We start from the raw sequence: 72,089 nt of genomic DNA, 5'->3' as shown, positions 1-72,089 counted from the left end.
ACTGCATGTGTACTTGTCAAGCTTTTGTTTCTTTATGATTGATAGCTCTGGAACTCAGGTAATCGATTCAGTGGTGCTGCTATGCATGTTTGCAGGCTGTTTGAAAATGTAATGAAGTGAGCCCTTGGTAGGCAGGGTTGGTTGAATTTTTTTGCAAACCATTGCACTGTGCACAGCTGGCATTGTATCTGCTTCATTTTGTTGTTTCTATTTGAGCACAGGTTGTTGAACAATTGGACGTAGTCAGGCAAATGATGATGATGGCGTTTTTCAGCAGGGGTTTTCAAAGGACCTCCTGGCATGCTCAACTTCTAAAGTTTTTTAAGCACTCATCGCAGCTAATAATGTTATTATTTCACTGCATGCTTTCTTGTATAGGTGCAGGCTGTGTGCTAACGTTTGTTCTACAAGCCTCATTGTTTGTTTGAGCTTTAGGACTCCTACTTTTGGCCGACGAGCTAGGACCTGGGCTAGTGTCGTGAAAATTATTGTTCCTGTTCTGAGGTGAGCAACGTATGTAATTCCTTGCCTGCAGTTTACTCATTTGAGCTGCATCGTAACCGATGAGGAAGGACCTGTTTGGTGATGGAGTGTCAAGAGCTTTGTAAAAAGGCAACTATATTTGTCTTGTGTTCTATATGTGCCCCCCCCCCCGCGTCATCAAAGTAATGTCCCAGATTTAACCCACCTCTGGCATATATTGCACTGATGTAAGACAGGAGCATCTTTGCCCTGTTCTCGTACAATGGTGCAAGAAGTGAACCATGCACCACTTTTGTCATAGCCGCATCGTGCAGGTAGAGAAAGCCTGTTTGCAACGTACAGCTCAGGAGGTTCTGTCAGTACATTCTGCGTAACATTTGTATAGAGAGCACGAGAAGTCTGCACCCCGTAGTCAAAAGTGAAATTACAAAGCAGTCCTTGGTTTACGGGAAAATTGCTTGCAGCTACCTTGCTTGCAGGTTTATGTGGCTCTACTTCCGCGTTAGCGTAGTACACGCAGTGGCGAACTGCGGCGGCTATGCGTTTCGTCTTGGGCGTGCGGGAGGAATGGAGCCAGGAGCGCGCGCAGCTGGAGCAGCGCCCTGCTCCGCAGGTTACGTGGGACAACGTCGACGCCGCGAAACGCAGGAACGGGCGCCAAAAAGCTGCGCTCTAAAAAAAGGAACGTCTAAAAAATGCTTCAAAATGGGGGCCTGAGAATTCAATGGATGGCAGACCTGGGCGAGTTGCTACACTTTTGAAACAAGCAAAACAGGCGGAAAGACGCAAACATAGAGAAGTACACAAGACGGCACTGGACTATCAACTGAGTTTCAGTCAAGACCACACATATATACCCTTCAGCAATGAAGCCAGACATGCACACATCGAGAAATGAAAATAACAAAATATAAGACCGCGGCGGCTGCGTTTTTATGGAGGAAAAACGCTAAGGCGCCCGTGTGCTGTGCGATGTCAGCGCACGTTAAAGATCCCCAGGTGGTCGAAATTATTCCGGAGCCCTCCACTACGGCACCTCTCTCTTCCTTTCTTCTTTCACTCCCTCCTTTACCCTTCCCTTACGGCGCGGTTCAGGTGTCCAACGATATATGAGACAGATACTGCGCCATTTCCTTTCCCCCCAAAAACCAATGATTATTATTAAAATATAAGACAACATAAGAGAGGAAAAAAACGTCCGTCATACCACGCTTTCTGTAGATATCATTAGGTGCTCTAAATTGCTTAATAACCTAATTTTCTCATGAACCAAGCTGATGGACATATCATAGATACATGTATTTGCTTTTCTTTTTAAAGTTTGTAGGTCATCTACAAGCGTATCGCGAGCACAGCTACAGGAGGGCTTGTAAATGTGTAAGTGAAGAAAATTTCTGTGGTGAGACTTCTTTTAAACATTGATTTTTTTGTGAGACATTTTATAGACGTGTACCAGCCGTTCTGTGTTTCGTGGGTAATGAACTGTGTTGCCGCTCAAAGGCCGAACCTTACAACTAATCAGAGAAGAGCAACTGAACTTCGCCCGATCGTTCGAGCAGTGGTCTGGAGAGGAGGGGCGGGAGGTGATTTTCACAGATGAGTACACGTTCTCCACACGCTGGGACCAACAGGAGCGTGTGTGCTGTCTTTTAAACCGCAGTTATGATCTGACATTTTGCAGGTAAGAAAAAACGTGGCTACAGTTCAACTAACTTGTCAGTGCCAAACATTATCAGGTGCACTTAAGTCTCGTTATGTGTCGCGAAACACAATGAAGTAGAAATAAGAATTTAAGTGTTGGAGGGTCCTACATGCATATGTTACTACAGCTATGCAGTGATGTTTGAGACTTTTTTTTAGAAGAAAAAAAAGGGATCGTAACAGTAATTCTGGTTCCCAAAACCGCAGATAAAAGTAAGCATTTTTTGCGCAACATGTTGCATATAAAATTTTGAAACGTGCTATCTGTCTCTTATTAGCAACATCTTCAGCAAAGTAAAGCTTATTTCGTTGCAAATTTGGTTTTTAAACTGCCATCTTACTCTTTAAGTATACCTTACGTTAAAATGACGGTCGTTAACAAAAGTCGTTTGAATATCTTTTCCTAGGCTATGCTTTATTTTCTGCTTCATACAGAGAGTCTATGTGAATTTAAACCGTGCTAGAATGGCTGCACGGTAATTAGGCAGACAAATGTCTTGTCTTGTGGACTCTTCTTACAAATATATGCACCAAAATGATAATACTCTTTAAGCCTTACATGAAACGGGTAATGCTAGTGTAAGGGAAACAGCAACTCTGAATAAATTAGTATTGAGTACAGATTTGTGCTTTTCCATGTGTAATACAGTCGTCAGTGTAAGAAAATAATTGCAGCTGTAATTGGACTTCATTCAGGACGACCGAACTGAACGTGCAATTCAGCCTTATTATAGAGGATAAGGAGGCACTGTGTGATAAACGCTGTAATTTCTGGCCCTATAGCATACCTGGCTGCCCATTTCAGATGAGGAAAAGCATCAAATGACACACGCGCACAAAAGTCACATGCGTACAGTTACGTACAGGTGCACACACAGTAAAACAGAGCACGCGAGCTCTGGCGGAACTAGAAAAAACTGCACGCTGGCGCGATCTATCAGCAGATTCGCAGCAAAGAGCGAGGGGGCGTCAGAACAACCGGCTGACTCATCTCGATAACTTTATTCTCGCGTTATCGCCGCCACGGGCGAAGCTGCGCTGCTGCCATCCCTGCCCGCCAGGGGCGCTTTCAATACATCATGCAAGGCTTTGTTCGTCCGGGCAGTGCAGAGATGTTTGCCATTGGCACCATGAACTTCATACTTCGTCAGGCATTGCACCATTTTTGTCTGCGTGGCAGCCGAAGTTTGCGCTTCACTTGGCGGTGGGTTTGTGCTCTGAATGTATAAACGCTCGTGCAACGCTTTCGCAAATGCGGTCGAAATTTGGTTCGCTCTAGGGAACGCATGAAAAGAAAAAAAAGAAACAGCAGCTTGCATGGGCGGTCATTGATAAAAATGTGCTCAACAGCTAAGCAAGTGGGCTAATTATTTAAGACCAATTTCTTCAGCACAAATTGACTTTCTTGCACAAGAGAAAAAAGCTACACAAATAACGGTAAAAATAGATGGCAGGAAGCAGGCAGTTAAAAAAAAAAACCCTCCAAAGGTGCCGTTTTATGCAAACTAAAGAATTTCATAACCGGTAAAGCCCCCAGCCAGGTTGACGACATGGGCCAAACGCCGAAAGAGAGATTCGTACAAGGAATCGACGTCGCTTTCGGAGGTTGTCCCACATCTTCTTGACAGCCTCCCACCCGAAGTTGATGTGGACTCGTTCTGAGGCTGACAAGAGGTTGATTCCTTTCTAACGTTCACCAAACGACCTTACTTATGTTCATGTCGGCGTTCTTTGGCGTCCACTCCAAGAGCAGCACAGTAAGTTCTTCCAGCAAGACTTTCATGACTCGCGCATTGTGGACGGGACTATAGTCGGGCTGCTGGAAGAATACATCATCGTTAAAAGGGCCGTCCAAATCACATGGGATGAGGTAGTGGTCGAGTACGTCGCAGTAGCTGGCTCCGTTCATTATGTCACCTTGGTAATCGATGAGAAGAAGGCTAGACACATTTTTCAAGACACTCCCAAACCCTCATATATATCAACGAACGTTGTGGAAGTACCTATTCCACGAAAAATGCCGCCCCGAGTTCCACTGGATGTTAGGCGCGAAATTGTTCTTCTATGTGCGCAGGGTGTACCGCAGCGAGGTGTGCCGCAGGACAGGAAGGTCGATGACTGCGTGCAGTGAGTCGTATAGAACAAGCTTACAGGGATGAAGGCTGCGATGCTCCACTCACAGGCCGCGAGCGGTGCACTTCGGCTGAGACTGACCAATTGGTCGTCGCTGCAGCCATTGCGCATCTTTTTCAGGGTGCAAAACAAATTCGAGATGCACTCGCCCTAGACATCAGTCTGGGCACCATTCGGAACTATCTCCAGGAAGCCGAATTAAGTGGACGTGTGGTGGAGCAGAAGCCGTATTAGACGGGAGGATATAAGGCACAGCGCCTAGCATTTGATCGCGACCACGAGCAGTGGACTGTGGACGACTGGAGACAAGTCATCTTTACAGATGAATCAACTTTCTCTTCAAGATGGGACCAGCAGCGGCGTGTTTGGCGTTAATGGAATTGCAGATATGTCCGAATAAGATTGATTTGTGTGAAAGGAAGAGCACAGCGTTCTAAAGCAGGATAAGCCATGGGCAAGTAAAAGTAGAGAGATGAAACTTTTTCTTTGCTAGTCCCCTCGCAGCAGTTATTTAAGTTATGTAAGCTGGAAAGTGTTTTTTTCTTTTTCTCTGTGGCCTGACAACCATGGTTCTGAGTGAAATGCGTTTTTTTAATTATATATTACGTAGGACCAGGTCAACGCATTATTCCTTCACACATAGGTACCTGCCCGACTTCACGACGCCAGTAATCAGCAATGGTCGTTGTGTCATGAACGTCTGGGGAGCTGTCAGTGCAGAAGGCCTCCGCCCATCAAAGATTGCTGGAGCCAGCCACTGCGACTTCCTCGACCACAATCTCGTCCCGTACGCGATGAACGGGCCATATGAAGATGGAGTATTCCTCCTGCCCCGTCCACACTTCGCGAGTGGTGAAAGTTTTGCTTGAAGAACGGGCTGTGCAGCTATTGAAATGGATTCCAAAAGGCGCCGATAAGAGCGTCATTGAGAACGGCGGGCAACTTTGAAAAGTAATCTGTCTCGTATCAATCACAGCGCGCGTCCAGATGACCTCTTGGATGCTGTCGAGACGGAGTGGGACCACCTCCGAGAGCAGCCTGGATACATCGACTCTTTATATGAGTCCCTTCCTCGGCGTATGGCGGATATCAATAACGTGAGCGGGAGCTTCAGCCGTCATTAATATTTGAGTTTGCATAAAGAGTGTCTTTGGAAGCTTTTTTTTTTTGTCCACTCCAAACTATAACCCTTTTCTCTTTGTATGTTTGCAAAATATAGCCGATAGCGGACGACTAAACGAGAGGCAACCTCGTTTTCTGTTTGTCTTTTTTTCCTCCTGTGTAACAAAGGAAATTTGTGCCGAATGAAGTGATCATTAATTAGCCGACTTGCTATAATTTTGAGCCGCTATCTTTATAATGAAGACAGAGAATACAACCCATGCATGCTATTCTTCTTTTGCATGCGCTTCTTGAGCCAAGAAAAAGTTCACCACACTTGCCAAATTGATGGACGAGCGTTTGTACTCTATAGCTCTCGCACAAGCTCGCAGAACACATCATGAGCTAGTTGGTTGTGCATCACAACAAAAACAGCGCAAACTTCACGAAGGACGCAGAAAGGGAAGACGATCAGTTGTTAGATCAGTTCCTGTGTATCGGCTAACCTTTCTACGTCCTTCTTGAAGTTTTCTCTGTTTTCATTGTCACAAACTCGCCGCAAAGCGAAGAGCGAACCAGGCCAGTCGCGCAGGCTGAAAATCGTAGAATTCCTGAAAAAGAAGAAGAGCAAGCTACCGAACGCCATCTTTCTACACGGCGCGGATAAACAAAAACCTTGCATGATGTATTGAAAGCGCCTCTGGCGAATAGGAATGGTAGCAGCGCCGCTTTGATTGTGGCGGCAATAACGCGAGCATCAAGTTAACCAGATCAGTCAGCCAAGTTAACCAGATCGGCTAGAATCACTTAAATCCACATCAGAACAGTAGGATGCAAGGTATTATTCTACGAGAGATTTTATCGCACCCTTTCTCAAAGCGACCAAGGTGCAAGTGCATGTCACCAAGGATGACAAGTTGGTTATCACAGAAATGCTTTTCAAAAAGCGGGCCGGTTGAGAAGGAGCATTTTAATTGGCCGCAACACTCTAGGAGTGTGAGAGTACATAGTGTTTTTCACGATTAGGAACACATGCTAGTCAGAGAAATGGTGAATTGATTTAGTGCATGTGGCATTATCAGAACTGAAAAACTTGCCACAGTTTGCTGTATGCAGCCATGCCTCGTTAATATCCACCTTGTAATATGACGAATTTAATTATCGACAGTTTTCCTGAGGGCGAAAGTTTTTTAAAGCATGCACGCCTTGTTAACATAGAAACTTGCTGTTTGGACAAATTACAGGGTTTAAATGCACAAAGCCAATTGGTACCCGCATATATTTGTCGTGTAATATGGACTGGAAGGCGAACATCTGAACTATGGTAACCAGATACTATAACACAGCGCAAGGACTGTTAGAGGTGCATGGCTACAAATACAGACTGAATCATATGGCTGTTGCACATTAGAATTCCCCATACCCCCTGCAGCATAGCGTGCGGTATTTGCTAAACCTTGAACTGCCAGGCATGCCGACTCAATGGCACTCAAAATCAATGGCACTGAATGGTTTGGCGACTCATTTCCTGGCGCACTTTGTTCACTGCACAAATTGAATCAAGCGGCTCGCTTACATTATAACGTTTTTGTTATAATATGACAGGTCTCTACTTGCAACACTAGGTTAATGTTGTTTTTTTTAAAACAGAGCATGCGGCAAGAAGAAAAAAAAAACTACTCGAGTTCAAAGCAGGTCGGTCAGGAGGAGAACTTAGCACAGATGCAAAGCAGGGAATCTGCAAATACAATCCAAACATTAAGGAAATGCGTTCAAATTAAATGTAGTCTCAGCCTCGACAGGTGGATGGCTGCACCGGCCTTACTGGACTTTTAGAAATGGTTCAACGTCAGCGGTCCAGAGCCAACCACAGTGCAATAGCGCATATCACATTTCGAAAAATCAATATAAACCTTGTTAACGTGGTTTGGCGATATGCACAAAAATGGCCCTGCCACGGCCATATTACAAATGTGAACAGATAAGTGTCCCAAGAGAAATATAGCTGAGCATTGCGGAAGGTGCAAACGAGCATAAACATTCGAGCAAACAAATTTTGGAATGCAGCAAATTCAAGGAAGGCTAAGGAAATCTAAAAGGCATTCTACATTTCTGACAAATACAACCTCATGGACCCACCACCGCCTTCACCCAGCAGGCAAATAATGTTCATTGCAAGCAGCCACAGGTAAATGAACGTAGCAGATTCACGTGTGCTTGTGAATTGACGACATATGCTTCTAAAGGCTTCCAGAATGTCTCACACTAGCAGGTTCAGCTTACCTGGGAAGCGCTGCTTAGCAACTGTTCGACACCGATAAAGCCGAGTTGTCGAGCAGCTCGGTGACAGCAGTGCAGTGAAAGCAACAACAAATACGGGATTAGGTACTGATTCAATGAGTACAGTTTCTATTCCGTCTGTCATGACTCACGGAGCACTTCAGGATCGCTACATTTTACCAATAGCCATAGCAACCAGGATCGGGCGTATCGTCAATAACAAAATACGACCACTTATAGCAAGATTTGAGAAATATAAGATAAAAGAACTAGTCCTGTTAAAAAGTGAGCCGTTGAACAATATCGGGAAAGGAATTGCTGGGGACTTCCGCCCAGCCACGCGTAATATCAGAAAAAAATTAATAGAGTTTGACAGATCCAAAGGCGGCATAACATTAAAACTTGAATATAAGAAAATTTTTATCGAAGAAAAGTGCTACGGCTACAAAGAAAGCGAAAGCGCCATTTACGAAATCAGCAATTCCTCTGGAAATGCCTCTGAAAACGCGAGTGAAACTCAAAGCAGAACTTTCCGCCCCAGTCGCGTGATGTCGACTAGGTATGATCATAACAGGAAAGGCGGTTCGAAAATTCTCGACTGTTGAGTTCTCTACACAAACATACGTAGTCTTTATTCAACAATAGATAAATTAGGTGCGATGATCGAAGACTCTAATGCTGATATTATTGTATTAACAGAAACGTGACTAAACAACAAAATAGTGAACTGCTTCATTGTAAAAACAAGTATGTCTTCCGGAGTGATCGAACGGGAACATTTGGTGATGGTGTCCTAATTACTATTAATGAATACATCGATTGTTTAGTTGTAGTTGCAGCTGATATAACAAATTTGGAGCTAATATGGTGCTGCCAAAATGTTAACTTTAAAAATTTAGTAGTAGGCGCATGTTATCGATCCCCTTTGGCCGGCACATCCTTCTGCGATCACCTACACGATTCTCTAAATCAGATCGTCACGCGTTCCCCTGGAGCTGAACTTTTACTTCTAGGTGACTTCATTTTTCCAAATATCGTCTGGTCACATGATCACTCATTTTCTAATCCCTCGTCCGCTGAATGCAATCTATATCTTTCCGTTTATTCAGACAACTTATCACAGATCGTTAGTTCTCCTGTACGTGTAACACAAAATGCATCATGATTTCTCGACCTTATTCTTTCGACATTAACAGACAGCTTAACAACTGTTTCGCACCTGCCCGGGCTGAGCGATCATGATGTCTTACATTTCAGGCTAACAATGACTCAATCTGAAAAGAGCAGACAAAGAAGAAATTTTCGTGATTCCAACAAAGCTGACTACCCTGATATCAACAGCAACTCTGTCCACTTCTAGATGTGTTCCTGACATCATATCTTGACCGGTCCATAGAAGCTAACTGCGACATGTTCAAACGTTCTGAGTTATCCATCCGGTACGTCCCCTTAGAACCAATTACACTAGCAACAAAGCGCCTTGGTATAACACTAATGTAAACAGGTTATCAAACAAGATAAAACCGTTTATTTCGTTCAGCTAAACACTCTTCAAAATTATCTCATTGTTTAGCGCACAAAAAAGCGGCCAGATCTTATGTCACGTCTTTAAGATTAACCAAGATTTCAATTTTAAACACTACTCTTCCACAGTTACTAAAAACTAATCCAAAGCGATTTTGGAGTGCCATTTTAGGCAACACTTATAAAAGCGTCTTATCACTACTCACCAGTCCTGGGGACTCAGTGCCGCCAGTTGTGAATGCTGCCATTTATCAGATCATATATCCCATAATATTTGAGTCAACAGGTAGCAAAGCTATAATAAATAAATTAAAACCCAAATTATCCTTCGGAGTTGAAGAGAACAATATCAATTTTATGCACAATACGGCGGAATACAGTTCAATAATTAGTATTATTTTTTCGCAGTCGCATAAATCTGACAATATACCTCATAACTGGATACCTGGAAAAGTAATCCCCATCCACAAGTGAGGTCCAAGACATGATCCCCTCAATTGCAGGCCCATTTCCCTTACATCTGTGCCATGTAAAATCATGGAGCCATTATATACACACATCTTGTTAACTTTCTCGAAAATAACTTTTTCTTAAGTGCCCAGCATGGATTCCGTAAACATTTCTCTTGTGAAACTCAGCTTGTGTCCTTCGCTAATGATTCGCATGCCTATCTAGACTGGTTTTTCAATTGACTGTATGTTTCTTGATTTCTCTAAAGCTTTTGACAAGGTAAACCATGCGCTAGTTCTTCATAAACAAAGCGTCCTAAGCATTGACCCTGCAGTAATTTATTGGATTCGCACGTTTCTCACGTCCCGCGTTCAGTTTGTAAATACTAATGAAGTTAACTCACCTTCAGCCCCAATCGACTCCGGCGTTCCGCAAGGGTCGGTTCTGGGCCCTCTTATTCTTGATTTACATAAACGACTAGGCTTTTTGCGTTTCTGGCACAATTTGCCTACTTGTTGGCGACTGTGATTTGTACCCTAAACTTAGTGATAATTCCGATGTTCTATTAGTTCAAAATGACCTTAATAATATTACCGAATGATGCAGTACATGGTACATGCAGTTAAATCTTAACAAATGCAAATCAATGAGGGCATCTCGACTAACTTAACAAATCCCACGCATACAATAAAGTCTCTGACATTATACCGCTACCTTGGTGTATTCGTTACCAATGACCTCTCTTGGAAATCACACGTCAATTCCATCATCGCTAAAGCCAGTCGTACTCTTGGATACATTAGTCGTAATTTCTCTCTTGCATCATCATCATTAAAATAGTAATGTACACAACCTACATTCGTCCACAACTCGAATACGCATCATTTGTTTGGGATCCCGGCCAAATAACTCTCATACAGTCCTTTGAGGCAGTGCAAAATCGCTCAGCCAGGTTCATCATAAATAACCATCAAAGGACAGCCAGCGTTATCAATATGAAAGCATACTTGCATCTCCCGCTCTTATCAACTCGAAGAAAGCTGTCTCGCCTCTCACGTTTTATAAAATATACCACCGTAACTCAACACTGTGCTCCTTGCGGGTTCAACCTCATCATACATTTCATATCGCAGCAACCACAGTCAAAAGGTACACATTCCACACTCAAACACGGTTGCCTATTCTAACTCGTTTCTTCCCCAGACCTGTAATGATTGGAATAACCTATCTGCATCGCTAACAAGTATAACTGGAGAAGAAAACTTGAAATCCGCGTTGCAAAGCTTCTTTTTTGCCTAGTGTTAAACCCTTTTTCATTTGTCTTTATTAATTGTGTACTGTGCTCCTTGTTACATTTTCTATTCTTGTTATATTTTTGACACCAATGCCGCTCTCCAGAACTTACATTTTGTACCTCATTGTTCTTTTTTCTTTTGTTTTATTTTCTTTTCTTCATGTGCTATCTTTCGAAGCGAACTTTTTTAGAACTTTGTATACATTTATTATCTAAACCTTCTGTCTTAACATTGTGTAACGTGTATCGGCCCTCCCCTTTGTAACGTACATCTGTACCCTGAGGGTATTTGAAATAAAAAAATAATAAATAAATAAATAAATAAATAAATAAATAATTGCACCTAATATTGCTAGTATTCGTCTAAAATCAATCTTCGCTGTATGCTGCTAAGCAAAAAAATAAAATTTAATCACAGCAGTTTACTGAAAATGTTCTACTTTTAATCCCAATTCGCTATTACGGAAAACTGTCTATGTAGAGTTCTGATCCGGAACAAAAGTGTTTATATTAATAAGGCACAATTGTATATAGGTTGCTTGCTTTGAGAAGCGTAAGCATCTGCGTACAGTTCTGATCCGGAACAAAAGTGTTTATATTAACAAGGCACAATTGTATATAGGTTGCTTGCTTTGAGAAGCGTAAGCATCTGCTGTCTTTTTTTGCATCACATCAAAAGAAATGCTCATGAAAAACATCGGCACTAGTCTGCAGTAATTAGAGATTTGTGCATTGTAAAACACCCGCGAATGAGTTGCGACAATGGTTTTTGTTAGGAAATAAGTCTTCCTGACTGGCGGTAACATGTCACAACCCAAACTTCACACTACTGCTTTAAATCAGCTTATGAACACATGAAGGTGAAGTTGGATTCATTGAATTTGTCACGCAAATATTTATTGGAGATGTAGGCCACTCTAGCCGGCAGGAAATAAAGACATCTCAGAAGTTACAGCTTCCATGCACACCCATGTGCATTTCACACAGATTACACAGTGCCGTCGGCGCACCATCGTAATCCCGCCACTCGTAGTCGCAAAATGCAGTTTATGGTGCACAATGCCTCCGTATGGTGACGACGCTTGTGTAGTCCCGGCAGAAAAGAACTCAATGGCCGTGCAGCCGAGGTCATTTCGCACAAGCAAAAGCACAGCTTTCAGAATGGTCACGTGGCACTCACGGCGGTTGCCTAACACAGTACACACGAACTACGATCAATATCGGTGATGGCTACGCCACAAGAACAAGGACTTGCGCTCGCGAACACAGCAACCGCTGCAACGAATGCGACTAGCAGTAGAGCTCGAAGCTCATTTCATCACTTTGCATTCACGGCATTTCTCGAACACAGTGCACACGCGTGAACTCGAACCAGGATCTGCTGTACAGCTCGAAGTTCATTTCAGCATTTGCAAAACAAGGCACACGTAGCGAGCTTTTCAAACGATATTATAACTGCAGGCGGTATTATTGACTGATGCAAAATCACTCGTTTCGACCGCATTCACTTCCACTACACTCACATTTGTCACTGCGCAGTGAAGCTTGCTATGTGCACAGGAAATTCACCCTGTTAAACTGCTTCTCGCTGCTGTTCGTGAAGATCCTCGCTCGAATACACACTTGTAACTATTCCAAACGGCTCCTAATAAACACTTCGAGACACCGGCACTGTGTACGTCTTGCGTAGACTTTAGCGTAGGCTTGAAGGCCGCTCTGTCGGCTCAGCTCAGACTGCCACAAAAAACAATTTGGGGATATTGAGATTGAACTTTTTTGACCAGACATTCTGCTGGGTTACCTTGGCTAAACGCTGAAATCAAACAGCTTGGCGAGGCTCGAGCAACCGTTGCAAGGCAGTACAAGCGAGACCACTGAACAATACAAATAAGTTGCTGCACAACTAAATAAAGAAGTATAATATAAAGGAACTAATTTAATGAAAGAGACAATTTGAATGGAATAATGCGCAGACATTTAAATGAGAAAAATACAAACAAACATTACCAACACATTCTTTGGAGCAATAATTTGAGATCACAAACAGGAGAACGATGTAGTACTTGAAGCGCTGCTGGGCAGTTCATGGGTGAGCACTTATTTAAGATGGACGGGAGATTATGGCGCAAGGAGTAGAGCTTGTAATCGGTGCGAAAATAAAAGATTAACCATTTGTCTTCTTTTCTTGTGTTTAATATGTTAGTTTGGGGATGAAATGGACCAGTTATTTCTATAAGCGCCCGAAAGCTGGTGGAAGAGAGGTGATATAAGCGTAAAAGCCTGTTTTCATACATGTGGCTTGCACGTACATTATTATGGGTCTGAAATAAATGCAATGTAGGAGATCAGAGACAATGTATGTGACAGAGTCTTTTTCCGTAAAACTAGAATTTAGTTGAAAACGTGTTTGGCTGTTATATATAATTATAATTGGTTTTTGGGGAAAGGAAATGGCGCAGTATCTGTCTCATATATCGTTGGACACCTGAACCGCGCCGTAAGGGATGGGATAAAGGAGGGAATGAAAGAAGAAAGGAAGAAGAGGTGCCGTAGTGGGGGGCTCCGGAATAATTTCGACCACCTGGGGATCTTTAACGTGCACTGACATCGCACAGCACACGGGCGCCTTAGCGTTTTGCCTCCATAAAAACGCAGCCGCCGCGGTCGGGTTCGAACCCGGGAACTCCGGATCAGTAGTCGAGCGCCCTAGCCACTGAGCCACCGCGGCGGGTATGTTTGGCTGTTGTCAGCCATACCAAAGTGTAATAATTTATTTTTTTAAATGACGAAAGCATAATATAACTCAAGTTTTATTTTCAATGCCAGAAACGCACGAGTCCGTGATATTGTTCCAGTTACCGACGAAAGTTTCTTTGATATTTTTTCAGCATGCAAATCCCAATTATGAGGAGAATGTAACGCCAAGAAAGATGTTGTGCTCAATTACTTCTATTTCCTGTCCGCCACATTTACTTGCTTGCCCTATGGTGGATACTTAACTACGAGCTCGAAAAAGTATGACCTTAGTTTTTTTTCCGCATTAATCTTGAGCTGGTTTGATTTTGACCGATATGGTCTAGTTTTTCAAGCATTTGGTTGCACCTGATTGCTAAGCTATTTTCACCAGAACCTGATAGGGGAATGGTGCTATCATCAGCATATAAAGGATTTTGACCGTTTAGTCAACGGTCACAATGTCGTTAATAAATAATTTAAATAAAAGTGGCGCTAACACGCTCCCTTGCGGAAAGCCATTTAGTACTCGCAATGGTAACGACATGTCAATATTGATACTTACGCACTGCGACCTATCTTCAAGATTAGATTTCAATAGCTGAAGAGGTTTACCTCGACATTTAATGATAGTTTTTCAGTTAAAATGCCGTGATGTAGAGAATGGAAAGCCTTGCTAAAATCTATGAACACCTCAAAGGTTATCAGCCGGTTTTCAACATGTTGAATTATGTAATGTTTGAGGGCTATGAGAGCTGATTCTGTTGAAGTTCTCTTTCTGAAACCCTACTGCGCATCAGAAATAAGGCCTGCCCTGTAGAAAAAAAAAAACATTTTAAGAGTAGAATTTTTTCAAAGCCTTTCTAGAAGACGAGCAGAAGAGACATAGGCCGGTAATTTGTGAGTACATTTATATCTCCTCTTTTACAGAAAATCGACACTAGCTTTCTTCTTCGTCTCAGTCTCTCGCCGCTGTTGCACACGGCGAAGTTCGAATTCGCTGTCAACACTCGTGATAGTTACGTGCGGCCAATATTATATGTTTATCAGTTTAGCTACCACATACTAGGTCTGGTTTCCCACTCCACTTCGCGGGCGCCCATCTTGCACACGTAAAATTGAGGATGCGCGGCCTGGCACGTCACGGGACAGCAGCCAGCAGCTGTCATGCGACCATCGTGTCATGCGTCCGAAAGTTGACCAACTTTGTGTGCCCGGCTGGATGCGTTCATGCACTCCATTGTTCGGCCTATGCGCACATGTGCAAGGACGAGTCCGCATGCAACTTAAAACCAATCGCACAGCAGTCCTTACCCTTCCTCACTCACCCACCTGGCTCCAACCGCCACGCAGTGTTGACGCTATAGCTGTGAGGTCATTAACTCAGTGAAAGTTCGCCCATCCGCTCTTTTTTGCCTCTGACGCGAGTGCCCACAGCGCCATCCAGTGGCGGCGGCACAAAAAGTATGACGGGCCAGGTGTCGCTCCTTCGCAAAAAGCGTGCCATAAACAGCTTTCGCTTTAAAAAAAGCTTCATACGGGACACATGGGAAAAGCCATATGGCCCTCACAGGTCCGCCGTGGTTTACGTCGCTAAAGTTATACCGATGATGACGGTGGTGAATTTTTACGGCGCAAGGACATCTGTGGCCAAAGGACGTCGTCGCAACAGGAGATTTCGTCTACTCAAGGTGGGGATAAAGACCCATTGCCTAATCATTTCACCCCAGACTAGCCGAGCACAAAGCCAGGGTAAAGCTTGCGCCCATTGTTTCACTGGCAGGTACTCGGCGGCACTTAGTATCGAACCTCGCACACCGGCATGCGACAGTTATGCCTTAGTGGCGCTCGCCATTGTGTAAATGCTATGAAGTGCACGTTCATCAAGGTTCAGCAGGTGACTTTTCTTAACTGTTAAATGGCCGCTGGGGAACTGTGCTTCTATGTTCGCTCTACCCATGTCAAACTACCTCGCATAACCCTCGGATGAACAGCATGTCAAAGAAGTTTTTTTATTTATGGGGGAAATTTAGTCATGACGATCGAGAATCTAACCTGACATCACGTGCTCAGCAGAACAGCATAGCCGGTCAGACATCCCTACAGGTCAGTGGCTTAGAACTGAGCTGTGCCTTCCCAATTTTGCAGCTATACCCTCCCTCACCGTAGTTGCCACTCTTGTGGAATCTACAGCTGCCGCCAGCCAGCACACAAAAAGGCGTAATTCTGATAATACCTCTCACGTATAAAGTGTCCTTGTCTAGCCGCACACGCAACTTTGGCAACAGTGACAGCGGGGCGTATGCTCTCTTAGTTGCCAGTCAATCACAGATCGCAGGAACGAGTGACTAGCTCCGAGAATTAGGCCCCGGTCGGCTGTCGTCAGATGTGGCCTCCACCCCAGTGCCAAAAAAACTCAGTAGCAGAGCATAGAAAAGAGCCAATATTCATCTTGGTGTGTGCGGCGGCGCAAGTAGATTGCGAGTTTATGCCCTGTGACGCACAGCAAAGGTGCCTCGACAAGCTTCGGATAGAGGCAACCGTGCATGTAGGAGGAAACTATGCAAGTGACGGTTTTAAAGGTGAATATACCCTGGCCGAATGGGAAAAAAATTCCTACGCTTTCATAGTTCGTGCGTCATAGTTATTTACAAAGACGGTGTTACCAAGACGACGCTGCTCTCGATTTATGCTCACCGCAGATTTTCACTAAGCGCCTCGATGGCGGAGACCGGCTGGCTGACCAGTACGACTGGATGTTTGCGCTTCCACTCCGCTGCTCTTGACACTTATTGTGAATGCCATAAGGAATAAAAATTATAATGTAGCAGCTGGAAAATGAACCACATGACAGCAAGCATGATTGACAGAAGTGTCTCTTTCAAACGGGAACGCGGCTCTTTAAACTGACCACGTTTATAGCGTTACTTTTTGGAGTACTAGGAAGACAGTCGAATTGTGTGCCTGATATGATGAGTTGAGAGTCACAAGCAGCTTTCAGCGAAACTGTCCCGACAAGTTCCAAAATTACTGTAATGTTTCAGCGGTTCGTATAAAAGCCAAATCTTTTGACATTACACGTGTCAGTTACGAAAACGAAACAGGTAAAATAACCCATCTAGACATTTTGGGGCATCTTTTAAAGTGACAAACATGTAATGTCGTTTTGAGCGTCCGCCTAAAATTTAAGACGTCTGGGCGGTCCCAATATTTCTCAGTTTTTATAAATTTCAGAGGTCAGCCTATCAGGGCGACACTATTCGCGTTTTCAGCCTCCCGTAACCATGGGAAGTAGAGGTGAACTGCGTTCCTTGGCGAACCATCTCATCTGGTTGGCCCAAGGGACGTGAGAAATCGCACATGTGATCCCGAAAGCACAGCCGAGAGCTAAATTTCTGTCAATAACATACTGCAAATAATTTGACTCGTTATAAATGTACATAAGAGAATGCGAAGAAATGGCGCATCTTAGTTCCATTGAAGAGCACATTCCCTCTGCCCGTGACGAGGTGCGTTTCAGTGCGAGTTCTCTCACCGGCAACTAACCAAAATGTGAGAGCGCTTTCAAGTATTTTGCTGATGCTTAAGACCTGAGCCATCTGAGAACACCATTGAAAGCACTGAAGGAAATTATTGCAAACAATGAAGCCTTTCCAGAAAACCCATGTTGTCAGCACAAAGATGTGATCGAAAAACTTCTTCAGCGCTTTGTGTCCACAAGGCTTCATATCTATCTGCGATGGCTTAACAGTCCAGAAAAGCCAGCTGAGTGTTACGCTAGCAAGAATGTAGCAGGTACGAGCCTTCAGTAAGGCAAATACATTTTAGCCTGATAACCTCACTGAGACCTCATAACGTGAGGTAATGAGTGATTATTTTACAAATAAAATGTGTTTGATTGTTGAAGACTGTTCTTAGTGCATTTTTTGCTCTTCCGTTAGCACTAGAGCTGCTTTCGGCGAACTTACGCGGCGTGTCCTCATTTTTCTCCTAGTTTTATAAATCTGACACACAATAAGAAGAAAAATTGTTAATGAAAGTACTGCAAACAATAAATTTCATCCAAGTATACAATTCCAGTAATGTTTGCATGTCGCGTGCGAATGAAATGAGTGAATAAAAAAGGGGTAACCTCGGAAGCAAATCTTGCCAACTTCAGTTTGTGATGCATGCGAAAAGTGTAGTAGTAGTAGTAAAGACTTTTATTCGACCATAATTTATAGGCCGAGCATGTCGACCGCCTGGGCGACCAGAAGCCGCTGTTCTTCTTCCCCTTCAGCGCCAAGCCAGTCGAGCCAGGTGGTGATGGATAGAAAGGGTGGGGGGAAGGAACCCGACTGCTGAGCAGCCGGGCAATAGAAGAGGCAATGGGCCAGGTCCGCATAGATGCAGGGGCAGTTGGGACAGGAAGGGTCCGATCGATAGCGATAGTGGAAGAGGCGGGACGGGGTGATAACTGCATTCATCTGAATGTGCCGAAGAAGGCGAGACTCCGGCACCGTGAGTGATGGATGAGGAGGAGGGTAAAGGCGTTTGTCGAGGCGGAGTTCAAGGTAGACCTCTTTTATGGTGCGGCGAAGGGTGAGCCTCCCACCGTCCTCCGAGGGCTTGGGCCAGGGGATCAACGGTGCCCGGAAAAGTGTGTCGCGGGCGAGCTGATGGGCCAGCTCATTGCCGTCAATCCCTGAATGCCCAGGGACCCAGCGGAGGAAAACGATGGAAGGCTGCAGTGCGGAGACCGCTCGCTCGACCTCCTGTTGGAGAGAAGGGGTCAGGGTGCGTTTCTGTATGTGGTGTATAGCGGCTTGTGAGTCTGAATAGACTGTGTACTCTTGGAGAGAGGGAAGGAGGGCAAATGACTGGAGGGCATGCGCAATGGCGAGGACCTCGAGGGACAATGCGTCTGGAGGGTGTAGATACGGCCCGCTGGTGTGGGTTTCAGGAGAAGGGAGGTGTGGATGGTACAGGGCGTAGCCGCAGGAACCTCGAGGAGCCACGAAGGAGGCATCCGTGTAAGCTACACCCTGGGTATCAAAGAGAGGGGAATGGTGCTGTGCGGCCGCATGACGACGTCCGGCGTGCAGGACGGGGGACATGTTGGTCGGGAGGGGAAGGATACGAAGATTGGGAGCGGGGGTGGGAATAGGAGAGGTAAACGGGGAGATTGGAATGGGCGAGATACCCGCTTGAGTCAATAACCACTGACCCTGACGGGTAAGGGAAAGCCGGGCGAGTTGTGAGTCACGATGGAGACTGAGAAGAGAACGAAGGGGATGGAAGAGGCCTGTGGCAAAGAGTTTAGTGGTAGAGGTAGTGATAGGGAGGTTGAGAGCTGCCTTGTAGAGGCCCACAAGGGCAGTCTCGAGAGCGTTAAGTTGAGTCTCATTGAAGGAAGCGTAGGGTGCAAAGTACAAGACTTTGTTGAGGGCCAGCGCGTGGGCAACGCGGCACGCGTGAGCCTCGTGGAGACCTGAGCGTCGAGTGACCACGCGCCGCAGGAGGTGAGTTACAGAGTGGCAGGTGGTGACAGCGCGGTGGAGGGCTTGCACATTCTTAGCCGCATGCAAAGGGAAGCCAAGAACTTTGCACTGTGTGACGACAGGAATGGGAGAGCCAGAAAGGTGGAGAGAGACGAAGTGGTTGTGTGAGCGCTGGTAGGAGGAATGGTTGAGAAGGAGAAGCTCGGATTTCTCAGGAGCAGGAGAGAGGCCAGCGGTGGTGAGAAAGGAGTCGATGAGATCTAGGCCACGTTGCAGGGTGTCCTGTACGTGACCGGGAGAGCCAGATGAACACCAGAGAGTGATGTCATCGGCGTAAAATATATGATGCAGGTCGGGAATTTCAGCTAGCTGGGAGGCGAGAGGGGCCATAGCGAGATTGAAAAGGGTAGGAGAGAGAACAGCACCTTGAGGAGTGCCACGGGTGAGGTGGTGTGGGTTAGACAAGTGGGTATCTACTCGAAAGCGAGCCACACGTTTAGAGAGGAATGAGCGGATATAGGAGTACATGCGGGAGCCACAATCCAAAGAGGCGAGTTGAGAAAGGATGTGATCGTGGCAAACACCGTCAAAGGCCTTGCGCACATTGACAGTCACAAGTGCGTAAATTTGAGTGGGTGTAGGGGACAGGAACGTTTGCTGGAGAATCAGAAACATGTCCTGTGCACAGACGCGGCGTCGGAAGCCAATGAGAGAATGGGGGAAGAACTCCCGTGCCTCAAGGAAATCAGAGAGGCGAGTCAGAGCCATTCGCTCAAGGGTCTTACCAACGCACGACGTCAGGGAGATTGGGCGGAGGTTAGAGAGAGAGGGAGGTTTGCCCGGCTTTGGAATCATAGAAATAAGGGAGGATGTCCAGGAGCTCGGCAAGCAGCCGCTCTCCCAGGCCTCATTGTAGGTTTGAAGGAGGAATTCTTTGGCGCAGTCAGGAAGGTTACGAAGTGTGGTGTATGTAATGGCATCCTCACCGGGAGCCGAGCGTGTAGAATTAGCAGCCAGAGCAGATTCGAGCTCCCGGAGAGTGAAGCATTGGTCCAGATCGGGGTTAGGTCCACCTGAGTACACCGGGTAGGAGGGTGCCAGAGGGGGCGGGAGGTAGAGAGAGGCGAGTTGATCAAAAACTTCGGAGGGAGTCCCCTGAGTGAGGGCTTTAGCTAGAGTGGGAGCAAGGGCAGGCTTACTGCCAAGGAGGGATTTAAAGAGAGACCATGCGGATCGCGAGTGCAATGCAGAATCAAGGCCATCACAAAGAGCACTCCAACGAGAATGCTCGAGGGAGGCGCAGTGGGCGACGATCTCAGCCCGCAGAGCAGTGATCCGGGAGGAAAGTTGGGCATTGTGTGGTTGGGAGCGAAAGGAGCGTTGAAGACGTTTACGGCGACGCCATAAACGGATAAGGTGTGGATCTGGGTCCTGGATTGGGTAACGAGAGCGAACGCGACGGCTACTGGACGTGAGCGCTGCAGAGATGCGCGACGTCCAGTCGTCGTAGGATTGAAAGGAGTCGGAGGCGAGATTTGTGCGAAAAGCATGCCAGTCAGTGTGAATAACCGGATGACAGCGAGGGATGTGGGAAAGAGAGGTGGTGATATGGATGAGAAAGTGGTCACTTAGAAGAGTTTCGGCTGTCACCTGCCAGTGAAAGGAAAGTGAACCCCGAGAGAAAGTGAGGTCGGGTGTCGTGGGGCGTTGTGAGGCAATGCCCGCTCGAGTAGGAGAGCCAGGAGTATTAAGAAGGGTGAGGTGGCGTTCCTGGGCCAGACAATGCAGGAGGCGGCCGGGTTTGAAGGTTTGTGGGTAGCCCCAGAGTGTGTGAGGGGCATTAAAGTCACCACCAAAGAGGAGATGGGAGGTAGAAGGAAGAGAGGAAGGGGATCCGCTAGGTGGCGCCGCCCTGTTTAGCTGGCTGCCTATCGAGCTCCGCTTTTACCTGCCCCTGGCCTAATCCAGGGCTTCGCCCGCCCCTGGATTTCCTCTCCATCGTTTCCGGAAGGCTTCCGAAGCACGTGGATACCATCGGCATCACGGCCCGCTGCCGGGCTGGCCCTTCAAGCGCCTCCAAAAGTCTGAACCGGCGCGGCGCCTCGCTAACCCTAACGCGCCGCGCCTGCACCTCTGCAATGCAGCGTCTCACGAAGCCCCTGCAGCCCAGACCCACTGATGCCGCCACCGCGGGGCCTACTCCAACCGCCCACGCCACCGCGCAAAATCCTGTCGCAACCAACACTGTGAGCGACGCTGGGAGCTCCGGATCGACGGCCGCGGCGCAGCCGGCAGCGTTCGTCGTCGCCGCAGCGTCCACCGCTCGCCAACTCCACGCTCTAAGAGACGTCAACACCTTTGGGCCCATAGACGCGTCGCAGCCGCCTGCGTTCGTCGACGCCGCCGGTGCCGCCGCGCCTACACCAGCCACATTACCCGCTGACACCAAGACCTGCAGCCCGGCACCAGCGTCGCAGATTGCGCCCCAGGCTGACGATTCGTCGGCAGACATGGACTTCATGGCGTCCCCGGTAGACGACTTTCCATCCCCGGAAATCGGCTGGAGCACCATCGGTGCCAGCCGTAAGCCTGCTTCCGCCACCCGACCCCGCTCCGAGCTCATCACTGTTGGCATACAACTCCCTCCTGGTACCCTCAATCCCAAGTTGCCTCTCTACGACGTGCTCGCCGCAGTCACCTCCGCTGCACAACTTTCCTCCAAGACCAGTGCAGACATCACCCTTCAGGCCAAGCCAGCCCAAAGCCTTGTGTTTTTAAAAACTCATTCTCCTCTCACCGCCCACCTCCTACTTTCTATCACGCACCTCCACCTTCACGGTAAGCCTGTCAGCATCAAAACTTATTCCCCCCATCCTCCCATCTCATGCCTCGGCGTCATCCATAACGCCGGTGGCCACTTCACTCCTGATGAGCTCATGCATGAACTAGAATCTTTCAAAACAGATATTCTCGCTGCTCGCATGATGGGATCCACTCAATCAGTGCTCATAACGTTCGCTGGTACCGTCATCCCCCACTTTGTATATTTCAAACGCGTTGCCTTCCGGTGCCGTCCTCATAAACCTAAGCCTCCCACCTGCACCCGTTGTCTCACTCTAGGCCACCGCGCCCACCAATGCCCCCAGCACAGCGTTCCGGCAAAGTGCCGTCGCTGTGCTGCCCCTCTACCCGCTGACCCTTCCGCTCATGTGTGTGCCCAGCCCTGGTGCGTTCATTGCCAGGTGAATACCCACCCTTCCCTCGACCCCACTTGCCCCTTCCTCCTTGCTAAACAACGCGAGTGTGCTAAAGCTGCATACCTCCGACGCCTAGCTTTGCGCCGGGCCACTCAACCCACCACCCCCTCCTCCTCCTCCTCGTCCTCCTCCTCTAATCATGAATATCCATCAGCTCCGATCACGTCACCACCAGGCTCCTTCGCCGCCATAGTTAAAGGATCCTCGGTGCCAGCGTCCCTCTCTTCCACTACACCACCCTCTCCATCCTTGACTGACGCGAGCCGCTCCTTCGACCTCCGGCTAGCAATGCTCGAACGCCAGCAGCGAGAGCAGCAGCGCATTTCCCACGATCTACAACAGCAGATACATGCCTTGACTCAAACCCTCCAGACAACCACCTCCTCTCTTACCTCCCAGCTTAGCAAGCTAAATGAGCACCTTGCCACGTTCCCCACTCCCTCCTCCAGAGCCCAGGTCGCCCCTTTGGCTGACCTTGTCGAAACCACCACACAGGCACATCACACTCGCTTGGTTCAGCTGGAAACTTCGGTTCTCCAGATTCTTACCACCCTCCAAGCACAATCAAAGCAATTGGAATCTTTCACATCTATGCTCCAATCCGTCCATGAGTCACTGCCCCCGGCAAAAAAGAAGGAACGCGTACCATCGCGTTCCTCTCCACTCTCATAATGGCGTTTGGCGAGGACCTCGAAATTGTGCAGTGGAACTGCCGAAATCTTTGCCACAATAAGACCCCCCTCCACCAGTACCTACTCACCCGCCCCTCTCTGCCTCATTTTCTCCTTCTCCAGGAGACCCGGACGGCCCGCAATGTCCCAGGCTACCGCGCCTACCATGCCACTACGGCCACGCCACTTGCGTCTATTTATGTACGCAGTGACGTGCTCGTAGAGCAAATTGACATCCCCTCCACCCTCCTTAAATATTTAGTTTGTGTGGTTTATTACCACCCTTCTTCCCGCATCTCACTCGTCCTTTTGTCTTTTTACAACCCCCCTGTCACTTCCTCTTTATTCTCTGCTCTGGGCAAATTCCTTCACTCTCTTCCTTCTACCGAAAAGTGTTGCACAACCCCTCTGGAACTGAACATTTTATGCAAACAAAATGCTCAACAAATGGTAAAGCAGAAAATTTGCATTTAAATCACGGTGATATCGCCCTTATACACCCGCGCCCCTTTCTTTCTGCCCAATAGTTAATCTGCACGCCCTGGACCTCCGAATTGAAAAGAACCAAGATGGCGCTGAAAAGAGTCGGTGTCCCCACCCTGAAAGCGGAAGCGCGGGCATCGAGGCACCCTATGTCACGCAACGTTGCCATTCATCAGAGTGAAGGCAAACGTAGGCTAATGAACGCATAATCAACGCTTCAGATTACACTTTTTCGGTGTTAGCCATTCTAATAACTGTCGAACTCGAACCCCAGAGCCAAAAAAACCGTTCTAGCTCGCGAACTCGCGCCGAAGCAACGCATGAGTCAGCAATGTGCGTCAGAAAAATACCACAGCGTCTGGACCTTCATTTAGCTAAACACGAAATGCTAGAAAGCTTTTCGTTCTTGTCAGATAAGCACTAACTATCTCTATAAACCTGGAGGAACTCGCTGCGCATGCTTCATTGCCTTTTTCAACACAGAAGAGCTACACACCAGTTTTGGGTGCAAAACAGGATTTGATTGGTCGCAACCCAGGCTCTGAATAATGTATTTTTTGTATTAAACAAAGTGTTCGCTCGCAAGTGAGCCATCGTATCTTGTTCAGAACAAAGCGGAGATTTCATATCCTGAAAATGCAAAAGAATGATTTCTTTTTTTAAAATTTTAGCCTCCCTTGTTTGCTTAACCGAAATGAATTGACAGATATTCTCCGCAAGCGTAGTGTGTTTTTCTCTAACATTTTGTGCCCTAAGTTTAGTGACGGACAGTCCAAAAACCGTGTTTGCTTCTCGTAAAGTGAGTGCATATCTTTCTGAAACGCTTTGTCACATCTGTACTATGTCCCAATATTACCTGCATTCTCCATGTGGCCTTTGTGTTTTCCTTTTTCCTTCATATTTTATAGGAATTCAATACGTATAGTTTACAGCCTTCAGCGTTTCTTTGCCCCTATCATTCACAAACAATTTCTTTTTTGCTTTGGAGGCTTGTATTTCTTCTTTTCGCATGTGAGCCTTCTGTGTTCTACGTACATACCTCTACTTGTTCTTAATTTGTTCCTGCGTGTGTAACTTGGATTGTACAAGCGACACTTTTTTAGCATTTCTAAGTAATGTGCGTCGGGTTGTTCAATGTTTACTGCTTCTGCCTTACGAAGACTAATCAAGCTGTTGCTGAACCTTTTTTTCTCCCCTTCACCATCGTTGATGGACATAAATAAATGAAATGAAAGTTTCGTTCTCACATGTTTCTGTCGCATTTTTCTGACTTGTGTCTTTCCTGCGTTTCGTATCTTTCGACGAAGGCGGCAACTGAAGAAGCGAAATTAGAACTTAAATTCTCTATGACTATTGTTTTGCTTAGCCTTTTTCTACAGGTGTTATTCGTTCCTTCAGGATGTCTGATGCTCACGCGTCACCGTTTATTTTTTCTTGACTCCACACAATTTTCTTCTCGACTACAGCTTGTGTATTAGCTCCCCTCCTGCGGCAGTTGCGAATTAGAGCAGTTGTCCTGGCTAGTCCAGGCGCTCTCAAGCTTCAGGGGAGTGGGCACACAAACGCCATCTTTCTGTCGACAGCCTTGCTGTGTCGTCAATATTTGATGAGAGCCCTCCAATGCCGCTCTACAATAAACGTGCCTGCATTTTTCATGTGTGTCTACCTCTTGTTATGTTGTGTGCCTCAAGCTAATACATTGGATAGACAGCAGCATCTGTAAATAAATAAGCGAATGAAATAGAAATAGTTTTGTCCGTAAAATCCAAACGCGTGTGCTGAGCAGAACTTCCGCTTGGAAAGCACTTAGGACAAATGAACGACCTAACGTGGAAATGCCACTGCGTGTGAATTGGTAATACATAAAATTCTGACTTAAGATTCTGAGTTGTTATTTGGTTTCTATAACGTCGCTAAAGTTTATAACACACACAGTCATTCCTCTGCGGTCGAAGTATTGCAAAAACATTTCGAAATAACTTTAAAATAAAAGGAGAAAAGTTCACACAAGGCATGGCTAACACAAGGCAACACACCGTTCATAGCTTAAGGAGCTTTTCATCGTGGCTTCATCTCGAGCAGGAAGATTAGCATGCACTTTTCGTTTTCATTGTAAACGCATTACGAATGGCTTTCACAACAATTCTGCCGCATCTTAATGAATGTGTGTGTCTTCAGCTTTAACGACAATATAGAAACCGAACACAAACTGACGATCGTATGTGTAACCAATTCACAAGCTGTATCATTTCCACGTTCGGCTGTTATTTTGTCTCAAAGGTGTTCCAAGCTGGAGTTCTGCTCAGCGCTCGAGTTAGGATAAGGGGTCAAAAGCTATTTGTATTTAATTCATTTTTTAATAGATACTGCTGTCTAGTGCACGACAGTCGCATGAGGCACACAACAAACACAAAAAGATAAAAATACAGGCACGTTCGTTGTGTACAAAGCCGTTGCAGGAATTGTTCAATGGGCAACAAAGAATTCAGTGTAGCAGCCTCATTATTAAGGATTCCAAATAGTACTTCTGGATAATCCTGATGGTTTAATGAGTTGTTGACTCGTGCTATAACTTCTCTGTTTCTTACTCGGCATCATCAATTCGCATTGCAACTTGTATCTTTCGACAAATGCTGATACACTGGTAAAGTGGTTGCGCTGCTTGAATGGGAGTTTTATGAATACCCGGTACACAACTTTATAAATGACCTGTAACTCTCATCATTTAACTGCGCTATCCGGCCCTCATAGCATTATCTATACTTCGGCGCCAACTCTCGGAAAACAAAGGCCGCGCTTGTGTATTTGCGTATGCACACTCATGTACAGTCCTCCTAAGAGTCCTTAATTGGAGGGATTTACATGTGAAAGGGCAACAGGACAGGAAAGTGAACACAGAAAAAACAAATAGATGATTGAAAATTAGAGACAATAGTTACACCAAAAGACAACGCATAATAAATTCCTGTCATGCAGAAACTCTATCAACAACGAAAACAATTACTTCAGGTTAGTTGGCACAGAAAGGGAACAAACTGTAAAAAGTATAGAAATGCTGCATTCTATGACTATTCACAGGTAGGGTGAATTCAGGTTTTATAGCCAATGTGCATGAGTTCAGGAACCTTCGACGAATCGTTTCCTGTGGGGGTTTGGGATGGTATATCGTTCTATCCGTTTATAGTGGAGAGGTGACTGTCCTTTCAAGCCGAGGTTGATGCCCCTCAATGCTTTTTATTATTGAAAAAAACAATCGTGATGTAAAGTTGGTGGTGACAAATGAGTTCAAAGGCGACAAAAAATGAAAGCTTCCGGCGCCGCGGGGAAGTTTTCAAGAAGCACGTATTCCAACATTACGCATTCCGAGAATATGACCTTTAGAACGCCTATCCATTGCAGGCAACACGTAGAAAGTCTACAGTGGTATTCAACGGGGAGGTGAACGCCCTGAGGCCCTAGCGCAACGACGAATAAAAACGAGCCACCCTTACTGCAATAGCGAACAGCACAAAATCGGGGATGTTCACCGGCGTATACTGCTTGCAGAATTATAGTCATTCAATATGTCAACACCCTCAACACAGTGGCAGTTGTTTCACTGAAACGCGTGAAGGTAGCATGCATTGAACTTACGTCGCACGCTTGCACAGTCAGCAGTTATGTAATTTTGTATACAAGTCTCCATTTATTTTTTTCATATGGGTCGTAGCAACGAGTAGGCGGTACGGACGATTGACAATGACAGCGAGGCGGTGGTTGGACGTACTAATCATGTTAACGTCTGAAAGGAAGAGAAATAAAATTAGAACTGTCGAATAGACCGGCACAACAAATAAAGTTAGCTGGAAAGTCGGAGGGGGTGAGGGAGAACGCGGCGTTCTGCATAATTTTGCACGCTCTAATGGAGCATAGTATTGCGGAAAGGAGGGTAAGCACGTCGGTATAGATGTCATGAATCAAACTTGGCTCACGTGGGGCACGCTACTTGGGAACAAATTATGACCAAGGGCATTAGTTCCACGTAGTGTCATTTTTATGGGCTGCTCAGCCTGCGCTATGGGCTGCTCGGTCTCGTATCCATTTGCGTAGCCGTGCAGTGTTCAATTGGCAGGGATTGTGGCAAATCCGCCTCCGCAGTGAAAAAAAGGGCGCTGCGGGTTTTTTCTCATCCAGTAAGTCAAGATTTCCGAGCTCAGAACACTGGTATTGATGCCAGCCTGATTTTTGCGACAGATAACTACACATCTTAACTACACAAACAACACAAACCATTGGCAAAGGTAGGGTTAACATAGCAAATGTGCCGCGCTTAAGAATATTACGTGAAAAGGGACGATGAAAAGCTTTAAATGAAGCTTGTTAGCTGGAAATGATACCATAATGATTACAGCCTTACTTTTATCGTGTGTACTCTGTGTGGTCATATACCTCTTCCGCTTGTAGTGTTAAAGCTCTCCCAGCGGCTGAAGCCTTAGTAAGAAGACGAGAAAATGCGATATATAGCATGTCAATTAAGACAGCTGGAAGTTTAGTCGCAGGCGAGGATCCAACATTTGTTTGCGACAAATGTTTGCTTGGTACCACGAACCAAACACGAATGCATGCCTATAGTGAAAATACGACCATAAAAGTGCAGTAGGTTTTGAAATCGAGCGCAAATTATCCGGAGTCTTCAGATTGCGCTGCTTCATCATTTTATTCAATATTTACGAGAGCCTGTGCACTCAATTTCATCGATGCGAAGTTGGAAGAGTACCACCTTCGCAATTTACTCTGGGCCTTCACAACGGTTTCAAGTCAACAGAACAGAACCAGCATTACTGTGTAGCTACGCCTGGTGAATCTTATTTTTGCACCGCGCAAATCTCCTGCGCCTTCAAAGAGTGTAAGAAAATTATGGAGTGTGTTTTTCCTGGTTTCGGTTGCCGCTTGAATAATATTACTGCAAGAAAATGCACCAGAGGTAGAAACAACCTGAGCCGAGATAATATGGATTTCACATCATGAAAAAAAAGTAGAAATATAATTTATTGCGAATCAAAATATATTTTTAACGCCACCACTTCTTTTCAGCCAGTCAGGAAGAGCGAAATCAACGCTAGAGAGAGAAGGAAAACACTAGCATAGAACAGAATTTAAATAGTACTGTTATATTACACATGCCCTGCGGACCAGTAACTAATTACAAAGAGCATGGCTGAACCGTTGAAGTCCTTAAAACCGCTCAGCGTGCCTTGTTCCATCTAATCTATCTCGCTCCGCAAGCGCTCGCTTAAAGTAGTGTAATCTTAACTTACCTCCCCTCTCTGTGCATCGATGAAACTCAGTTTTGTGTGTTTCTCACAAAATTATTCATAGGTCCAATTTGAGGCAATTTCTGTTCATGCCGACATCCTATATTTTATTCTGCAGTTACCGCCCCTTCAAAGCTGTCGGGTCCGTTTGCCGAGACTAAAGAACGCTCCAATTCATTTGTTTTCAGAGCAAGCGCAGGTAGCGAACTCCTTCCTGGCTTGCTCTCTCGCTTTCATCACAGCGGTCAATGCCCTTTAAGACATTGGTCATAATTATTTATAACCCGGCTGCAGTATTCTTGTCTCCCCTAATCATGCTCCCTGCACTCTGGAATGGCCCGACTAAAAAATAAATGATAAATAAATACTTACAACTTACTTTGGCGTCAGTTAGTCATTTACTAGCGCACCTGGCAGGACGCAAAGACACAAAATAAAGGTTGTACCTGAACGAAAGAAGATTTCAGAACGGCTGCTTATCTGTGCTCAGCTCATCATTCATCATGTCCTGACAGTATAACTTAATGAACGGCGCCACCATAGCATGTTTCTGTAATTCTCGCCTAGGATGTCCAGCTCGGAGGGGCTTTGGATGCTGTTACTAGCTTCGACAGTGGAGGGCGGACATACCTGTTCGATAAGGTCTTCTGTACTTGAAGAACGACAACATATTCCTGTGTGCATTCCTAAGTGGTTCAGCGGATATACCATTATCTGTTGACGTGCCAAATTACAGGGTTCTGAGCCTCTTCCTATGAGGGCCCTGCCCTCTTCAGTGTGGTATTAAGAGGTGTGGCCTAAGAGTGCCCATTGTGCACGTAAGAAAAGCACACATACACAGCCCTTCGTTTTCCGGTTTTAGTTCTTTTTGGAATTCAGGACGTTCCGCAACTAGTACGAGGTCAGTTTTCCAGCATTCAATCAACGGCAAGTTTGACTGCGACTCATCAAACATTATTTACCTCCTTTAATGCACCGAGTGTAACCAGCATTACATAGGACAGACAAACACTGCATTCCGCATTCGATTTAACAATCACCGCGCACACACCAAGTCTCTCCCACATTTTCCCCTATCCAAGCATTTAAACTCAGAAGGACACCCATTTGACCAACTAAAAGTAACAATTATTCAAGGGGGCTTCAAAAACAGGCGAGAACGTGAACAACGTGAATTCTATTTTATCCACAAGTTTAATACTATTCAAGAATGTCTTAACGAAAAGCCTGGTATCCTTTCTTTTATTCACAACCTCCAAACAAAATAATACTACACCTCTCGTTAATTGGCTAACTCAGATATACCCTTTATAACTCCTAGTGTATATCCCAGGCAATCATACCCCTCCTTACACTATCCTGCCTCGTGCAGTATTGATAAGCTTTGACGTTCTTTCCTTACATTTTTTTCCGACAATATGAAATCTTTGTACACAGCTAGCCCAGCCCTCCTCCACTACAAACAAGTATTCCCGACGAAGTAGGTTCAACGACCCGCCCAGAGAGAGGGATGCACTGTTCAGTGAAAGCCAGACCCCCTGAGTAAGTTCTTACACATGTGCTCGTTAACGTAGCCCACTCCTTCCTTAACGTTCTAGCCCTCGGCTCACCGGAAATTAGTGAGACCCCCCAAAAGGCGCCTGGTTTGGCCTGTTCGTCGCTGCCAGTGTCATTTGCACAGCGGCGCCTCTTTGGCCACGCATCTGCAGTGGCACCCATCTTTGTGTTTGTGCATTTTGTTTGTGTGCTTTGTTTGCACGTTTTGCTTTCGTACGCCTGTGGTTGCCGCGCTGCCCATGTCCCCTGCACCGTCTTCCTCTCCCTTTCTCTCGTTTCGCCATCTCCTTTTTTTACCCCTTCCTTCCTTACTATAATAGTTCCCCCCCCCCCATTTTTTTTTCTTTTCTTTCTATTGTTTGCTTTCTCCCCCAATCTGGTCCCTCTCTGCTCCCCGCACCCCTATCTTTATTTTTTACTTTTTTATTTAATTTTTTGAACTGTTGTTGCTATTTGCTTGTTACACTCCTTTTGCCCTCCTCTGCAGCTCACAAACTTAAAACGTCCATTTGACGCGAGACCACTACAGTCCTGAAGAAAACCGCACCGCGGTCGAAACGTTGATAAATAAATGTGTCGCTGTAAAGTGCCCATTTCTCAAAAATCTCTCTCCATATATATTAGAACAACCACAAAAACAGCGAAGCAAGTGACTTATAGATTAAATGCAATGAAAACAATGAGCATGTATGTTCACTAACAATAGTTTACAGACGCATGAAAACAAAGAGAAGACCCGAGAAAAATAGAGAAAAAAAACACTCAATAGGCATACATGGCACCGGCAGACAACAGAGGCACATAAAATGCAACCTGGCTATATATTAACAAAATACATTTTTAACTCGCTTGGTTTAACACTAGCCAAAACTTTGTACTTATTAAGAGTGGTCGGTAAATTGTGTTCAAGCGTTTGTAGTTTATAATTAATACGAAAATATGTAATATACCAGAGATCGGTGTTTCAGGTGTAGAGCCGATTCGAAGGGTCCTTAAATGTGTAGTACGTATTAAGAAATCTCTATAAGCAGGAGAAGAATGGTAAAAGAACCTCAAAATACGAAAAACGTTTATATGTTCGAAACGAATTATGTTATAATTTCTAAAAGCAGTTTGCGTTGGAGAGACAAATAAGGAAGGTTTGCAATGTAGCGGATCATTTTCTTCTGCAGAACCTGTATTTTTATCACACTTGTTTTTGTGGTGGTTGCCCAAACAGAGTTACTAAAAACCGAAAAGAGCATTATAAATTTGAATTTTCACGTGAGTGGAAAGGAGCCATCGACATCGTGTTAGAACACCTGCTACTGAAGAGAGCTTTTTGCAAATATTTTCCATATGTCGATCCCATCTGAGATGCGACGAGAAAGTAACTTCAAGGATTTTGTGGCTGTCTACAATTTGAATTTCTTAACCTGCGTATTTAGGAGCGCACTGTAGTTCGACTGGCTTGTTCCTTGCATGGAAAATTATTACCTTAGTCTTTGTAGGGTTTATTTGGAGGCAATTAGAAGAGGACCGGTTCTCTAATTTCTTAAGGATTACGTTGCACTCTTCAATTAACTTGTTTATGTCGTGACCAGGGATTAGTAAACTGCTATCATCGGCGTATATAATAAATTTCGCTTTGTCATAAATATGCACAATGTCATTTATATAGATGTTAAAAAGCATCGGGCCCAGAATGCTGCCTTGAGGCACGCCATTTCGTACCGCCAGAAAAGAAAACTGATAGTTGTGGAAATAGACAGATTGTTTTCGATTTTGTAGGTATGATTTCATGAGGTCTAAAGGTGTTCCACGAACTCCATTTTGAGAAAGTTTATGAGTTAATATTTGATGGCTTAGGGAATCGAAAGCCTTACTAAAATCAATGAAGAGTCCGACAGTGAGAATACCTGCTTCAATGTTTTGCAGGATACATTCTTTAAGTGGTAACAAAGCCGTTTCCGTCGACTTGCCCCTTCGGAAGCCAAATTGAGCATCAGACAGGATTTGTTTTGCATTAAAAAAGTTCACTACACGGGAAAAGATTACTTTTTTCAAGCCCTTTGAAAAGACTGGAATCACAGATATTGGTCTATAATTGGACACTACATTTTTAGCTCCCCCTTTAAACACAATTGTCACTCTTGCTTTCTTCATTTCTTCCGGGTAAACTCCCGTTTCAATTGACAAATTGAAGATGTATGTAAGCAGTTATAATAAAAGATAGTACATATTTGACTGGTTTTATCTGAATATTGCCAACATCTAAGGCTTTGCTGTTACTTAAATTCATAAAGGTAGTACATACTTCGGTCTCACTGGTGGGCTCAAGGAAAAGGCTTTCGAAAGGGCTACAAGATGAAGGAACTTCAGGTAGATGCATCATAGATAAATGGATAGTTAAAAATTGCTGTTGAAATGGTTTTTTGGACGGATTCAGAAAACGACTGAAAAGAACAGAAGTAACGAGCAAACAAAGGTGTGCTGCATACAAGTTAGAACGCAAAGAAACGAAGGCGCGCTGCGCTGGGCTAATGCTCTAGCGAGGTCTAATGGTCTAATATGTAAACTTTCACGGCTGGCGTCGATTTCTACAAAGCGCGAGTAGTCGGTACGGAAATAAACAAAGGCGCACTGGAGCTGGGTAAGTCTCTAGCTACAAGCACGAGTTTTTTGTCTCTACCGCCGATTTCCACACCGCGCGATCGTCATAACTTTTCTTGGACTTGCTGTTGAAGCTGACAGCGATATAAAATTAAGGACGCCAACTGTAGTGGCAGAGGCTTGTCATTGAAAGGAACAAAGCCATGTACTTTGTCAACCCGGCAACGAGGCCTAATGCGAGTTTTAGAGCCGACTTGGACAAAGTGCGAGACGGCGCGCGCTTCTAACGCTTGCCAACGCAAAGAAACAAAGGCGCGCTAGGCTGGGATAAGGCTGTAGCGAGGTCTAATATGTAAATTTTCACGGCTGCCGTCGATTTCGACAAAACGCGAGAAGTCTTTAAGGAATTAAGCAAAGCTGCACTGCACTGGCAGACGGCGGTCCAGCTGGCGGCGCCGGCGGTCCTCAAACCGCTCCTTATGTGGGTCGTCGTAATGGCGTGGCAAAACTTTGAACACCAGCATGACACTAGCCACGTGCTCCTGCAGCAGTAAAACGAGGTGCTGGAATGCGCAAGGCATGTAGGTAAACGGTACAGCCCTACCTGAAGCGAAATTTGAGATAAAATGCGTACCTTTATGCGGGTCGTCGTAATGTCGTGGAAGCGAGAACTGTACAGAAATTTCAGCTGGCTGTCGCCGACGAGCTCACCACGCAAAAAAGCGATACCTGGGGCGCGATTACGTATCGCTCTCAAAAACTGTCTCAATTTTGAGATCGTGACGTCAAAATAACGACACCGAGAGACGCCGACCGCCGAATCGGCCAATGCGGAGCAAGGTTGCGGTGGCTAGTAGCAGGGCTCCGCCCAGAAACCACTATTCGCACGACAAGGGACCGTAGACTAATGTTTTGCAGTAAAGACGCAGCAAATAAAAACGAGTAATGTTTTACTTTGCTAAGAAACTGTATTTCACACTCAACAGCACCAAGCAAAAGAAGCAGTGTTTTCATATTTGCAATTAAGTTTGCTGTTCAGTCACTTTTTTTGCCGCGAAGGTGTGCTGTCAGCGGTATAGCTGAACATGTTAGTCTGAAAATGAACAAAAACGCAATGAAGAAAACAAGTAATGTTTTATTTTGGTTGTAAACTTTGTTGCAATCTCAAGAACAGGAGGGAAAATTAGAAGCATTCTCAGTTTTGCAATTAAATTTGCTGCAGGTTAACTTTTCTTGCCATGAGGGCGCGCTGGCAGTGGTATCGCGTGAACAGGGCTGCCGGCAAGAAAACAGCTGATTCCACGGCTAGTTCCCGATTTTTTGCGTGTCGTCTAAAATCAAGGTACTTTGCGAATGTCTGAAGTGCGCAGAAAAATCTGATTGAAGGCAGTGAATGCTACGGGCCTGCGGAGATCAACTTACAAGGAGCGCTCGGATGGAAAATCGACGAAGACAACATATTGTGGTAAGTGTGTATTTGTTTATTATCGATGACAACAATAGCCCAAAGATGCTCTTCGGTTGACGTGTGGGATGTGTAGTTCCGTTTTTTGTTTTCTAACTACAAGACGACGGGGAAGTGTGACATATGGGGCGAAATAAAGTTGTATGGCTGCGTGATCGTCAGTTCATTGTGTGTAGGCGTGTAAGTAAGGAACGATCAAGGATGAGAAAAATGATTAGGCGCACTCTACCAACCGTCTTGCTCGTCCTTGCTGCTTCGTAACCTTGTATAAGTTGTTCCAATAGAGCGCACGTCTATGCTCTGCTGTGTGAACCCAAGTTATATATATAGCGCACGTCCGCGTGAAGCCAAGCTGTACATTCCCCATTATTCCCTATTTCATTCCCTGACCGATACTTGGTAATGCTGGCGGAATTGGCATGACATACCGTTATCATTTGAATTGACCATACACCATGTCTGAAAAGACGACCTCACGTGTTTCGAAGGAAAAATACCTAATATTGGTGGAGTTCATGGAGCAGCACCCGGCGCTCGCCCACGCTGCCTCACCCCTTTCCGGGGGCTACACGGCGGCTCGCAGGTGCGAGCTGTGGCAGCAGCTTGCGGCCCTGCTGAACGCCGAGGGCCCCGTTGCCAAAAATATGCTTCACTGGCGCCACACTTGGCAAGTGTGGTGCACCCGCTGCAAGAAGCAGGAGGCGCAGTTTTTGGCAGCGGGAAGGTGAGCGTGTCAACAACGGTCTGTCGAATGGCCCTTGAATGTGTCTCTCCGCATCCTGTCGCAGGGGCACTGGAGGCGGCAGGCTGCCGGGGCTGGCAGGCCGGGTGTGTAAGCTGCGGTCGCCGGGCCTCGTGCAAGGCGTCGCAGCTCCTATGCACTCTTCGTCCAGCCAGGTATGTGGTAAGCCGCGGTGACGTTACTAATAATGAAGGGGAATGATAGGGGAGGCTAATGAAGAATAATGAATGTCAACCTCGGGGCCATGTACTGTGAGCAATGCACACACAGAATGAACTTCGAGACACTCGTGCATGAACGTGGGGCGCTGTGCCTCTTGCAGAACCAGCCTCGTGTGTCCGTGGGGGAGATGCCAGGGACGAGCGGCCTGCAGCAGGCAGAGGCGCGCTCTCCATCTGGTAAGTGAATTTTTAGTCATTTGATATGTACACCTAACAACTTGTGCACATTGTTGACCTCGTTGTGGTTTTTCTTTTAGTTAGGGAGGGATGCGAATGCTGAGCTAAGAAATGCAACCTCGAGTTATGTACCTTGTACTATCTTGCCCTCTTTGTACTGCTATGTTTCTTCTTGTGTCTCAGTACCTAGTAACCGTGTGTTTTGTACCAATACACGCTCTGCTGAAACTGTCCACTAAGCAGTGCTGTCTTGTGGAATGAATTCACATAGATGGCACCCCCTCCCCCCCCCCCCCCCGGAAGAAGAGCTGGAGGAGCTGGAGGAGGAGGGCGCACCTTGTGACACAACCTGTGAGTTGGTGTTCCAATATCAGGCTGCACATTATCCATTTCGCAAGCTACCTAACATTAATAACATTCGCAGGAGCAGACTATCAATATCACTTTAGAATACCCACACAAGTTTGGTTTGGTTTATGGGGCTTTAACGTCCCAAAGCGACTCCAGCTATGACAGACGCCGTAGTTAAGGGCTCCAGTAATTTGGACCGCCTGGGGTTCTTTAATGTGCACTGACATCGAACATTACGCGGGCCTCTAGAATTTCGCCTCCATCGAAATTCGACCGCCGCGTGTTTCGGGCCAGCAGCCGATTGCCATAACCACTCAGACACCGTGGCGGCCACCCACAGAAGTGTCTTTCATAAGCAATACTGGTAGCTTGTGCAAGCTTTTTTCCTCTTACAGCGGAAACTGTGGTGCCTGCGATGGTTACACAAATGTGCACATTGAAACAATGCTCTTTTTGTCATACCGCTGATTATGAATGCTTTTATGTACTGCTCCCCAGTATGCATGTCAACAGCCCTCTGAGATATTGCACCAAACAGTCAGGTTATTGCACATCGCGTGCCACTATATGACAATTAAGTGTACATTCCGTCACTTTCTCCTTTTGACAGCTACACAGGAGCAGCGAGGTGTTGTGGCGGGGCGTCTGTGTCAGCAGCAGCGGAGCACGCGGGCGGAGGAGGTCCACCAGCTGCTAGCAGAGACGCGGTGGACCAACGACCTCCTCGAAGCCCGCAGTGCTGAGGACGTCACATTTCATGCGCGCCTCCTGGAGGTATGTGCAGACAACACCCACCACATTTAGTGAAGGAGAAGCATCTGCATGCAACATGTTGTATCTACATTCACAGTTCGAAACCAATGCCTGACCTCTAGAGACATTTCAGTAGGTCATCTTTATGTGAAACGAGCCCTCCATGTCTGTGAAGTGTGTAAATGAAGCTCCTTTTATGTGCAGGAACAGAGGCAAACATCAACAGCAGTGCGCAGCCTGACGGCGGCAGTGACACAATTGACTGCCGCCGTCACAGAAACCGGGGCCCACATGGTGCGCACTGCTGATGCGGCAAGGGCCGACACAGAGCGCCTCACCGAGCAAGTGGTAATTGCGGTGGCCTTGATTGTACGTGTTTTGAACCATCAGGTACAGCCACCGCAGTAACTTTTTCGGTGGGGCTTTTTTTTTCTTTTTTACCTGTTTTTTCCGTTTTTTTGCCTTCTGCAAGGTGCAGAATATTTTTTATTTCCCTGCCAGGTGCAGGCGTTATGTATATATTTATTTGCCTTCTGCAAGGTGCACAATATTTTTTTATTTCCCTGCCGGGTGCAGGCGTTATGTATATATTTATTTTCCTTCTGCAAGGTGCACAATATTTTTTTATTTCCATGCCAGGTGCATGGGGCTTATGTATGAATGTTTTTTTTTCTTTTGTATTTTTAACTTGTGTGCAGTGTACAGGCTGTGCAATATTCGATGTCCACTTTGTTTTTGTGTTTCAACGTGGAAGCATTGCTAGTCCCATTACGAGAAAACCTGACGGCATGTATGAGCACTCGCAGATGGTATAGAAAATCCCAGTCATGTCAGGATAAATTTGCCGTCATCACGTGGTCGCATGGCGCACACGGCAAGCCGAGGGCCGCCTTTCCTGACGGTCATATACATGACATTCGCCTTATACACACCCACTGGCTGAGTTCAATATGGCGCAACTTTTCCCTGCTACATTCGTGTCAAAATTGCAACTAACCATTTCTCGTGCAGTGTTCCAGGTGGTGTCATACGCACGTGCTTTCACATTCCTGCACATAACCAGTCTGAAGTGTGTGTGCAAATTTTTTGTGATGGTACCTTGCAACATTTTGCAAGACACACACAAGGTGTGTGATATGTACTGTTTACTTTGATTTCGTTTTTAGATGTTACCTTTTTACCTTCTGCAAGACACACAAGGTATGCTATATCTAGTCAGTGTTTGGTTTTCATATGTTCATTATTCTTCCTCCTTTGCACATTCACGATTGTGTGCTTTAACGACACGTTGTGACACACGTGCTTATAGGAACAATGTTGTATAGGGCTCCGGGTTAATTTACACCACGGGGTTCTTGAACGTGTCTACACATTGCATAGCGCACGCACACTGTTTGTCCGTCGCAATGTGACCGCCATTGCTGACAGTTAACCTGCTCCACATCGGTAGCAGAATACTTCAAACAAACACTGGGGTGCCACGACGGGGCTTACCATGGCTTGTGCCATAATATTGGAAGATATATATAGGAACTGTAGAGCTACCATAGTCCTCTATAAAGTCACCATTAAAATTCCAATAAGGAAGGACGTCAGGCAAGGAGACACGATCTCGCTAATGCTATTCACCGCATGTTTACAAGAAGTATTGCGAGGTCTGAATAGAGAACAGTTCGGAATAAGAGTAAATGGAGAGTACCTAAATAATCTGCGATTCGCTGATGACATTGCCATGCTGAGTCACTCAGGTGAAGAACGAGTTAGGCAGAGCAGAACAGTGGGTCTAAAAATTAGCATGCAGCAAGCCAAAGTAATGTTCTACAGTCTAGCAAGGGAACAGCAGTTCACAATTGGCAGTGACAGCTGATCGTGAGATGGAAAAAACTAGACGGATAAGAATGGGGTGGAGCGGATATGGCCGGTCCTCTCAGATCATGAATGGCAGTTTACCAATATTTCTTCGGCAGGGCATGTAATTGGAAGGCAAGATAACCGCTGCTCCTTCAGGGTAATGGAGTGTATTCCAAGAGAAGGAAAGCATAGCAAGGGGGGCGGAACTAAGTTAGGTGGGCGGATGAGAGAAGTTTGCGGGCACAGTGGACGCAGTTGGCAAAGGACAGGGTTAATTAGGGAGACATGGAAGACGCCTTTGCCCTGTAATGGGCGTAGTCAGGCTGATGATGATGAATGAGAATTTTTTCATGTTACAGTCATTATGACAGCACAACTTGCCATATTCATGATGCATACCGTTGTGCGTCAATCTTCTAGGAACTGCTATGGTTTGCCATTGAGCAGAAATTCATCACACGTTGTCGTATTGATATTCATGCATTTTGTGGGTGATACACGTTTTCTAGTCAGGCGAAATGTATTACACACGTACAGCGCATTGCTTTAGATGTGTACCATGGTTTAATATGGGCTGAAGTGCGTTTTATGTTTACATAACTCACGTAGAAGCTGTGGTAACACGTAGGCCGCTAGTCTTGCCATGTTTATCATGTTTGTATGTTGCAATTTGTGTACCACACGTGAAGATGTTACTTGTTCATGGTATTGCAAGCAGTGCATTTTGCACCTATCTGTTCAAATAAAAGCACTTGTGATAAATGCTGCTAAAAAAAATAAAAGTGCATGCTGAAAGGAACCCTGAAATGATTTCGATGGACATATTGTAATGCAAGAGATGTGATGTAAAGTGCTCTTTGTTGGTATTTCAGTTAAATTTGAAATGTGTGCTTGCACCCCGTAATTTAGGAATAAAAAAAATCCTCCTCACAGTAGGACATAACCAAAGGGGACAACACGCCTCACTGCGCGTCCCCTAACTCGATAACGCTGGTAGCCAGACTGGCTGAGCTTGAAGGATGGCCCTTCTGCCCACCGATGTCATCACGGTAGGGGATGCGCTATGAGGTGTGTTGTCCTCTTTGGTTGTGTCTTTTTTATTTATTCCTAAATTACAGGGTGCAAGCACACCTTTCAAATTTAACTGAAATACCAACAATGAGCACTTGACGTCTCTTGCACTACAATATGTCCATCGAAATCATTTCAGCCCTTGAATGCATATCGAGCAAAAAAATTGCTTCAGTGGGACTTCCTCCTTTCAATAAGCATCACAAACATTCGGTGCTTTGTTTCACAGTACACTTCACTTTTCGCACACGCACACGCACACGGCGTAGGAGGATGCACGAAGACGGTTTTGACTTGCCAGACGAGCTGTTTCGTCGCCATTTCGACTCGGGAAGGAGACTTCACAGTGGCTGTACGATCAACTCGCCAATGAACAGGGAGGTGCGAAGGCGAGTACGCTGTCAGTGCAGCAACAGGTGTTGTGCACGCTGCGCTTCTTCGGCACCGGCAGCTTGTAGGCACACACACGAAACAAAAAAAAATAAAAGTCGGCACTTTGCGGGCTGCGGCTAGGGGCACAATGTCGAGTTGCTCACACACAAGCGTACACTGACATGTGGGGATGACGCTGCCAACAGTAACCGTGGCTGCTGTGTTGCACAAATGAACACCTTGGCCAGCTACCCTGCGAGGTGGTGTCGATGGGCTCAGTGCTGGCGACGCTGGAGTTGCCGCCGCAACTGACGGCGCACCGTGCGCAGGTATGCCAGCCTCTGGAGACGGGTTCTCCGAAAAAGCTTGACAATACCGTCGCGCACTGCTCTCCCCCGCAGGTAGGTAAGGCGGCTTGCAGCGCCTTGCGTGTGGACTGCAGCCGGAGGTGGCTCGTCGTGGTCCGGGCAGCGGCATCCACGTCTCCTTCTTCTGGCAAGGGGTCATTCAAACACAGGTTGTGCAGCGCAGCACATGCTCCGATTATGAAGGCCGCTCGCTCCGGCTCATATTGGAGCCTCCAGTACCTTTGCAGGCACCGGAAGCGGCTCTTTAACACGCCGATGGGGCGCTCCACAACGAATCGCATGGAGCTATGCGCTGAGTTGGACAACCACTCTGGAGACGCCAGACTGGGATGCCCTGGCACAGGTGTCAAAAGCCAGGGCTCCAAAGGGTAGCCACTGTCCCCTGCATAACAGAAATGGTGTGCAGTTAAGCGTGGCCTCTGTCGTCCTCAATCTCATCACTCTTGATACAATGGCAGCAGATTCATAGCAATGTCCAAAAAAAAAACAGCGAAGATGACCGGTCAACAAGAGGCACAAATACGCAGACACAAAGCGCGGAACTTGCGACTGACTATTTTGTGGAAACAGGGACACTTATAAAGGAGGAGGAAACAAGGTACACACGCAAACACACCGTGTGCAGTGCGAATACATTATCGACAGGGCCATGTGTGATCAGTAGGAATGGAAAGCCCCAATGTACCAATGTAAGATTTCGATGTTTCTTTGCTAGACATAATTCAGACGAACCGACACAGTTGTCACCCCTTTTGGAGGTGAAGTAAGCCTCGATAACCTCTTCCGGTTTTCATTTTTGCCTCACCACGGAATTTGTAACCGAGGTGGGGGTTTCTTATTGCTTACCCAGAAGAAACTCGCCACCTTGCAGCAGTCCTTGCTCTATCTCCTGCCGCAACCACGAATAGCGCCACGAAAAGGCCTCGTGGTCCGATCCTGGGCAGCGGGGGTCAACAGCTATAATTCTCATGTTGGAGTCGCACACCTGTGAGAGAAAGCACACCACAAGCTTAGTTGTGAACTTCCGCCGTCAAGGCCCGAGCTTAAGGCCGAACATGCAGTCAAAAACGGAGAGCGAAGCCTACTCACTATCATTGTGTTGAGTGCGTAGAAGCCCTTACGACTCCAAAAGGCGGCCTTGTGTGCAGCATCGCCCCGTGGCGCCTTGATGGCGATAAGCGTGCCGTCCACACACCCAACGAAGCCGGGGATGCTGCCGTGGCGAAGGAAGCCCTCTTTCGCCGCCGCTTTCTCTTCCGGGCTCGCCGGGAACCGCACCCAACCGTCCCGCGACCCCACGTTGACTATTGCTGCTGACACCCGCCGCACACACTTGCTGACAGTGGGGTGGGCTATAGCAACGTTGCCCTCGTTGCCCACGGCGCCTTGAAATCCACCGGTGCCGAAGAAGCGCAGCGCGCACAACACCTGTCGCTGCACTGACAGCGCACTCGCCCGCGCATCTCCCAGTTCATCAGCGAGTTGGTCGCACAGCCACTGTGCAGTCTCCTTCCTGAGTCGAAATTGGCGACGAAACAGCTCGTCTGGCAAGTCAAAACCGTCTTCGTGCACTCTCCTACGCCGTTGCTCGCGCGGCCAGCCGCGTATGGCAAAATAAACAGCCGCCATTTTCTGTCTCAAACGCGTTGAGACTACATTTCCCAGTCTCAAAAAATCGTCTCAATCTGCCTGCTTTATTAGGTGGCCAACGTCAACACTTCTGGGCCATCTACGACGTCAGTCAGTGACGCAAAAAAGCAAAATGGCCGCCGTCCAAGGCCGACCAATAGGAGAGGGGCAAATGAGACACTTTTTGAGACAGTTTCGATTGAGAGCGATCCGTAATCGCGCCCCTGGTAATTGTTGCTCGATGCGAAATCCCTGTTTCCGCGGCCAGACATCGCCGCTGTTGCCGCTCTGACGGAGCCAGTCATTACACGTCCGTCACGCTCGGTGGCCGGAAGTGGAATCTATTACACCATGAGACCGCAACATCCGACGCCGGGGATCGAACCGGGGCCTCCTAGGTGAGAGCCAGTTATCCTAGCCGCTAGACCACGCCAGAACGAGGAGAAGCGGTGCAAGCGTGTGCACAAGAAACGTCCAAGGCAGTTTAAGTGGGAAAAAGAGAAAAAAGGAAAAAAAAGAAGCAGGTCTCGCCGAGATTTGAACTCGGATCGCTGGATTCAGAGTCCACAGTGCTAACCATTACACCATGAGACCGCACCTTCAGACGCCGGGAATTAAACCCGGGGCTCCTGGGTGAAAGCCAGGTATCGTAGCCACTAGACCACGCCGGAACGAGGAGAAGCGATGCAAGCGCATGCACAAGAAACGTCCAAGGCAGTTTAAGTGGGAAAAAAAGAAAAAAAGAGCAGGTCTCATTGAGATTTGAACTTGGATAGCTGGATTCAGAGTCAAGAGTGTTAACCATTACGCCATGAGACTTGTTTTTTTATTGCCTAATTTGACATAGAAACAAAACAATTTTCACATAAATGTTAAAACTGCGACAGCGACACGTTGGCTATCACGAAAGGTTTAAAATCTCTTCAAACACACAAGTTGGTTCAGTGAGGTAATCCACTCAGGTGGATCGGGCAGTTCCCTGTATATTTCTCTAAGGAGCACTACACTTTCAATGAAGTTTTCGCGCACGGGACGTGTAATGAGATCTGCATGTCGAACTTGCATCCTCGTTTTCCACAGGCTGTGGAGGCCCAGGAGCATGATTAAATCCAAAGGTATGCCCTTACTCTCAACTGGTAGAAACCGTATCCCATATGGGTTTAAAGGAAGTTCTTTTTCAGTGTTCTCTGGAGGACGTCCCAATGAAAGATTGGGTCCCAACTGTCCAGAGAGACGTGTTCTATTGTTTCAGGCTTCTTGCAAAGAGGGCAGTTTGTTGTCCAAGGAACGAAAATACCGTTTTCATACTACCAACTGGTGGTGTGTTGGAATGTAACTTAAAGAAGAAAGTTTTAACTGAGGGTTTAACTGGCATCCTTTTCACACGTTTTAAGACATCTTGTCCAGGGCCTCCACGGTGCGGTAAACGGTATATTGGCAATAAAATCATCACATCCACAAGATCCTTATAGAGTTTCCGTTTGCACACATTGCTCAAGTAGTCCATTGAAAAACGCGCGTGCAACATTCTGTACGACCGGGCAACTTCGCGCATGTAACCTGTCACTGCGCCACCTATATTCTCACTGGAGGGAGACCGCAAACTGAGGGAGAATTTTTCGCAGTCGTGCCTGGATGACTGTCCGCAAGAAGGCGTCGCCCTAGTCACGAAGAAAAAAATAGCGTGAATCAACCTGTCGCAAAAATTAATGCACAAGCCCCAACCCACCAGCCTTTATCGGAAGAAACAAGTTTGTTCGGCGACATTTTTCCCACGTTGATGACCACATGAAAACTGCAAAGACGTGGTTGATTTTCTGGATGCTAATCCGAGGAGCGGAAAGCACATTCATGACATACCATATCTTGGCAACAAGGAACACATTACACACATAAGCACGCGAAAACATTGACTGTGGTTTTCCTTGCCATCTATTTGTCTTCTCTCTCGCCCTCTCCGCTTCGTTGCCCCAGTAGTGGGTGGGATCACGGTATGAATCGATTGGCACGCCCAGATACTGAGTCGGCAAGTTCGACCATTGCAAACATGAAAAGTGCTGAGGTGTGACGTCCCAGTCGTCGTGCCAAAACCCAGCTCTCTTTTCCCAGTTCACTTTGCAGCCTGTCTGTTGAGAGAATTTTTCCACAACAGTGGTAGTTTCTTGAACACTTTCTCTGTTCGAACAAAACAGAGCAATGTTATCTGCGTACGCTAGTATTTTCACATGCGCTGACTGTAGCCTAAAACCACTTATACGGTCGTTATTTATCGCCAAACAGAGAGGCTCGAGATAGGTTTCAAACAATAAGGATGATAGAGGGCAGCCTTGTCTTAGTGACAATCTCACGCTATCAGTGAGCTCCCCATGAACAATAATTCTCGTCGTGCAGTTCGCATACGCCATTCTAACGCCCTCCAAGACGCGGCCAGCGGCCAGTAACAGAAACAGGGCGTCATGCGAAACCCGGTCGAAGGCTTTGGCGGGGTCCAGTTGCATCATTGCGACATGGGCACCAAGCACGTCACAGCATTCAAAAACTGTCCGTGCAACGTGTACGTTTGTTGCGATGCTGCGGCCTTTAATGCCGCACGTCTGGTGTGGCCCAACTAGATTTGCTATCACACTTTGTAGCCTTTTGGCCAGTACTTTCATGAATATCGTGTAATCCACGTTGGTGAGGCTTATCGGGTGATTAGACCCTACCAACAAGAGTTTTTCTGGATCCTCAAACTTTGGAATTAAAACGATGTGCGAGCTGGTGAATGACAGAGGAACTTGCTTACGCTCATACGCTTCGACTAGCACTCTGAGCAGAATGCGGGCGACCGGGAGCTTAAATGCTTTGTGGAATGCAGCGCCTAGGCCATCAGGTCCTGCCGACTTTCCTTTTGGCAGTTCGTCGATTGCTTGTTCAATTTCAGCCGAAGTAATGTGTTGATGGAGACGTGTTCTGACTTCATCGAGGTTTGGCATTTGGTGCAAAAAGTCGGTCAGGAAGTCGTCTTTCACTTCGCGTGTGTGGCCAAGCAATTCCTTGTAGTGTTCTAATATCATGTTTTTTATCTCAGCGGGTTCACTAGTGACGATGCCTCCGTTATTAATTTGCCGTATTTCTTTTTGATTCGAGTATCTTTTCTTGTCGGACAGCGCTCGTTTTGTTGGCGTGTCTCCCGCCCAGAGTTTTTCAGACCTCGCCCGGATCAGTGCTACCTTGTACCTATCAGTGTGAAGGCATTCAATCTGCCTTTCACGTTTTATTTCACTCGTGTACATTCCTGGATGAAAGATATCCATGCTAAGCAAAGAATCGAGTTCTTTGTGCATTTCTTTCTCTTTCTGCATCTCAGCATATCGAAGTGTACTGGCATTTTCGATCGCCATATTCTTTACTCGCTGCTTCAGCTCCTCCCATTCTACTGCATAACTGGAGGGCTGCGCTGAAAGTAGTTTTTCATGTTCTTTCGTGGTCACTTTTACAAAACTTTCGTTTTGCCAAAGTTTCGCGTTGAACTTGCACATATGCCATTTAAGTGTGCCCTCCTTTGCCGCACTCGCTTCTTGCCCAGCATCTTTCTTCAAACTTGGGATTGTGCTGACGCTGGGGCAAGGCTCTGCCGCTACCTGAACATAAAGCGTGGGTTTCGTGAGTACCGCAGCGGGTTTTTCTGCCTGCGAGGCCTCTTCTGCATCAGCCTCATCCATGTATAGCTCGGAAGACCTGTCACCATTCCCAGGGCCGGTTACACTGGCATAAGTGCGAGGACACTGGCCTTCCTGGTGAACGAACCGTCGGCAGGTTCCGCAGCGAGGAATGCGACACTCACGCCGAATATGACCTGTGCCGCTGCAGCGCAGGCAAAGCGGAGCCCTGCCAGACACAACCACAAGAGCCAACTTGCCGATGACGCTCAACTGGTGCGGAAGGTCATCAAGCTGAACACCAGCATTCAACTTAAGGGTCTCAATCCTCGTTGTTGAGCTCTTGTCGGAGACGCCCAGTGCTCGCCACCACTCCCTTGAAATGTCGGTCACCTTCCCGAATGCTGCGAAGGCGAGCCGCACATCGTCGTCCGGTACACTGTGAAGGAGCCAGTGAAGCTTCATCCCGACATCTCGATTGGCAGGATCAATGAAAGACACCTGGCGTTTTTCACTTGCAGGTCACCCGCGCTGGCGATTTGCTTCACAGCGTCGGCGTCCTTAAACGTCACGGCCTACACATGCTTCATGCGGTACGCCCCCAGGGCGATAACTTCAGGCATGAGAGAAAGCGGAGCGAGCGCGTCGCGGCAATCTTCACCACTGAATGGGCGGGCCCTGATATCGCTGAGCAAAAGAAGAGTGTTCTCGACAAAACTCCCTTTAGGCAAACTCGGCAATACGACCTGATAATCACTGTCAGATGCAAAAATCCGGTTTCCGCGGCCAGACATGGCCGCTGTAGCTGCTTCAACGGAGCCCGTCATCGCACGTCCGTCACGCTCGGTGGCCGGAAGTCGCATCCATTGCGCCATGAGACCACACCTTCCGACGCCGGGAATCGAACCCGGGCCTCCTGGGAGAAAGGCAGGTATCGTAGCCACAAGACCACGCCGGAAAGAGGAGAAGCGGTGCAAGCGGGTGCACAAGAAACTGTCCAAGGCAGTTTAAGTGGAAAAAAAAAGCGTAGGTCTCGCCGAGATTTGAACTCGGATCGCTGGATTCAGAGTCCAGAGTGCTAACCATTACACCATGAGCCTTTTTTTTCTTTATTGCCTTGAGAAACACAAGTAACAATTAATTAAAGCACCTCAGCTACACTTGGGTAGGTGCTGAGGAATTAAAATCTTTTCAAAATAACCAAATCATCAAACACAGCAACCCACTCTGGTGGGTCAGTCTGCACCCCGAAAGCTTCGTGTAGATAAACAGCACTCTCAATGAAGTTTTCACATGAAGAGCGAATGTTTGTATCTGCGTGTCGCACCTGCATTCGCTTTTTCCACAGACCGTTGAGGCCGAGAAGCATAATCAAATCATAGGGCACTTCCTCATTTTCGACTGGGAGGAATCGGATTCGATAAGGGTGGAAAGGAATATCTTTTTTAATCGTTTATTGGAGGGTATCCCAAAGAAAGATAGGGTCCCAGCACTCTAATACCCCTGTCACACGGGCACTTTCGATCCTCATTGAGCTCGATCTGCATAGAGATTTTCGAGCACGCTCGAAACATCCGGTGCTACACGGGCATTTTCAATGCTCATTGAGAAGTTTCCCTCATGTGTGTTAGGTGGCGCCAAATGTTCCACCGACAGCCATAACATGGCGATGTCCGGCAACACTGTGCAGTCGGGGGCAGCGGGAGCCAAATCCGTAGCCAAATCGGTACATTGCGTATCTGCGCCAAGTTTTTGTGGCGCACCTCTGCTGCTGTGCGATGCAACCCGAGGGTCCGCAACGCCTCCGCGATTTCTGCATAGACTGCGGCGTTTCTCTTCTGGCGCCGCAAATTATTTAGGCGGTCCTGCCAGCAGTCGATGAGAGCGGCTGTCTCGCGCTCGCTCCAGTTTCCGCGCCGACGAGCAGGAGGACTCCATCTTTGTTTACACTGACGGCGAAGCTTGGAGCGTGGTGTCGAGATTACTTTCAAATCTTTGCATATAAGCAGGCATAGTACCTGCAAAATGTTCTGTATTACATTTTAATCACAACAACAACAATTGTGGTTTGGTTTTGTTAACTTGTGTTATTTTTATAGCTTCATGAGAGCGAGAGTTCTCGATTGTGCTTGGAACCTCAAGCACTCTTGAGGAATCGGCATCGAGTCAAGCAGGATCGAGCTCGATTGCGCTTGAAAGTGGCCGTGTGACAACCGTCGATCTGCATTGAGTTCGATGAGCATTGACTCAATGAGGATCGAAAGTGCCCGTGTGACAGGGGTATAAGAAAACGTACTCGATCGTTTCATGTTTTTTACACAGCAAACAACTTGTCGTCCATGGCACGAAGATCCCTTTAAAATTCAGCCATGTTTTAACAGGGAGCGTATTAGTAAGGAGTTTGAGAAAGAATGTTTTAACTCCTGACCTAACGGCCATCCTACTAACTCGCTTTAAAACATCTTGCCCAGGCCCTCCACGGTGAAGTGACCGGTACAAAGGTACCGGCAGCGTCACATTAACCAGGTCTTTGCTCAATTTTTTCTTCGTGACATTGCATAGGTATCCTGGGAAGAAACGTAGAAAAACATGTTGCACGACGGAGCAACCTCGCGCAAGTAGCCAGTCACAGCACCTTTCATGTTTTTGCATGACACTATTCTTCCAGGCAGCAGCCTCTGCAAGCGCACTTGCATAATCGTTCTTAGAAATACATCACTTCGATCATGGAGGAAAATAAATCGCTAAACAATTGACGCAAAACAGGTGTGCCAGACCAAGCCCTCCGCTTTTGACAGTGCGAAACAAATTCGTTCGGCTGGTTTTCTCCCATGTCGATGCCCAAATAAAAACAGCAAAACGCGGTGTATTTTTTGAATAGCTGTCCGGGATGCACACAATACATTCATAAGGTGCGACAGCTTTGAAATCAGAAAAAACATTGCAAATAGAAGCACGAGAAAACATTGATAGTTGTCTTCCTTGCCACGCATCGGCTTTCTCTTTTCCTCTGGAAGTTTCTTCTATCCAGTGCAGACTGGGATCCCGATAGCAATCTAACGGCACGCCTAGGTACCGTGTTGGCAAGGGTGACCATCGCAGCCTACAGAACATGCCTTGATAATAATGTATCAGCCTGCACTGAGCAAGTCGCTAGCCTACAAAAACAATTGTCATCCCTGGAGTTGAGAATAGATGACTTAGAAAATCGATCCAGAAGATCTAACCTCATCGTGTATGGTATGCCAGAAGATGAAGAAGAAAACTCCGAATCCCTGGAACAGGCAGTGAACGAAAAGGTCATTAAGGATGCTTCAAAGTTAGATGAGGTCTAAATCGAACTGATCCATCGACTAGGCAAACCGGAGGTAAACAAAACAAGGCCAATAACTTTAAAGCTGTTAGATTTCCGGGAGGAAACAAAAATTTTGCGAAGCTGTCACAAACTGAAGGGGAGCGACTACGTCATCATGGAAGATTTTTCACTACGTATTCGAGACATTAGGCGGAGGCTATGGGAATATGGGAAACGAAAGAAGGACTCTGGTAATAAAGTGGCTTTGGTTTCTGGCAAACAAAAGATCAATAGTCGCCTTTATTTTTGGGATGAAGAAAAAAATGCGGTGTCTCCCATAGTATCCACTTTTAATGAACCAAAAAAACCAGGACACCGATACGCGCCAGCTGCGTCCACGCCGCCCCTAGTGCCCAAAATTCCCTTCGTTAATGTTAACGTTCGAAGTATAATTAACAAGCTTGATCCCCTCGAATCGATAATATTAAATTTTGCGCCAGAATTCATCGCCATAACAGAAACTTGGCTAACCAAAGACGTCAAAGACTTTGAAATAACTACCCCAAACTATGTCATTATTCGCAAAGATCGGCCAACACGAGGAGGAGGCGTTGCTTTGTTGATAAAAAAAATACCGTTCATTACCTTGCCGGACGTTGAAGGAGTTGAAGCAGTTTTTGTAAACTTTGCCTTGTAGATACTACCATTACTGTGGGATGCATCTATCGCTGTCCTTCTTCCGATCTGATTACAATGCAATCTTTGTACGCGTATATGAAGCAGCATGTGAAGGGAAACAAGGTGATATTACTGGGCGACTTCAATCTACCTGACATTAACTAGCACACACTACATCGATCACCTTGCGCCGATGTTCTTTTTGATATCATGCTTTCTTACGATCTAACCCAGATAATAAACGAGCCTACGCGGGTACAAGAATCTAGTTCGAATATTTTAGACCTAGTATTTCTTAGTAATCATTTGCCTATCCAAGAGGCAAAATCCGAAGGTCAGCCGGCCTGTCAGACCACAAACTGGTCTATTGTGCTATCCCATATGATGGTTCTCTACCTTCTTCACGATGAACAATAATGTATAAAGATGACAGCAGAGCCGATGATACAGGCATCATTGATATACTATCACTCGAACTCTCATCCTTCTATCAACTTGCACACGATACAAACAGAAACATCGAATCCCTAAGGTTTTAATTTAAAACAGTTGTGTCATACTGTGTCACTAACTACGTACCATTGAAAACTAAAAGGACCCACAAACATAACCCCTGGATAACTCGAACCGTAATCCACGCAAAAAAGAAATGTTCGACGACTCAGAAAGAGACAGAAAGACCATCCGTCACAACAAACAGTTCTAAAACTTATTTCCGCTTTTGATGATTTGAAATCAAAAATGAAAAGGGCCAAGACTTATTGTTTTACACAAACACTTCCTAAATTTCTAAAAAAATTCTCCCCAAAAATTCTGGCGTTATATGAACCCTAAAAAAACAAGGTGAAAGACAGGCATCGCCGGAAGATAACAGAAATGCAGCAACTACTTTAAATAACTACGTCTGCTCCATCTTCACAACGGATAACGGAGAGCTACCAGGAATGAACTCTAGCGCAGGCGTGACAATCGAACCACTGACGGTAGCTGAACCCGGAATGTTAAACCTTTTACTAAATCTGGACACTAAGAAAGCACCAAGGCCTGATAACATCTCTAACATATTCCTACATAGATATTCCGAGTGGATAGCTAAATTCCTGGTACTACTTTGCAACAAATAATTATCCACTTGCACCCTCCCTAGGAATTGGAAAACCGCCAAGATAACACCGATACACAAATCAAGAAATAAATCCGACCCTTCGCACTTCAGACCTATATCACTAACGAGCACAGTATGCAAGGTATTAGAACAATTGGTTTAAAACACATAAACGCTTATCTTCAAGTAAATGACATGTTAACCCCGTGTCAACACGGCTTTCGTAAGGGTCTTTCTACTATTACTCAACTAATCGAATTAACACATGACATATCCACGAGCATTGATAACCAGAAACAAATTGACCTTATATTTCGAGACTTCTCGAAAGCATTTGACCGTGTGTCGCATACTAAACTTATTGCAAAATTTCAACTTATTTTAGGAATTGGCCTTATTCTAAACTGGATTAAAGACTATCTTAGTAATCGCATGCAGTTGGTTGAAATTAACGATGAGAAATCAGCGACAACTAAAGTTACATCGGGAGTACCCCAAGGAAGTGTCCTAGCACCAGTACTGTTCCTAATATTTATAAATGACCTACCTGCTTGTGTTTCAGAGAATATTAAACTTTTCGCAGATGACTGGGTCTTTTACAAGGAAATTAACTCTTTTGATGACCATATAGTTTTAAACAACGCCTTAACAGCAGTGTACCGGTGGTGTAAGGACTGGCAGATGGACATCATTTTAAATAAATCTGTTCTTTTATCTCTAACTAGGAAAGAAACACACATCAGCTTTTCAATACACGCTTAATAATATTCATCTTGCACTTGTCCTTGAGCATAAGTATCTTGGTGTGACACTAACCTCTGTTTTCAGATGGGATTCGCACATTGATATCATAACATCTAATGCACTAAAACAAGTCTTCTTCATTAACAGACGCCTTAAACTAGCACCCTCTGAAACAAAATTACTAGCATATAAAACTATTGTCAGACCAATTCTAGAATACGGCACCACCGTTTGGTTTCCCTTTAGTAACAAGCTCATTAAAAAACTTGAAGGGGTGCAGAGGAAGGCCCTAAGATGTGTATATAATAAACACTCCCTTACAGACTCACCAACACAATTACTAAAACGTGCAGAACTCCTAACCCTGGAGAACAGAACAAAATTCGCAAGACTTAAAATTATGTATCAGCTAATACACAACCAACTAAAGGTGCCGCTACAAAATACATAACGACCACAAAAACTAGATCGACTCGCCACAACCTCACACACAAATTAAACGAGTTTCCATTCCGTAATGACATTCAAATACTCATTTCTCCTCGAGCTACACGAGAATGGAACAATCTAAACATAGATATTACTAACAGCTCCTCATTAGAGGCGTTCAGTGCCCTGGTTATAGATCCCCTGTTTGTTTCTCAGTAGTTATTCTCATTTACACACTTTTCTGCCCTGTTTATTTTTACCGCTTTGTTTGTGCCTAGATTGAAAATACAACACTAACTGCAGCCGACTTCCTTTTTTGGTATGCTTGTCATCATGTTTTCCGCCTATTTGTACCTCAACTTGAATTCTCTAACCGATTTTGTAACTATTTTTGCCATATGTTATTGTTCAAATTGTTTACTTACCAACATGTGCACTACAACTGTATCATTCACAGCCCTTCCTGTTACAGTCCCTGGTGGGACTTACAGTATCAAATAAAAAAAAGAATAATTCTGCTGCAGCGTCCCATTCACCGTTCCAAAACCCAGAGCTCTTTTCCTAATTTATCTTACATCCTGTTTGATCACAGAATTTTTGCACGACACTCATCACTTCACAGATGCTCTCCCTATTTGAACAAAACACTGCTATATCATCAGCATACGCCAACATTTTAATATGTGCTGACTGCAGCTTGTAACCCGTGATGTGGTCGTTGTTTATGATCGATAAGCAAAGTGGTTCTAAATAAATTGCAAAAAGCAGAGGTGAAAGCGGGCTGCCCTGCCTAACCGATGAACGTACTGCGATGCTATCAGTGAGACCTCCATTAACTATAATTCTGGTCTTGCAGCTTCCGTAAGATATTTTAACACCCTCCTCTATCACACTACCAAGGTTGCAGTGACCGAGGAAAGCAAAATGAATTTCATGAGAAACCCAGTCAAAGGCCTTCGCCAAATCTAACTGCATCATAGCTATCTAACCATCAACCACGTCAACACATTCTAATATTGTTCTTGCAAGATGCGCATTTTTGGCGATGCTGCGACATTTGATGCCACATGTGTGACGAGGCCCAACCATTTTGGTGATTACGGTCTGCATTCGTTTTGCTAAAATCTTCATGTACACTTTATAGTCAACGTTGGTGAGATCAATCGGTCGATATGACCCAACCAACATTCGTTTCTCTGGGTCATCAGTCTTGGGGATTAAAACTATGTGGGAGCTAGAGAAGGACAACGGAACTTTTTTTCGTTCAAAGGCTTCCGTAACCACATGGAGGAAAACTGGGCTACATGTTGTTTGAACGTTTGAAAGAAAACAATATAGTCCTTCCGGCCCAGGTGCTTTCCCAGATGGTAGGTCCTCAATTGCGTTTTCTATCTCTTGCAAAGAAATAGGCAATTCTAGACGCTCTTTAGTTTCGACGTGTAGTCTTTTCACCAGATTTAAAAAAAGAACCGCTGAAAGCCGTCTACAGTCTCAAGCTTAATGCTAAGCAGCTGTTTGAAGTGGTCTTCTACAGCGCGCTGAATTTCGTTGGCATCTTCAGCGATGCGGCCTTCATATCTGATGCTTCGAATTTCTTTCTGGCAAGCGTATATTTTTTCGTCTGATAGCGCTCTGTTTGTCGGCGCTTCGACGGCCCATAATTTTTCAGACCTTGACCGTATAACGGCCGCTCTGTACCTGACGGTATCTATCCTTTCGAGCTGGCTTTTCAAGTCATGTATTTCTGTAGCAAAGTTTCCAGGCTCAGTACTTTCCATGCTCAGTAAACACACAAGTTGTGCATTCAGTTCTCTTTCTTTTTCTTTCCCTTTGTAACGAATCACAGTACTTTTTGCTATTGCTTTTATCTTCACCCATTCTTTGAAGCCATCCCATTCAGCTGTAAAACTGGTTGGGTACGCAGCCAGCCGCTTTTTAATCTCGGTTGTAACTTCGGAAAGAAACTCCTCATTGTCAAGAATTTTTGCGTTCAGTTTCTATAGATGCCAGTTGAAGCGAGATTTTTTTTTCTTCATCCCAAAAGTCGCACTCACTAGGCAGTGGTCACTGAAAGACACAGGTTTCACAGTTTACGCAGAGCAGAGGGGCTCATGATCGACGGCTACGTATATCCTTTCGAGTCTAGCGTGACTATCCAGCTAAAAGTGCGTGAATGCTGGCTGGTTTCCAGTGGAGAAGACGCTGTCAACATCCTCAAGACCGTAATCATGTACTAATGTCTTCAGAAGTTCGGAGCTGTTGTCTCTTCGCGATCTGCGTTTCACTATGTCGACAGCAATGCACACACAGTTGTCACCGAGCACAAGCAAAATCTTGTCGCTCTGCAACCATGGCTCAAGAGCCTTAAAAAACAATTGACGCTCGCTTTATAAATTAGGAGCATACAAACATTCAACACGCCAACATAAATTCGAGAAAGTGAAATTAGTTACCAAAAGACGACCGCTTTCACAGGTGAACACTGACTCGCCGCTTATTCCTAACGAATTACGAATGAGTAGCAAGCATCTACCCGATGCACCAACGGAATGACATACACACACATCACTGTATTTTTTAAAAGAAGACACCATGCGTTCGTATGCTCTTGAGTCTATCTTTGACTCTTGCAAAGCTACTATATCTATATTGTTATCCAAAAGGAGCCGATTAAGCTGGCATTGCGGCCTTCTAGCTCCTAGCCCTCTGACATTCAAAGCAGCTATGCGAAGTGGTGTCTTTAGCTTATGCGCCATGCGTTAAAAGCGTCACCAGTAGACGTAATTGCCCACTTTCGCAGTCACGTAGCCTTCCACGTTTGAAGATCCGGAGCGCACACATCCTCCCAGCGAACAGCGGGGATACATACACAAGCATGTCCAGCCACTGCAACCCATTTCGCGCACATTCCCAGCTTGGATGTTGAAGCCGCTTGACGATAGTCAACCGACACACAGATCTGTGTGAAAACCGACACACAGATCCTCCAGTGCACCACACAACTACGCAGGCGGTTTCCCCGCCTGCTGTGTTTCAGCCGATAAATTCGGCTGAGGATTTAACGTTGAACGTCTTATCCCAGGTGTTTTCGGCGGCGGCTCATCGCTGCCATCGCCAGACTGCTGGTTTTACCGACGCTCTCTTCATGTGGGCGTTTCCCAGCCTTTGAGGCCGCCGTTTCCTGGCTGACGTCCATGACGTCAGTCCTTGGAGACTCCTCGCCTTCAGGTGTTTCGACGCAAATTTCGTCGTTTCTGTGAATCATGATCGTCTTCGGAGGAAGCATCCACGACTTTCTCACCAGCCTTATCATCGCTGGCTGCCGTTACTTTCTGCTTCGTTAGAATCGTCAAGGAATTCGCATCCTGTTTCACTTTCAGCCCTGCAGAACCAACTGCTTCCTCCGCATCCGCCTCGTCCATTAGAAGCTCAGATGAGTCCTCACTTGTCCCGGGTCCAGCAATGCTCGCGTAAGTGAGTGCACACTGGCCATCTTCCTGGCCGAACCGTCGACAAACTCCGCAACGTGGAACCCGGCACCCTTTGCGGATGTGGCCGGTACGCCGACAGCGGAGGCCCAAGGGAGGCCTGCCAGGAACGACGACAAGGGCCAACTCACCGCCGACGTTCAGCTGGTGTGGCAGGTCGTCGAGTTTCACGCCGGCTTTCATCTTTAGGGTGACCAAACGTGTCGTCGAGCCCTTTTCTGTCATGCCATGTGCGCGCCAGCGCTCCCGGGCAGTTTCCGAAACTTTTCCATACGGTGCGAAGGCTGTTCGCTCCTCTTCGTCGGGCACACTGTGTAGAAGCCAGTGCAGCTTCAGGCACACGTCCTGATTCACCGGGTCAGTCACCAGGTAGCGACGCTTTTTCACAAGTAGCTCGCCGATGCCTGTAATCCGCTTTACCGCCTCGGCATCCTTTAAAGTGATGGCCCTGACGTGACTCATGCGACACGCCCCCAGGGCGATAACGTCCGGGAGCAGCGAATGTTCCGCCTACGCGTCGCGGAAATCTTCCACACGGTACGGACGAGCCGCGACATCAGCATGCAAGAAAACTGTATTTAAAACGAAACGCCCTGTAGGCAAGCCTGGTAGAACAACCTGGTATTCACTTTCCTTTTCCGCAGTCCTGTTACCGCGGCGAGATATGGCCGCCGAAGCCGCTCCTACGGAGCCCGTCATTATACGTCCGTTCACAAGCGTGGCCGGAAGCTGAATCATCCATTACACCATGAGACCGCACCTTCCGACGCCGGGAATTGAACCCGGACCGCCTAGGTGAAAGCCAGGTATCCTAGCCACTAGACCACGCCGGAACGAGCTGAAGCGGTGCAAGCGGGTGCACAAGAAATGTCCAAGGCAGTTTAAGTGAGAAAAAGAAGAAAAAGGAAAAAAGCGGAGGTCTCATCGACTTCTGAACTCAGATCGCTGGATTTAGAGTCCAGAGTGCTAACCATTACACCATGCGACCTCTTTTCTTTTTATTGCCGGGCTTCGACAGAGTATACAAAAAAATTACATGATACCTCTTTCAGGGGGAATCTGACACTCAACCAGTCGCTGCTGCTGGCTTCGTCATTTTGAAAGTCCCTCAGGGACACCAAGGGTTCTACCCTCGAGAGCCATTCAGGAACTTGATCGGCCGTTTTTTGTATTTCAATAAATGAGTGCACACTCTCACGAAAGTAAATTCGGGCACGCCTCGCATCCGGTTCACAGTAGTATTTAGCCATTCGCGAGCGCCAAATAGCGTGGAGACCCAAAAGGAGTATTGTGTATTAATTGGTACGCCCCCGTCGGTTTGTAGAGGGAGATACCGTATTCTATATGTGTCTCCAAGCAAGTCTTTCTTGAGCGTTCTTTGCAAGACATCCCAGTGTTAGACGCCTTCCCAGCAGTGCAATACATGATTGATTGTCTCTGGCTTCTTGCAAGTCCAACACTCTGAGCCCTAATGCAGAAACATTATCTTTTTCTCTATAGATGCTTTCACAGCCAGTGTTTCTATGTGTAAGTTAAAAAAGAAAGATTTAGCGGCCGGTGGTACCTGAATTTTCTTCACCCGCTTCAACACATTACCGCCCTGGCCTCCACGGTACATGGCCCTGTACAATGGTTCAGGCAGAACAACACGTAAATCCCGATAGAGTGTTTTCCTTTTTACAGTAGAGAGGTACTGCAGCGAAAAACGAGCAGCCAAAAATATAACACTCATTATCACTTCTCTGCTGTATTCATAAATCCGACCTTGAATGTTACCTGTTCCCGCAATCGATTCTGGTAACGCACGGCCCAGCCTTACTTGCCAGATTGTACGCAAGAAGGGATCACTCACGGCACGAAAAAATAAAACCTTCTCATGACTTGGCGCAAGAACAGATGGCTCAGGTCTAGGCCTCCATCTTTTACACTTCTAAACAAATTTGTGCCTCTGCATCGTTCCCAGCTCGAGGTTCAGACAAACAATGAAAAAATGCGCTGCAGTATCTGCACGTTGGTTCGTGAACAGTGCAGTACCTGCATCACGTAGCACAGCTTGCTGATGAAGAATAAGTTGCACACTGTAGCCCTCGCGAAAGTCGATAACTGAGTCCCTCTCCACCTGTCAGTTTTTGCACGTGTGTCTTCCAACTGGCTTTTCCAATACGGTTATCTGTCTTGATAACACGCCAGTGGGACCCCTAACACTTCATCGAGGACGTCACCCAGGACACATTCGCAAAGTTAACTGGAGTCGCTGGCCATTCACCATACCAGATGCAGACGCATTTTCCAAAATTTACTCGTCTTCCTGTCGATTGGCTAAATTGCCGAACACAATCGATGGCCTTTTTTATGCTCTCATCAACCACGAAAACGGATACGTCGTCCGCATAAGCAAGCAACTTAATTTCTGTCGCTAGTAACCTAAAACTATGAATCCCGTCAATCTGTATTATGCTCAAACACAGGGCTTCTATGTATACACCAAACAAGAGAGGGCGGAGGGAGCAGCCCTGGCGCACCAAGCTCTTATTTATTATTAGTCTAGTTGCGCAGTTGCAGTACGCCATGGCCACTCCCTCCCTGATGGCCAATCAAACGTTCACCTGATTTAAAATTGAAAACAAAAGTTCATGTGCCACGCAGTCAAATGCCTTTTCCAGGTCTAACTGAAGAATAGCAACACGACTGTCTGTGGTTTTAAAACACTCAAGCACACATCTTGCTTGAAGAATATTAGACCTAATAGAACAGCCTTTGATGCCGCACGTGTGATGAGCACCTACTATCATATTCATTACCCTTTGTTACCTCCTTGCTAAGACCTTCATAAATAATTTGTAGTCCACATTAGTGAATGAAATCGGCCTGCTATGACACCACCCCATTCAATCTTATCAACCCGATTGCGCCCAGCCCGGGTTTTTTCCATGAGCAAGGCTCGTTTCGTTGGTTCTTCACCGAAAACCGCCTCTTCAGCTTTCGCACGCACCAGAGCACCGCGATAACGCTCTTCTTCCATAACTTCTATCTTTTGTTTAATTTTCTCTACGTCATCAATCACACAGACCAGATCAATTAGTTAATGGGAACAATTGATAAAAAAGAAAAATGGTTCAAAGGTGTCAAAATGTTCAGAATGGAAAGCCTTACCTACAACACTATGGCGTCATAGCCTTAAGGCGGAGCTTAAGTGCCTTGTCCAATTTTTGTTTTATTACCTTCTTTGAACGTAACAAAACATCCGTACATATGTACTGCGTCTACATCGCTTGACAAGTAAAAAGCGCGAGCGGAAATCTGCTTCTCTCACGCCAGACAATCAAAAGAGGTTTAGCGGTACAAGGTCGTCTATTACTGAAAGCCACTCTGGTGGCTCATTTTGGTTCTTAAACACGTCACTTATATAGGAGACGCTCTCTAGAATTTTAGCCAAAGAACGGAACCTGACAACGCAGCTTCTCCTTGAATCATCGTTCATCCAATCGACAACCGGTACCATGAACCACACTGCAGGAAGCATACCGATAATCTACTACCAGTCATTACGTCACAAAATTTCCGCCTAAAATGCGCCTACTTGCTTTGTCCGCCTCATTGTGAGCAAGGAACCCGTACGTATTCCGGAACATCTTTCATCATTGTGTGACTTGGTCAGCGACTGGAAAAAAAATTGACTTGTGTGCCTGATCAGATAAATTTTCGTCGAATCCAGTGATGAAAAAAACTCAGTGATCGAAGACTGGAAGTGAATAGCGCTGCGACAGCATTAGATATACGGAAGCACAAAAAAAAACATTGCTATAATTGCGCATTGCTTGTGAGATTGGTCACTGTAGTCAGTGCCTGTATTTTGTCTTGTTTTTGCGCTTTCCAGCTTATAAAAATTGTGGTTTTAGAGAAAGGTTTTACTCAGCCGTTAGAATGTGGTAATCTATCAGCACAAGCCGACTTCAGTTCCTCCTCAGCATCCCCTTAAAAAACATCAGTATAATGTCAAGCATGTGCCTGGAGGACCGTGGCGTGCACTGCGAAGACTGTGAATGCTGTCCTGTCAGCGCCTGTCCCTTCATTATGTGTTCTTTCTAAGTTGTATTGTCCTTTTCGCGTTGTTCTTTGAAGACATTGAAGCTGTCCTGTCTTTGACATGACGACCGCTATACTGAAATGCAGAGATAAAGCCACAAGCAAAATGAAACAAACGTAAAAATTCTGAGTTTTCAGGTAAGTTCGTGAGCGAAAAAGAGCGGCTGTTTTTGTTTACTGTCGGCTCTGCTGTCTACGTGTTAAACAAGCTGGACTGATGGTCATGCCTTAGATTGCGAAGGTATACGTTCACGACAATGTTACCGACATAGATTCGACCAGCCTCGTGCTAGCTGCTGGGTTCTTGTCTGCTGACCGAAGAACCTTCCAATTTCTTAGTTTGGCCTGTATTAACAAGGATGTCTACCGAAAGCGCTAAAACAGGCGTGGTGATTACCACGACAGCCGCATGCCGTGAATAATTTGCGCGGGGCTTTAGCAGCTGATCTCTCGGGCAGGAGGAGCGCTCATCAAGAGTTCGAAGAAACCAGAGCGAAAAAACACAGCAGAGGAAGAAAGACGTAAAGATTCCGCACCGTTCTGCCACTTGAATATTTTTGAGACCAAAGCAAGCAAATTCATCCCTCCCAGCCATCGATCATATCAAGATACTTTTCTCTGAAGGCCTAAGGATCCAAAAATAGAGTGCAAATTTCAGAGCAATCATGAGACCATCACCCAACCCTTAAGTAAATAACCTGCGCACCTGAAAGCCTAGTTTGCATAGGCGCTGGTATTTCTCTGAAAATTATTTGTTATTTCCTTTTAAAACCCGCGTTTGCTTCGGTTTTGTGTGGTGGATGCTTCGCGTGAACGCGCTGGGCTGCTCTTATACGGTTTGTTGATGCTATCATAAATCTGATGGAGGTGAAATTATAAATATCTGCGTACTGTGTGATGTCAGTGCATGTTAAATAACCCCAGGTGATGGAAATTATCCGGGGCTCTTCACTACGGCGTTCCTGATAGCCTGAGTTGCTTTGGGACGGTAAAATCCATAAACTTTAGCATAAATCTCATGTTCGTAGGTTATCTCTTCTGAACATGGCCCAACAAGCACCCACTCCACCACAGGATGACAAGCTAGAACAGGTATAATTTCTGAATCATCATGCCTCATTTCAATGCTAATAATTGTATTTCTGTTTTCAGGTTGGTCACTTGGTCTTTTGGAGCCAGAAGAGGCAGCTTTGCAAGTTTCCCAAATGCACAGGAATCTTTGTGAGCTACTGCTCGAAATGTGGTACTTGCCTCTCATCGACAAACAAGAGCGATTGTTTTCTATTGAACCACACGACGAAATGACGCTTTTGTTGTGTCATATTCAATACTCATTATTTGTATTTCATAATGATCAACAGCGGTGTTCATTTAGTAATGTGCTTTGTTTTATTGCAATGTTGTTGCAAGTATGCAACATACCTATTTTGGGTTAATAAAAACTGAACGAAACCACTGAACCAATTTTCCATGTGCACATGGTGATTCTTTCGGCAGCCTACGTCTCCTGAAATAATTTTATGATGAAACAAAAATTCGTGCAGTAAAGGGTTCCTGCGAAAGCTTTATATTGCTCAGTTGCCTGCGAAATGAGTCTACACATTTATGTGTAAAAGTTTAGTGATAACGAGTAATAAATTAATGGTGTTATGTACCATGATGAATAATGATGTCACACCGCTAATTAGTAAACGCGGTTAAGAAATGAATTAGTAAAGTTTCACAAATTCCAAAACGGTAACATCATCACTATTTAATGATGGAAAGCGACGCGCGGCGCAAAACCGCGTTCGTCGAAACGTTTCCGAGGAGTTGGGCTTCCACTGAACAACCGATATCGAATTAGCAGGTGAAATCCCCGCCATATCATCACTGGTGGACTGCAATGTGGTGACAGTATTCCCGACTTTAATGCACCAAAATTCTGATCAACCGTTCGTTTTACAGCCTTCTGGGTGGTGTCATAGCATTTCTCTTTGCACATAGCTTACATGTTTTAGTCAAGTTGGAGGCTAGCTAAAGTCAGGTGTTCGTACCAATGACATACGCACCCTTTCAATGGCATGCTTTAAGGCGCGGTAAGGTGTCCAGCGAGATGTCGAGATCTGAGAGCTACTGCGCCCTTTCCACAAAACAGATGCTTTCGCATTCCTCCCTCAGATTTTTTCTTTGTGCAAAACTGGCGCACTAGACAGCCGCCTGGCCATCGCAGCAACAGCACGGGCACTTGCGTGTGGCACGTATGTACTTTGTAGCTGGACGCACGGCTCACTAGAAAGTAGATTAGCGCACAGATAACGAATGGCGTTGCGCAGGCGGCGTCCTTAGGTTGCCTTAGATATTCGGTGTTCAGCGTCGGCGTTCAAAGTGGAGACTCTTACGCTATTCTGCGGCAGAAACTCAAGGTAGCGACGCCACAGTATCATTCCAGAAGACAGTATTTTCGGCTTTCCATGGCACAAGCCCGTTCGACACTGCTTCGAAGCGTAAAATCTCATTTCAGGCAGAAATTTAGAAGCTTCGAGTGTTCATAGCAGGGGTGTGTGTAATCTGTATGACTCAGAATGGTGTCTCCCAGTCGAACAAAGGGTGTCACCGCGGCGGCATAGGTTTCGAAGCATTGAAGCACCCTGCAGCCTTTGAAGCACCACTTGCCGCCGGCCTCTAAAGATGTAAATTTTCAACGCATAATTGCCATGGGAACCATGCCATGATGTTGGTGTTGGTAATATTTCTTATTGTAAAAATAAAAAGAAAGAAGCCGGCTGGGGCAACGTAACTGCGAGCTCAGGGCTGCCACTTTAATATCGGCCGGCAATGAGAAGGGATATGAAGGGAATGAAGAGCGAGAATGAAGAAAGTGAAAGGAAGAGAGAGAGGCGCGCTGGAAAAAAATGGTTTTGAGGAAAGGAAATGGCGCAGTAACTGTCTCACACATCTCGGCGGACACCCGAACCGCGCCGTAAGGAAGGTATAAAGGAGGGACTGAGAGAAGAAAGAGGTGCAGTCGTGGAGGGCTCCGGAATAATTTCGACCACTTGGGGATCTTTAACGTTCTTTGACATCGCGCAGCACACGGGCGCCTTTTGCGTTTCGCCTCTATGTGGTGGTAGTGGTTTTTTTCATTAAAATAATAGTAAAAAGGAAGGAAAAAATATTTGCTAGCCCCGGCATCTGCCATCGATACTCAAGCACCTGAGCTGGGGCAGCGGAAATAAAGGATAGCAGGCAGAATGGAGAAATTAAATGAAAGAGGTGAGGGGACAGGAAGAGAGGACCGGGGGAGAAGTAATATATACAAACTATTTACACAATAAGAAATGTGTCCAGGTGTGTTTCGCCTCCATCGAAACGCGGCCGCCGCTGTCGGGTTCGAAACGGAATTATTTCTCGGCTATGCGCAGTGTCAGGCATGGAGACACAATCTATGCACGCGGCTGGTGACGGCGTGTTTGCAAAAGGTATTCATAAGGCTGGATTGGGAAGAGCCGGAAATAAACTTTTGTGAGAACACCTCAGTAATTGATTAGAAGGGAACAGCGCAAACACAGGACGATGAGAGGGACGCACAACACAGGTGCGCTCTCTTCGTCCTGTGTTTGCGCTATTCCCTTTTAAGCAATGTTAAACCGACTAGCCCGCGACAACTCCCTCGTGAACCTCATTAATATCCGATTTGCGGATGACATTGTCCTGGTAAGAAACTCAAGGGAGGAATTGCGGCGCATAATTTAGTAGCTTGAACACTCAAAGCGGGACGGTGGGAGAAAGAATTAGTATGAAGAAGACTAAAGTCATGTTCAACAATCTGGGAGAGCGCCAGCAATTCACGATTCACGATATTCGCCGAGGTATTGGAAGTGGCAAGGGAGTACATCTGCCTCAAATTTTGACCGCAGATCCGCACCGTATACGAGCGAAACTATATGTAGGGTTGAAAGAATTTGGCACATAATCACGTTTCACATATAGCAACGTACCAGTATCCAGTACCACCACTAGTAGCAGTACTAACTGTTGGACAGACACGTGGAGGCTAACGAAAAGGATTCAGATGAAATTATGGGCAGCGCAGCGAGTTATGCGAACGAAAATGGAAGGTGTAACATTAAGGGTCAGAAAGAGGGTGGAATGATCAGGCAATAAACGCCGTTGAACAATACGTTAGTCGAAATCAAGAAGAAGAAAACGACATGGGCTGGGCATTAGTGCGGGTTGCAAACTACCGATGGTCCCTTGGGGTAGCGAAGGCAAAAGTAGCAGAACGTGGGCTGCAGTGTCAGGTGAACAGATGGAATGGGAAGCTTGCGGGGATAGAGTGGCCGCAGCTGGCACAGAACAGGGTTAATTCTAAATGTATGGAAGAGTCTTTTGCCCTGCAGTGAGCATAGCTGAGCTGGGGATGATACGATGGTTTCCAGACTGATCGGTCATTCTAGTTACAAGTCTCAACAGCACACTCTGGCACCCAGCGCTCTATTAGTTGGGAGGGAAAGGTGGTTATGGCGAAAGAAAATGCGCGGTGAACGTTGCTATATGCGCTTGAGTTGAGTTGAGTTGAGTGGTTGTAATCTACCGGTGGGATTAGCCTTGCAGTTGCTGTCGGCAATTGCTCCACCGTAGCGACACTTAAATAGAAATCACAGAAACACTGCCCGCAAAAAAAACCCCAAATACACTCTCCTAAGGTCACCATGTGGAGGCCAAATCCGTGTCCTGCAGGTAAAGTAGAAGAAGGCGAGAAGCATCCCTTCTACTCGACTGGCTCCCGCGCGGGAAAACAATGTCCTGAAGAGAACTGTGAGAAACTCCTGCCTTCTTGAGGGATCCGAATAACACAGCCCGTTCCGAGTTGCACAAAGTACAGCACAAGAGGTAATGTTCTATGTCACCACACACACCACACGGTAAACACAATGGTGACAACGCTAGGCCAGTGTTATACATCCACGCCGGCGTACGAGCAGAATCCGTGCGAACGCGGTGCAGCAAAGTGGCTTGGTACCTATTGAGACCCTTGGTCACACATGGCTGATGAGGAGAGCTCCACAAAGAACTGATGTGGCGCAACACCACATCTCTGCACATTTGCTTGACTTCATGAGGGACTCCATGTACTGGAATCCCGGAGAGAGCTGTATGGGCGAGGTTGTCTGCTATCTCGTTGCCTAAGACACCTATGTGCGAGGGTACCCATTGAAAACGTATAGAGAAGCATTTGCTATGTAGATTCTGCACCAAACGTAGGGATCTAAGAGTCGAGGCATCAGTGGGGAAACCGTACTCTAACCTTTGAAGGGCAGATTTTGAATCCGTAATTATGACAGTAGGTTGAGGCGTACAACACCGTAGCTTCTTTAGAGCTGCCTCAATGGCAACGCTTTCGGCCATTGTGGAGGACACGACTTTAGTAAAACGAAAAGACCAATCATACTTCAAAGACGGAATATAAAAAGCAGCTGCACTAGATCCTCTGACCTTGTCCACAGAGCCGTCTGTAAAAATTTGAAGATGACTGGCATATTCGGTCTCAAGATGTTCCAGTACGAGCGAACTCATTGCCGCTAAAGGAGAATTCCGCTTAGCGCGAACGTGGGGAATTGTCAAGGAACAATCGAGGCTCGGAAAGGACCAAGGTGGCTTCAACGTCTTAGGTCGATCTCGAAGGTCGAGACCCAGAGAACGAAGAGTATTTAAAGCCAAGTACGCCCGGGACTCAGATCTCTTTCGAAGGCGCTGTAGAAGCACTCTCCCGGCAACAGTCTCTCTGAGGCGGCCAATTTGCAGCAAAAGTCTTTGTGAAGCGGCTAGCCGAAGAGGTTTCGATTGAGACTCATACAGTACTGCATTGTTTGGAGCAGCCTGCGGAACGCCGAGAGCCCTCCCTAGTCCCATTCTGAGCAAAACCTCAAGGCGTTCCAGTTGCGATACCGAGGGGGAAATTAAAGGGAGCTGGTACATTATGCGACTTGTCACCAGGGCATCGTGAAGCCTGATCATTGAAGCAGGATGGTTTCCCCATTGCTCACTAGACACTCTACGAAGCACATTAAGACGCGAAGATAGTGAAGCCACAATCGAGTCCACAGCTCGTCGCCACTGTAGACGTGAGTCAATAGTGACGCCCAAAAAGCGTATGTGGTTAACCTGACGAAGGCAAGACTGATCAAGGTCTATGCTCTGCCGCGCATACTGTCGTCCCCTACCTGGAAATAGGTCGAAGCCAGATTTTTCCACCGAGAGAGTCAACCCAACACCTTGAAGGTTACTTTTAACCGAAAGCACGGCCTGTCGCGCTAATAGAGCTAAGCGTTGGTGTTGATATCCGGTTAACCAAAGACAAATGTCGTCTGCATATATCGACATATGGACGTGCCTACAATGTTTTTGCACTTTTGCGGGAAGACCAGCCATGACAACATTAAAGAGCGTTGGGGACAGGACACTACCCTCAGGTACCCCTCGCGATACCGCCCTTTCGGAGCTCATTGTACTGCCTAACCGCACTCGAAATTTACGATCACTGAGAAATGAGTGAATGAATCGCAGAAGATAGCCCTGTACGCCTATGACCTGCAGACTATTCAGTATTGAGCTCTGGAGGACGCTATCATAAGCCTGTGATTCGTCTAGGAAAATAGCTAGTGTTGAAAGTCCAAAAGCACTCTTATGTTCAATGTGGCTTATCAAGTCCAGGACGCTATCTTGCGCGCTTAAACCCGTGCGGAATCCAGTCATGCATGTTGGTAGTGCCCTTCTATCCTCAAGCCACCAAGACAAACGCTTACTTGCCATCTTCTCCATGAGCTTAGCCACACACGACGTCAGCGATACAGGACGATACGAGGCCGCGTCTGTCATCTCTTTGCTGGCCTTCAGCAGTGGGACTACACAAGCCACCTTCCATGAAGGGGGAACATCACCAGACTCCCACACTCGATTGAGATAGGTTAGGAGCATCTTCCGGTGTTCCAGAGGCAGGTTCTGTAACATTTGATTGGTAATGCCGACAGGACCTGGTGCACAGCGACGCCGCAGGCTGCGGAGCGCTGTCTGTAGTTCTCGAAGTGTGAACGGGGCGTCCATAACAGACGGAGACGTAGCAGGCAGAGCGCAGGGATGAATGCCTGGTCTGGAATTTACAAATGCATCTGAAAATTCCTCTGCGAAGCACACGAGATGTTTCTGCGTGCACAATGCAAGCGCCTCGATAGGTTTACTCGGACGAGAGCCACCAGGAAGACTGCAAACGACACGCAAAATTCTCGTTATCGGTGAGAAAACAGTCAAACTAGCGCAAAAGGATGCCCACTGGGACCTACAGAGCTTGTTCGCATGACGTCTAATGGCAGAGTTGAGCCTGTTGAAAGTTGTCTTCAAGGCTCTGTCGTCCTTCTTCCGCAACAGTTGTCGCTCCGCCCTTCTGCGCGCTGCGCAGAGGTTCCTGAGTTTTATATCCGGAGTCGGAAAATGATCAGGTAGCTTGAGCGCCGTGGTAGCTGCCATCTTAGCATAAATCATTTTGTCTGTCACATCACCGGAAACACAGGCTATGTTCTCCCTGTATTTGTCCCAATTAACAACATGGCAAATTTTAGGACAACGCAGATGGAAGTCGGCAGTAAACACAAATATCGGGTAGTGATCACTTCCCATTCGGTCAGCTATAGTTGACCACTGCACACGGACGTCAGGTGAATGTAAGGTTAGGTCTATAGATGTGGGGGAGGTTGGAGGCCGAAAGAAAGTGGGACTTCCATCATTGGCCACGAACAGGTCCAAACTGTCGATGACTTCTACAAGTTGGCGTCCGCGAGGATCTGTGTTCCTGTCACCCCAGGCAGGGTGGTGGGCGTTGAAGTCACCTCGGTGCTGGGCAGCGCTCACAAAGTTGCTGGAGAAACAAAGCCATATCGACCTTCTTCCGCGGGCACGTATACTGATGCAATGGACAGAGTTCGGAAGGCGAGCCGAATCCTCACAGCCACTACCTCAATACTGTCGGTGCTAAGATCGGTGACGTTCAAAGCCACATGAGGAATCTTCCTTCGTATGTAAAGGGCGGCAATTCCCGCGGAAAAAGACTTGATGCTGCAATTCTTGTGGGCGACGTATCCCGGCAAAGACCTCCCGCTTGGCAAGCCAGCCTCCGAGAGGGCCAGTACTGGAACACAGTTCTCTTTCAAGACCAATTTTAGTTCTGCTAATCGACTTATAATCCCAGCGCAGTTCCATTGTATGATAAACGGCACTTTTCTAGGGTTTTAGTTGCAACAGGTTGAAGAAAACTAGCCATCTAGGAGTTCTCTGCGAAGGCGGTGATCAAGGTCTAAATGGAAAGCACCAGCTGTATAAGGTTCTTCAAAGTGCCAGGCTGCATCGCTTGGCTAAATGAACGCAGGACATCAAACAAAACGCGTAGAAGGTCGGAGAGATTCCGGCTTTTGAGCTCCTTATTTTGCTGCACGCACTGGCGCACCACTTCGACTAAAGACGGGGACTGGGACCCACTCTTGGCCACGGTAGCTGGTGTCTGCATCTCTTTTAAGGCAAGGGGATGTCCTCCATGTTGTCGAGTCTTGCAGTGATCTGGTCGCTGAGGAACATGGACACTTTTTGCAGAAGCAGATCGAACAGCCAACGCACCCTCGGAGGCCGTTGCCGACTTGCTCGGATCAGGTCGTGCAGCGACGTCGCTTGCTACCGCGTCCCGAGCTTGCGACTCGAGCGCAGTGAACTCTTCACTTCCATGTATCGGCTTCTCAGTAGGTTGTGGTTTGGGGCCACTAATGAAGGACTTGCGACGGTGTAAGGCGCTTACACGGAATGTGCAGCCACTGAAACTCGCTGGATGGTCACCTCCACAATTAGCGCAAGCAAAATCTGCCTTGCACTCTTTGTAATCATGGCCACCACCACACCGCTTGCAACGTTGATCTTTGTTGCAAACTCTCGCTACATGTCCAAAGCGTTGGCACCTGAAGCACCGGGGAGGAGCTTCAACGAACTCGTGGACTGCATGTTTGGTGAAACCAAGGTCTATTATTCCAGGGCGCTCGGTGTTGGGAGCAAACGTTAGCACAATAGAGTTTGTAGGCTTCGCTGCCCATTGTTGTTCTCCAGGCTCCACCCGGCGCATTAACCGTCGCACGGGCAGAACTCCTTGCGGTTTCAAGTAGTCAAGAAGGGCACTTTCCGAATACCACACTGGTACTCCCCTTATAACACATGTGTTAGTCATGTAGGAGTGGGGCAACCGGGCTTGAACTCGTATGCCACCGATCTGAGAGCACCGCAGAAGAATGTCTACTTGCTCTTCCGTTGAGATATCTAGATGAAGAGCCCCTTGCCGATCCACCAGTCCGACAAAGCATTTAATACCGGTTCCCGGCAACGAGAGAGACCGCAAATATTCGGGTATATAATACAACAACTGAAATGCGTTAAGTGGCTTCTATGTTTGACGGCCGCCGTGGTGGCTCAGTGGTTACGGCGCTCGGCTGCCGACCCGAAAGACTCGGTCTCGATCCCGGCCGCGGCGGTCGCATTTCGATGGAGGCGAAATTATAGAGGCCCGTGTACTGTAGGATGTGGGTGCACGTTAGAGAACCCCAGGTGGTCGAAATTAACGGAGCCCTCCACTACGGCGTCCCTCATTGCCTGAGTCGCTTTGGGACGTTAAACCCTCATAAACCACCAACCATGTTTTATGTTTAAAAACATTGGCTTGAATTGGCATGGTTAGGATAGCACAAAAATGTGCCAAATAGACAGAGAATTACACGCCTGAGCTTATACGTATAACCAGGCGGATAATCACGGCATCATGCAATGCAGTCACACACCGCTTGAACCCGTCACACTACCGCCTGTCGCGTCGCCATCATTGGAGATGCCACTTATTGGCACGCCTGTGAGGCCGTTGGGCTCGCTCCTTAAGCTCAGCCCGGCGTATGCGTAGGCACGAGCGGCCAAATTGTCGGCAGCCGACAAATACCTTAAGCGTACTTGAGCACGGTAGGCAAAAAGATTAGCAAGCTTTTTTTTTCAATGTCTTTCACTGATAGCCTGAAACACACAAAACGATACAGCCAAGTTGCTTTCCACAAGCGCAGAGTAGTGCTTGGATTCATTCGCGGTTTTCGTGTGGCAATCGGCGTGTTCTATACACTTTTCCAACGAAGCACCTGCGGTTGGCGGCATTTTTAAATCCCTCCACGAAAAGGGGCGACACCTAGCGGCGGCGCCAGCTTGGACTGCCTGCGTCCGTGCACTACGTTGGTGTTTGCATAGCTTACTGCGTCTCCTCTTGGTTTTCGCCCACAACCTGCGACTGTTTTTGCTAGCAGTTCTTTTTTTTAATTTCGTGATTTTCGAAACATCTCTGCTCTCGAAGGCACGGTTGGACTTGATTGCGGACTGTTTGGACGCCGGTCTCACTGTGCGCGATTGCCCGATGGCCTCGACGGACACAGCCGCACGCACGCTGCCGTCGTGCGTGGTGGTACCTAAGCAAACCAGACTTGTGGACATTGGAGGTAAAACGTCTTTTTGCACTATTTGGTGACTGTCAGCCACCGACTCCGCTTCGCTGCTTGCGCAGAAAGACCAACGCGATACCCACCCGTCACTTGTATACGCCTTGCGTTACGTTACGCGTGGATCCCGCAGATGCGTTGATCGCGATATTAAATGCGCCATATGGCCTTTAGCCAGGTACGATACGTGCGCAGAACGGAGTGAAGAGGCGAGGACTGCGGTTTTCACTAAATCGTAGGGGCAAGGCGAAATACGCGACAGCCACAAATCAGTTTTTTTTTTCGTTCGGAGCCTGCCCACTTCGGCTGAGTGAGCACTCCCGTCTGTGCTGTCACCTCGGTCTGTGCGGCAGTCCAAAAAACATGCAAGTGAATACATGTCCCCCGAGTGATTCTCTGCTGAACACTGAAGCGGAGGAAAGGGGATCTACGTGACCGAAAGCCTGTACCAAGCACGACATGAAACTAGCCGTACAGAGCACCCTCCCGCTGCTGGCGCGGACTGCCGTTAACCCTTCGTGTAATCTTCACTTATTTAACGGCTCTGTCTCACAGAAAAATGAATAACATTACGGCTGTGCAGAGCCAGCGGCGTGCTGCTGAGATTGAGGAGAGGCGAGTGTTAACAACGCGCGAGAGAGCAGTCACTCCGAACTGCGCAAGGAAGCAAGCGATACGGGCAAAATTTTCGCGCGGCGGGGCCTCCTTCGCATGGGCTTTCGTTCGGAAGTTTGATTGTGTGAACAATTTACTTCCGAGGTTGTGTATGCGGCTTCACTGCCAGAAGGGGCTTCCAGTACCATAGAGTGCATATTGCGGGCGACTAGCATACTGCGATATTTTCTTCCCGCTCCAGAGTCACAACGAAGCACTGCTGACAGCTATCCGTTGTGTAATGCGTTGTGGCTATCCGCCATAGTCAGAGGCACGTTCCTGATTACGAGCGTGGCCTCTAGCGCACGTGGTATGCATACACTGAGCATGCATGGTACTTATCGCCAAATACGGCTTGCTGTCTAGCTTGCTTTTTTTATGCGAAGCATAATAGGGACACTACTTAGCTCAACCATAGCCCAGCCTGGCGCGGCCGCGACCACCAAGGCTAACTCCCGCTCCTCCCGCTAGGGGCGCTGCAGCCGAGCACGTGGCTAGGTGGCTTGAGCCACCGCCCGATGTAAAGGGTTCAGCCGTATCCATCCATCCATCCATGGTCTGACGTCACGACAGCTGAGGAGAGACGGGGCTCAACTCGCGCGGTCGCCGCGCGGCCGCGACCACCAAGGCTAACTCCCGCTCCTCCAGGAGATTGCTAAACAACGAAGAGACTAGCCTGACTTACGGGCAGGTGATACCGAATCCCTTTCACAAATCTATTATGCTTCGCATCCTAGGCTTAACCTTAGCTAAGCCAGGCCATTTTTTCTACCAATAGACGAAAATAAGTAATGCCAGGAGTACAAATGTGGATTATGTGCATGAGTGTAGAATTTTTGTTTTGGCAAATGAAGTATGAACAGTGCTAGGCAGAGGCATTCATACTGTGGCAGTAAACAGGCAGCGTTATTCTGTAAATTGATGCACCATTGCAAAAGTAGCAATGCAAGATTTTTGAGGCGCAAGCAACTTTTGTCAAGTTACTCACTAGAATTATTTTGCCAGGTGTACTGAAAAAGCCATAGGCATTAATGATTCATTTTTTCCGTATCTTACTTTCAGACAACTGCACATACAAACATCCAGAAGGCATTGCAGCCTGAATAGACGACACCCGGGAATGGCCCTCGATCTCCAGCCCAGATGTTGTGTTCTACCTGCTTGGCTCTAAAGCCTGTGACCTGCAGACAATGAGGAACTACAGGTGACTAGAGTCATACTATTATGTGCAGAGTGGATATGTAGGAAAAGTATTATTCCACAAACTATCTGCTGATGCTTGTTATGTCAAGGCAGCGGTCAAGGCAAGCTACCTCACTGTGGCAATTTTCACGGAAGCTGCGTTTGGCTGCCTCCAATGTAAGCAAAGTGCCAAAAAAAGGGCTCAACAAGTTGTGA

The 72,089-nt window shown here is 46.7% G+C and overlaps 3 non-coding genes across 3 annotated transcripts; all 3 read right to left on the bottom strand.

Annotated features, from left to right (window-relative positions):
• Positions 1 to 42,555: 42,555 nt before the first annotated feature.
• Positions 42,556 to 42,627, bottom strand: TRNAQ-CUG (transfer RNA glutamine (anticodon CUG)). Its single transcript has one exon. It is a non-coding gene; the product is annotated as a tRNA-Gln (tRNA).
• Positions 42,628 to 46,702: 4,075 nt separating this feature from the next.
• TRNAQ-CUG (transfer RNA glutamine (anticodon CUG)) lies at positions 46,703 to 46,773 on the bottom strand. Its single transcript has one exon. It is a non-coding gene; the product is annotated as a tRNA-Gln (tRNA).
• Positions 46,774 to 56,174: 9,401 nt separating this feature from the next.
• Positions 56,175 to 56,246, bottom strand: TRNAE-UUC (transfer RNA glutamic acid (anticodon UUC)). Its single transcript has one exon. It is a non-coding gene; the product is annotated as a tRNA-Glu (tRNA).
• Between the last annotated feature and the right edge of the window lie 15,843 nt (positions 56,247 to 72,089).

This window comes from Amblyomma americanum, chromosome 1, assembly GCF_052857255.1.
Source record: "Amblyomma americanum isolate KBUSLIRL-KWMA chromosome 1, ASM5285725v1, whole genome shotgun sequence".
In the NCBI taxonomy this organism is placed as follows: Eukaryota; Metazoa; Arthropoda; class Arachnida; order Ixodida; family Ixodidae; genus Amblyomma; species Amblyomma americanum.
This window is presented reverse-complemented; position numbering and strand designations above follow the sequence as displayed.